The sequence below is a fragment of the Trachemys scripta genome, chromosome 2 (genome assembly GCF_013100865.1).
Source record: "Trachemys scripta elegans isolate TJP31775 chromosome 2, CAS_Tse_1.0, whole genome shotgun sequence".
In the NCBI taxonomy this organism is placed as follows: Eukaryota; Metazoa; Chordata; order Testudines; family Emydidae; genus Trachemys; species Trachemys scripta.
Genome location: NC_048299.1, coordinates 148,925,480 through 148,997,360, shown reverse-complemented (window position 1 = coordinate 148,997,360; position 71,881 = coordinate 148,925,480). Strand labels below are relative to the sequence as shown.

General features: G+C 42.9%; 1 protein-coding gene across 1 annotated transcript; it reads right to left on the bottom strand.

The window, feature by feature from the left end:
- Window positions 1–26,387: 26,387 nt before the first annotated feature.
- On the bottom strand, window positions 26,388–58,129 carry ADRA1A (adrenoceptor alpha 1A). The gene is made up of 3 exons (XM_034761810.1): window positions 57,846–58,129; window positions 54,653–56,379; window positions 26,388–27,506 (listed from the first exon to the last, which is right to left on the bottom strand). The coding sequence occupies exons 2-3, from the start codon at window positions 55,533–55,535 to the stop codon at window positions 26,986–26,988; spliced, it is 1,404 nt and encodes a 467-aa protein (XP_034617701.1). The 5' UTR covers window positions 55,536–56,379; window positions 57,846–58,129; the 3' UTR covers window positions 26,388–26,985.
- Window positions 58,130–71,881: the final 13,752 nt, after the last annotated feature.

Sequence of the window (71,881 nt, the reverse complement as noted above, 5' to 3'; positions counted from 1 at the left end):
TTTGATGTGCTGAATTCAAATATGACAATTAAAACAACTGATTGGCTACTGTTTCTAAGATATTTAAGTTTTTACATTTTATGTCTATGTATATTGTGTAGATAGTAGAGTTTTAATCATAAATTGTAAACCTAGGTCTTTTCGTGTGTTTATGGTTGCTTTACATGATAATATTTCATCTGTCCTGTTTATGTAACACTTAAAAAATCAGCAAAAGGGTTATATAAATAAAATTGATTATGAAACAATAGGCAAAAAACTATTATGTACATAGTTTAGTCCTAGTCAGTGTCTACTCTGCGCTTCTTGGCTTCTCTCTTGTGTTCATTAAATGGAGCATCTCTTGTCGCTGTCCAGCAATAGTTTGCAAGCATTGATGGGCTCCATTTGCCCTGATAGCGTTTCTCCATTATTGCAATGTCCTGGTGAAATCGCTCACCGTGCTCGTCGCTCACTGCTCCGCAGTTCGGTGGAAAAAAAATCTAGATGAGAGTGCAAAAAATGTATCTTTAGTGACATGTTGCAACCAAGGCTTTTGTATGCCTTGAGGGGGTTTTCCACCAACAACTTGGAGTTGTCTGCCTTGTTTCCGAGAAAATTTATTGCCACTAACTGGAAGGCTTTCCATGCCATCTTTTCCTTGCCACACAGTGCATGGTCAAATGCATCATCTCGAAGAAGTTCACGAATCTGAGGACCAACAAAGACACCTTCCTTTATCTTAGCTTCACTTAACCTTGGAAATTTTCAATGGAGGTACTTGAAAGCTGCTTGTGTTTTGTCAATGGCCTTGACAAAGTTCTTCATCAGACCCAGCTTGATATGTAAGGGTGGTAACAAAATCTTCCTTGATTCAACAAGTGGTGGATGCTGAACACTTTTCCTCCCAGGCTCCAATGACTGTCGGAGTGGCCAATCTTTCTTGATGTAGTGGGAATCTCTTGTACGACTATCCCATTCGCAGAGAAAACAACAGTACTTTGTGTATCCAGTCTGCAGACCAAACAAGAAAGCAACAACCTTCAAATCGCCACAAAGCTGCCACTGATGTTGGTCATAGTTCATGCACCTCAAAAGTTGTTTCATGTTGTCATAGGTTTCCTTCATATGGACTGCATGACCAACTGGAATTGATGGCAAAACATTGCCATTATGCAGTAAAACAGCTTTAAGACTCGTCTTCGATGAATCAGTGAACAGTCTCCACTCATCTGGATCGTGGATGATGTTGAGGGCTGCCATCACACCATGGATGTTGTTGCAGGCTACAAGATCACCTTCCATGAAGAGGAATGGGACAAGATCCTTTTGACGGTCACGGAACATGGAAACCCTAACATCACCTGCCAGGAGATTCCACTGCTGTAGTCTGGAGCCCAACAGCTCTGCCTTACTCTTGGGTAGTTCCAAATCCCTGACAAGGTCATTCAGGTCACCTTGTGTTATGAGGTGTGGTTCAGAGGAGGAGGATGGGAGAAAATGTTGGTTCTGTGACACTGATGGTTCAGAGCCAGAAGTTTCATCCTCTTCCTCTTCCTCGTCTGACTCAAGTGAGAATGATTCTGGTGCATCAGGAACTGGCAGTCCTTCTCCGTGGGGTACTGGGCGTATAGCTGATGGAATGTTTGAATAATGCACAGTCCACTTTTTCTTCTTTGACACACCTTTCCCAACTGGAGGCACCATGCAGAAGTAACAATTGCTGGTATGATCTGTTGGCTCTCTCCAAATCATTGGCACTGCAAAAGGCATAGATTTCCTTTTCCTGTTCAACCACTGGCAAAGATTTGTTGCACAGGTGTTGCAGCATATGTGTGGGGCCCACCTCTTGTCCTGATCTCCAATTTTGCAGCCAAAATAAAGGTGATAGGCTTTCTTAACCATAGTGGTTATACTGCGCTTTTGTGATGCAAAACTCACTTTACCACAAACATAGCAGAAGTTATCTGTACTGTTCACACAAGTACGAGGCATCTCTGCTCACTTTGGCTAAACAGAAATGTGTCCCTTTGCAAAATCAAACACTGACAAATAAGAGAGCACGACACTGTATGATTTCTAGAGCTGATATAGGGCAATTTGTTCAGCAGAGTGATGTAAGCTTCGTTATGATTGCATCATCCATGACTTCTAGGAATAACATGATGTAATTCATATCATGAGGCTTCAATACCAGCTTCAGATTGCATCATTCATTGTTTTGCCTAAAAAGCAAGTACTGTCCAAACCCAGTCATAGATTTATTCATAGATCCAGTCAAAGATGTATTTTAGTCATTTCTGGTTTAAATTGAGATCCCGTCCCTTTACAACTCACTTATCCTCTGCCATTCCCAAGTCAAGGGTCGTATATACTGACCCAATAGCATATCTTGAAAACTAGAGCCAATCAACAATTTTAAGCATCATTTTCGTTCTCAGTGACCCAGAATTAGTAAAGTTTGACTACATTTATTTCAGAAGCATTTTGGCTGTAGAGCAGTGTAATTAGAAAACAAAGATGAAGGACTTTCAGAGCATCAAGAATGGAAGAAGGTTTCAGTGGTAGAAGCAACCCTCTAGTGATAAACTAAACAAACATCCCTCCTGGGCATTCGTTAGTACTGAGATTATAATTGGATAATGCGATCAGTTCTTGTTAAAAGTTTCTAATGCCCTTTAATTGTCTTGGGGTGTCTCATAAATAGAGTAGAGCAGAACGGCACTGTTTGCATTTAGAGAGGGTGCAGGTCCCCCTCAATGAGTGGACACTGTCACGAATATCTCCACTGATTCTTGGTACTGGCAACTGGAAAATAGACACCCCTCCCCATCAATTTTAGAGCCTCAGCCAGTCAGCTGCCTTTAACTGGGAGCAGATTTTGATTCTGGCAGTAAAGTGTGTAGATACAATTTGCCTATGCAAATCACGAGTCATTCTACTGAAGTCCCTAGAACGACACAGTGGTGTAAAGCTGGTGTGAGCAGACTCGGCCTCAATTGCTTCTTCTTTTTCAACTTTTGTTCGGATCACCTCTGATCGGCCTGGTCTGTGTCTCTCTTTCGCCCTCCTGCCCTCATTCTGTTACTTTTTCCTTCCTTCTCCATGCTTTTGTACACTTCCTCTGCACCTAGCTAGGTAACCCTGAGGTATGGTTTTTATACGCAGAGTCAGACATAACAAAGTGTGTGTCCCTGATAACATGCCTGCATCCCCTTCCATGATCCCTTTGCAGCATCAGAAAGGAGCACCAGGACTGGGAATGTGATTATTACGAGTCCCCTGGAACCCATTATAATACTCCCAAATCCATATGTAAATACAGCTTGTGATGAGCTTTGTAGCCAAGCATTCCCCAGTCAAGCCAGTAGGCAGTGCAAGCATGCGATAAATGAAACAACAATCAAAGCATCCTTATAATTTAATTTAACTGCCTCTTTTGGCGTATGTGTCATGCATTAAGGATTAGACAACTGAAATCCCAAATACTCTGTAGATTGTAGCAAAATAGTGGAAAGCATAAAACCCTCTAAAAATAGCCTGATAATAAACACTTGGAAGCCACTTTTCCTTTGGCAAAGGTGAAGGCAATTTATGGCTCAGCACGTAATGTTCACAAATAATTATGTGTTCCTTTTGCTTTCTATTGGCATGTTTTGGCTTTTCATAATCTTGCCATACAGATCTAGGGTGACCAGATGTTCTGATTTTATAGGGACAGTCCTGATTTTGGGGTCTTTTTCTTATATAGGCTCCTATTACCCACACACCCCCTGTCCTGATTTTTCACACTTGCTGTCTGGTCACCTGTAGTGGGGCGGCTCCCCCACTCCAGTGAAATCAGCTCTGGGAGAAGGTTGTGGCTGAGAGCTGCTAAACTGGGCCGACTGGGGAAGCGGCCGCAGCTGGGCCACGCCCCAATCAGGCCACAGCTGGCCTATATAAAAAGGCTCTGGGCCACTTGCCCAAGAGAAGTCTCTCTCCAGGCTGAGAGAGAGCAGGGCCTGGCTGCCTGCAGAAAGGGTATTGGGAGTGAAGCAGGTCTGGGGAGAGCCAGAAGAGCAGGGGAGCTCCAGGCTGGCAACTCCCCAAGCTGCAGGGCCTGGTCCAAGGCCCACAGAGGTCCTGGGAGGCAGAGGAAGGCAGCAGGTCCGAACCCCCTTACCTGTGATGAATGGTTTTTACACTGCAGTCTGCCCCAGGGAGCGGGGGCTTGGTGATGACTGGCAGTAGCCCAGACAGAGGCAATGTGGGGATTAGAGGGTTGGGGGTTTCCCAGAGAGGGGAGACCCATAGGGACGGGTGGGGGTATTGCCAGGAGGCAGCTCCTGGCTAAAGGGGCACTGGGTCCGGGAGGGACATGGGAGCCCGCGGCAGCGGGACACCAGCCTGCAGAGGGTGCTCTGAGGGCTGGAGAGCTAATTCCCTGAGACGACCAGCAGGAGGCGCCGCAGGGGTGAGTCCTGCACCTTTACATCACCCTTTACAGATAATACGTTCACAAGTAACTATTAAAGTTTCAGCACTGAGCTACTCTGCCTTGGAGTAATTTATAAAATCTGTGTTGGCTAGAACTGTTTCTCAGTTACCCTTGTAATAAATTTCTTATCAGTCTGGATGTTCACTGAATTTTCCTGCAGAACCTAGCGGGACGTGAGATACATTGATCAAAAAAATTCATGATGTGGAGATGACAAAATGGAAACCAACAAGTCAGATGGATCTCCAAAAAGGGAGCAGTTCGTTTAGTGCAACTGTCCAGAGAATGATTTTCCTTAACATAAATGGTGGCAAGGGAGGTTTAGTAAGCAGAGGTTTTATTTTGTTCCCTCGTTGCATTTCCTGCTATTGGCAGTAACACAAATAACTTGATTTTCTTGCAATTTACCAATTAACCGCTTTTAAATCCGCGTTGTGGAAAGGCACAACAACAGAAACACACAAAGTCTGGAACATAACTGCAACCCACACACAATTTAGCCGATTAGACTCCATCATATAATAGTTCCTGAGCTAGTCATTAAAAAAAGTGGGCTTAGGAAATCCTTCTTCTGGGGAGACTGTGATTATGCTATGAGGTGACTATAAACAATGATTACTGGAAAAAGGGGATCAGGTTTCAGAAGGGATCTAGATCAGTGAAAGAGCAGGAGCTCAAGAATGTAAGAAACCAATGCAAACAGGAGAACTCAGTGTAACCCTGCCCTGTTTCTTACAGCTCTGCTTAACTGCTGCATCTCTGTGTGTGACTAAAAAGTGGGCATCTGCAAATCCCATGTCAGCTCCCGTGTTTTCACTTGGAGACTCTCATGCTTGAGGGCAAACAAAAAAACAGGTTGCTCCTTGAAACACTGTAATCATCCCCACCTTGTCCCATTGGGGGACGGGGTAGATTTAGCCCCTAATAATCCTTTTGTGCCCCTGGGTGGGGCCTACTCCCAAACTTCTAGCTATATCTAGGGAGGCGCCATGCGGGGGAAAAAAAAATACAGTCTGACACCTCCTTTTCCAGGTAAACCCCATGCAACTGGAAAGGAGATAATTCACCCTCCCCACCTACCAAGCCTACACCCTGACCTCTGGGTAGGTCTCAGACCTACAGAGAAGACTCTGAGAGTTCCGGCAGGTGGGTCATTGCTGTGCCGGTGACTTGGTCATCTATTCTAGTAGATTAAAGAGTGGCACGGGTGATACCGTCTAAATACCAATATTTAACATCCTCTTGACCACATTCTGGCCTCACTCTGTATATTTGGTTCTGAGCTAGACTGATGAATAATCCTAATTTAGGTCCAAAGTCAATACCAGATCCATTGTCATTTGCAAACGCACTTGTTTAAATTCCTTCATTCTAACTTTTCCTGGGGAGGCCATAAAACAGTATTGAAATCGCTTGTGATTTTTAATACATGTCTCACCATATTTGGTGTTTGCATTAAAGCCCCAGTTCCTGGTGTTATGTTATCTTGTGAGAATCTCAGCTTTCATTTTCAAAGTGGAAAATAAGTTTTAAACTCTCATGGTTGCAGAGAAAATGTTGAACCATTTATATCTAAGGTATTTATCAGGCCTCCGTCACTGTAGTAACAGAGCCACTTGCAATCTTCGCTATATTTATCCTCCAAAACCCATGAGGTAGGGAAATACTAGCATTCCATTTTATAGATGGGGAACTAAGGCACAGAGAGACTAAGTGACATGCCCGAGGTCACATAGAAAGTCTGTGGCAGAATAGAGACTTGAACCCAGATCTCCAAACTACTAGACCATCCTTCTGCTCTACGGGCTACCTAATGGCTCAAAAACCTGGAGATATCCAAAGTTTATTTAAAAAAAAAATCTCATGATTTTTACATAAGAAACATAAGAATGGCCCTATTGGGTCAGACCAAAGGTCCATCTAGCCCAGTTTCCTGTCTTCCGGCAGTGCCAGTTGCCCCAGAGGGAATGAATAGAACAGGTAATCATCAAGTGATCCATCCCCTGTCGCCCATTCCCAGCTTCAGGCAACCAGAGGCTAGGGACACTATCCCTGCCCATCCAGGCTAATAGCCATTGATGGACCTGTCGTCCATGAACGTATCTAGTTCTTTTTTGAATCTTGTTATGGTCTTGGCCTTCACAACATCCTCCAGCAAGTTTTTGAGGCCTGACTAATGATGTTTCAATGCCTGGGATCGGTAATCCTGCCAGTAAAGAATGGTATGTATTTTGATCGTCTTACCCTTTTTGTGTGTTCAGGAAAAAAATTTAAATTCCTGTTTAAAATAAGAATTGCTGGAGATATTTTTCTCGCCCCTCCCCCCAACTCCGGATATAGTACCATCCGTTTAAAACGTTATGATTCTCTAGGGAAACTCAGAACATTCCTGAAACTGGAGTAAGGTTTTCGAATCCCTGAACTGGAGTTCAGATCACTGAGGCTCTCTGAAGGATAAATCATGAGAGCTGGCAGCATGTGGAAGATTTGGTTTAAGAGGCACAGGGCCAATAAACATTGATACTGTTACTTGGGTCACTGATAAATAATCAAACATTTAATCACAAATGCGTTTGCTGAGACTCCAATATGGGAATATAAGGACATCACTTGGGAGGGCAAATAATGTTAAATGTAACTATTCTTCAGGGTTGGCATTCACTTGTGTACTGCTGCCATACATCAACTATAATGGGAAAAAATAATTGGTGAAGAAAACTGTCCCAGCTGTTGTTTTATGTAAACACAAAACCACATGATGTAAAAGGAAATTGAGTGTGTTAGATTTAAAAACAAATAAACCATCATCTTCACTGTCAAAACATTAGGACAGATTCTCCTTAACTTGTGTAAAAGGGCAGGCCTCCACTGTAGTATATGGAGTTGAACTAGAGTAAATGGTGGATTCGCTGTAACTTGAAGTCTTTTTAAATCAAAATTTGAGGACTTGAGTAACTCAGGCAGAGGTTATGGGCCTACTGCAGAAGTGGGTGGGTGGATGAGGTTCTGTGGCCTGTGATGTGCAGGAGGTCAGACCAGCTGATCATACAATATCAGGGTTGGAAGGGACCTCAGGAGGTCATCTAGTCCAACCCCCTGCTCAAAGCAGGACCAGCCCCCAACTAAATCATCCCAGCCAGGGCTTTGTTAAGCCTGACCTTAAAAACCTCTAAGGAAGGCAATTCTACCACCTCACTAGGTAACCCATTCCAATGCTTCACCACCCACCTAGTGAAAAAGTTTTTCCTAATGTCCAACCTAAACCTCCCCCACTGCAACTTGAGACCATTCCTCCTTGATCATGATCCTTCTGGCCTTAAAGTTCATGAGTCTATGACTTATGCTGATTTGCATGAGCTAAGGTTCTGGCCCAGTGTGCTTAAAGATCCATTCTATTTAGAAATTATTTTGCTGATATCTCGATTTGCATTTCTCTTCTCTATATCATTATTTCCAGGAAGATTAAAATGAAAATAAGATCTGTGTTGGTTCAGAGTTCATTGGCATTGCACGCTATTTGCTAAAGGCATAAAAACCTGCTAGTGCCACTTCTTTTAAGGGCAGTTATATATTTGCAGTTGTGTCCCCTTGATCCCATCAGCTAAGCAGAGGTTGGGCCTTCATTTGGGTGAATGGCCTCCAAAGGTCAACTAGATGCTTCTCTAGAAGTTGTGTTGATGGCTCGGTCGGTGGCATATTTCTCTCTGAATTTGCACCCAACCGATCACAAGGCATGATAGGTGCTGTGCTCCTGAAGGTGCAGTGTTCTGGCAAAAGTCTTGTGGCTAAGGCACTACACACTGGAACTCAGAAAACCTGGCTTTAATTGGCTCTGCCACAGACTTTGTGTGTGACCTTGGGCAAGTCACTTAGGGGCTGTATGCTCAAAAAACATTAAGTGTTGGGATGCTCAGTGTCACACTGCCTCTCTTTTAGGTGCCTGGAAAAATCACTGTTATTCTCAAAGCCTGCGTTAGGTGTGTAAACTCCTACACAATAAATGGGGAGAGAGGCCCCTTAGACTGTGATTCACAAAAGTCATCACACTAGCCAATGGAAGATGCAGTGTGCGCTAAGCCCCACCCTTCTCCCCTCTCATAGACTGCTCTGTTTGCAGTTCTGAGGCTGGGAAACCCTCTTTAGAGCTTAGGTGCTTTATGCTGTTTTAGCACGAAGCTGCCAAAGGAGAAGGAGGAGGTGGCAACCTTTCCTCACATGAGTAGCTTGAGTGGAGTTAATGGGATTACTTGTGTGATTGACGGCTGAGGGGGGAAAGGGATGCTGCTCAACATATATTTTTTAATTGGGTTATGGAGAAAGAGGGTCAACTCTTCATTTTTGTGCATGTGTTCTGCCAAAAACATGTCAGGAGGAAAAAGCAAAAGAAAAACACCAGGAAAGCTTCCAGGAAGCAGGAAGCACGCCAGGCACTTTGCTGTCTAGAAACTTGAACAGAACATTTCAACTTAAGAACCAAGTTGGAATGTCAAAACTATGTGCTCTGGTGTGGGAGTGCTGAGCGGTAACTGTTTTTTCAGACTGCTGCTTCTTCAGTGTGTATGGGCCTGATCCTCAGCTAGGGCAAATCAGTGTAGTTCTATCGACTTCAACATGCCAATTCACACCAGCTGAGGATCTCCCCCCACATTTGTAATGTCTCTTAGGGCTTGTCTACACAACCGGCCGGATCGACGGGCAGCGATCGATCCAGTGGGGGTCAATTTATTGTGTCTAGTATAGACACGATAAATTGACCGCTGATCGCTCTAGTGTCGACTCCGGTACTTCACCTCAATGAGAAGCGCAAGGGGAACCTCTTCTCGTTTCCGGGTAGAGCACCGGCGTCAACCGGAGAGCGATCTGTGGTCGATTTAGCGGGTCTTCACTAGACCCGCTAAATCGACCCCCGGTGCATTGATCTCCGGAATGTCAATCTGGCAGTAGTGTAGAGCTTCGCTGATTTCTGTGGGACTGTCCAGAGTATCTGGCCTTGATTCAGCAAAGCTATACATGCATGTGCTTGAAGTCATGCATGTACATTCATGCTTATAAGCTTTGCTGAATTTGGAGCCTATATTACTATTCAATGTGAGCAGTGGTGGCAGTTTGGCCTTATTCTGAGCTCAGAGCAATGTAAATCAGGAGTAATTCCATTAAAAATCACATAGCAAAAGGATCAGAATCTTCTGAGTTTCAATTTACTCATCTCCCAACTGGGGATAATCTTAATTCACAGGGGTGATGTGAAGTGTAAGCAATGTTAGGGCTGTGCAAATATTTGATTTTTCAGTTCACTGGACAAGCTGAAAAATTAAAAATTGTTCTGGGTTGATGCAGTCCCAACATTTTTTGATAACTAGAAGTGTTGAAAACATTTAGTTTTGGGGCAAATGAAACATTTTCATTTCTGACTTTTTTTTTTTTTAACTGACATTTTTAAAAATGAAACTGAAGTAAATTTCAAAACAAAAAGCCCTTTTGAATCAAAACATTTCATTTCAATAATGCTGAAACCAAACATTTTGATTCTTTGGAATTGTTTTGTTTTAGCTGAAACTATTTGGCAAATCTGACACAAAGTCATGAAATGTTTCAGTTTCACCCACTTTGCATTTTTTGGCAAAAAAAGTTTTCCAATTTTTTTGTACAGGCCTTGGAGGAAGGGGTGGAATGGGGGGCAGGGCTGGGGGCAGAGCGGGAAGAGGTGAGGTAGAGTGGGGGCGGTGCCTGTGGAGGAGGAGGGGGTCGAGCACTCCCCTGGGTATAGAGTGCTTCAGGATTATACCAATCTCTACCTGTTAGGGATTAGCATGCAATTTTACAGGCGGAAACAATCCCACATCCGCTACCTGAGGGTTTCTTCCAACTTCCTCTGAAGCAGCTGGTACTTGTCTGCTGTCCGAGACAGGATATCAGATTAGGTGCACCACAGTCTGATTCCAATCAGCACTTCCTGTGCTCAAAGTCAACTTGACCTATAGCATTATAGAAATAAGCAGCCCCAGCAGTCCCATAGATTATTGTGCAGCTGTATGAACAGCCTGCGAAAATGCATTTGCTTTTACACAAAGGATGCTATCGATTGCATACTGAAAGCCAAATCCTGGGAAGGCTTTGCAGAGAGTGGGGCAGACACTTCTCGGGACTAGTTCAATCAGTTCAACAGTCCACAGTGTACAGACAGAGAGTGGTGGCTGGGAAATGCATTACGTGACCTAATGGATTAACTGATATACATTTGGGTTACTTACCCCTCTAACGAACAGTGAAAGAATCACACCAGGAAGTGTGCTGCAGCATTAGCCGAATAAAATATGTGGCAGTTAAAAATAACTGGATGTTTCATTAATGCTCGCTGCTCATGCAGTGGTGCTGGAACAATTTTAATGGTGGGGGTGCTGAAGGTGGAAAACGTATTTTTGGGTTGTTATTAGTACTTCAAGCCATGGGGGGTGCGGCAGATCCAGCACCTATGTGCTCATGTGGTTGCAAACACAGTCACTTTTATCATAAAAGCATTTGCGCCCCAAGGAAGTCCAGGTATGTCTCGACCTTACACTGCACTCAGATGACTGATTGTACAGAAGCTGCAGCATTAAAATGGCGTGTTTCTAGTTTTCTTCTCCTCTTTAATCAATGTGTCTCTTTCTCTTTGGGGAGCCAACTGGCTGTCACGTCTGCAGATCATAAGGATTCTGCAAGGGACCATGATTAAAACTCTCTGCAGTGTCTGAACTGTGTAAAATAGAAGCACCGGTTCTCTAGATGTTAGCAAAAAATCACGGTAGTATCTTTGGGAGGCTGAGTGGCTCAGGATATTGGCATTCCCCGTGTGTTCATTAAATATCACATATCTTTCATTTTGAAAATATTGTAGTGTTAAATTGTGTATCCTGGACAATTCTGACTCAGGTAATTAGATTCTGCCATCTACATTTCCCCTGGAGTTTCAATTGGACGGGGCAATTTGAACTTCCTGATCAAAACGGAAGTATAATGTTAATAGAAGCTGTGGAATAGCTGTCTTGTTTTACCCTAGAGGTGGCACTTTTCAGTCGAGGACAAATTTGTCCTCGTGCATAGTTTGTGTATCAGTTTAAGTTTATAAAAGAGCTTGGGGGTTCTTCCAAGGGAAATGTCTAGTGGAATTTACTTCACAATGCTTCTAAAAGCACTTTGAGATACTTGGATGAAGTGTACTACAGAAATAATATTTTGGCTTTTTAAATTATTTTCGTCTCTGTAGTACCATGTTTATGGTAAGAAACTCAAATAAAACTCCGATTTGTAGATGGATCAAATGTAAATTAGGGTTGTGAGTTCAATCCTTGAGGGGGCCACTTGGGGATCTGGGGCAAAATCAGTACTTGGTCCTGCTAGTGAAGGCAGGGGACTGGACTCGATGACGTTTCAAGGTCCCTTCCAGTTCTAGGAGATGGGATATCTCCATAAATTATTAATTATTATTATTAAATCAGAGGAAAACTCTGCACTGAGGTTCGATTATGCTTTTTTGTAATGCTGAGCACAGTTTGGCTTGTGTTCTAATAAAGAGGCTATTGTAGAAATGGAGACAGTACAGCAGAGGGGAAAAAACAGTCAGCTAGTGCGGGAGAGAACGAGTTAATGTTTCCAAAAGATGTAGGTAGATTCTGAACTCACATATGTATCTGAAGTAATTCCACTGACTTTGGTGAAGTTACTGCAGGCTGGCCCTGATGTGAGATCAGAATTTGGCTCTTTAAGGGCTCAATACCACCAGCTCGAAGCAAGGGGCAGAGCACAGCTGGGCGGACTCAGGAACAGGCAGGCACCCGGCTGGGCCTCTGAGTCACCATCGGAGCTGACTGAAATGTTTTTGACTCAATTTTTTAAGCAACAAAAAACAGCATTTGGCCAAATGCGACATTTTGGCAAACAGTCGGTGGGGTTTCTTGCAATTAAGTACATCAGAAGCAGGAAGCCTCCTAAACAACCAGTGGGGCCCCTTGATGATCGAGATAGAAAAGGAGCACTTAAAGACAATAAAGTCATTGTGGAGAAACTAAATGGATTCTTTGCTTCAGTCTTCACGGCTGAGGATGTTAGGGAGATTCCCAAAACTGAGCTGGCTTTTGTAGGTGACAAATCTGAGGAACTGTCACAGATTGAAGTGTCACTAGAGGAGGTTTTGGAATTAATTGATAAACTTAATGTTAACAAGTCACCGGGGCCAGATGGCATTCACCCAAGAGTTCTGAAAGAACTGAAATGTGAAGTTGCGGAACTATTAACTAAGGTTTGTAACCTGTACTTTAAATCGGCTTCTGTACCCAATGACTGGAAGATAGCTAATGTTATGCCAATATTTAAAAAGGGCTCTAGAGGTGATCCTGGCAATTACAGACCGGTAAGTCTAACGTCGGTACTGGGCAAATTAGTCGAAACAATAGTTAAGAATAAAATTGTCAGACACATAGAAAAACAAACTGTTGAGCAATAGTCAACATGGTTTCTGTAAAGGGAAATCATGTCTTTCTAATCTATTAGTGTTCTTTGAAGGGGTCAACAAACGTGTGGACAAGGGGGATACAGTGGACATAGTGTACTTAGATTTCCAGAAAGCCTTTGACGAGGTCCCTCAGCAAAGGCTCTTATGTAAATTAACCTGTCATGGGATAAAAGGGAAGGTCCTTTCATGGATTGAGAACTGGTTAAAAGACAGGGAACAAAGGGTAGGAATTAATGGTAAATTCTCAGAATGGAGAGGGGTAACTAGTGGTGTTCCCCAAGGGTCAGTCCTTGGACCAATCCTATTCAACTTATTCATAAATGATCTGGAGAAAGGGGTAAACACTGAGGTGGCAAAGTTTGCAGATGATACTAAACTGCTCAAGATTGTTAAAACCAAAGCAGACTGTGAAGAACTTCAAAAAGATCTCACAAAACTAAGTGATTGGGCAACAAAATGGCAAATGAAATTTAATGTGGATAAATGAAAAGTAATGCACATTGGAAAAAATAACCTCAACTATACATACACTATGCTGGGGGCTAATTTAGCTACAAGAAGTCAGGAAAAAGATCTTGGAGTCATCATGGATAGTTCTCTGAAGATGTCCACGCAGTGTGCAGAGGCGGTCAAAAAAGCAAACAGGATGTTAGGAATTATTAAAAAGGGGATAGAGAATAAGACTGAGAATATATTATTGCCCTTATATAAATCAATGGTACGCCCACATCTCGAATACTGCGTACAGATGTGGTCTCCTCATCTCAAAAAAGATATACTGGCACTAGAAAAGGTTCAGAAAAGGGCAACTAAAATGATTAGGGGTTTGGAACGGGTCCCATATGAGGAGAGATTAAAGAGGCTAGGACGCTTCAGCTTGGAAAAGAGGAGCCTAAGGGGGGATATGATAGAGGTATATAAAATCATGAATGATGTGGAGAAAGTAGATAAGGAAAAGTTATTCACTTGTTCCCATAATACAAGAACTAGGGGTCACCAAATGAAATTAATAGGCAGCAGGTTTAAAACAAATAAAAGGAAGTTCTTCTTCACGCAGCGCACAGTCAACGTGTGGAACTCCTTACCTGAGGAGGTTGTGAAGGGTAGGACTATAACAGCATTTAAAAGAGAACTGGATAAATTCATGGTGGTTAAGTCCATTAATGGCTATTAGCCAGGATGGGTGAGGAATGGTGTCCCTAGCCTCTGTTTGTCAGAGGATGGAGATGGATGGCAGGAGAGAGATCACTTGATCATTGCCTGTTGGTCCACTCCCTCTGGGGCACCTCGCATTGGCTACTGTCGGTAGACAGGATACTGGGCTAGATGGACCTTTGGTCTGACCCGGTACGGCCGTTCTTATGTTCTTATGTAATTTTTCACATTTTCCTCAGAGAAATGAAAATCTGGAAGAAAAAACTTTTGTCATCTTTGAAATTAATTTCATGAAGATACAAAATCATTTCCTGCCTCTCTGCAGTTACAATGTGACCTTCGGTTCCCCTCTTGCCCCTGAGATTGGGAAGTAATCTGCCCCTGCCATATAACATGTACCAATTACTTCCCTGGCCCAGCTGGGCTGGCCTGCATGTCGGGGAGGTGGACTCAAGCCCCCCGGCTCTCCCACGCCCCTCAGCAATGGATGGGAGTAGCAGCCTCGTGATACAGCAAGGGTTCCAATCTGGCCCTAAACGTTGCCCTTTACAAAAGAGGAAACTGAGTGGATGGGAGCTGCCACAAGGCTAAAGCCAGGTCTTTAGTGAAGAGGCAGAAATGAGGACATGAAGTTAACAAAGGGCATAGGCACTGGAGGGATTAATACCTAATGTGTGTAGACATAATTAAATTAACCAAAAGCATCAACGAGTCTCACATAGGCCCTCGCCACTGTAGTATGTCAGTCCCTCACAATCCATAATGGAATTTTAGCCTCACAACACCCCCGGAAGGCAGGGCAGTGCACAAATGGAGGACCGAAGCACAGAGAAGCTAAGTGACTTGCTAAGGTCATGCAAGAAGTCTGTGGCAGAGCAGGGAATGGCACACAGGGCTCTCAACACCTAAGCTAGTGCCCAAAGAACTGAACTGTCCTCCCTCTCAACTTCACAGGTGGGGAATTTAGTACAGGGTAGATGAATTGACTTGCCTAAAGTCACCCAACACAACTGTAGCTCCGTTAGGAAGTGGACCCAGATCACTTGCATCCTTGTCCCATGTGCTAGCCACTAACCCATCCTAAATCACAGTTAGCTAGAGAAAGGGCTACCACCACGGTGCTAGGAGGGGCATATTCCTATATTACCTGAACTGATTTTATTGCCTAATGCATATACTCTGAGACTAAGCAGAAAAATGTGCTTCCAGCACCGCTTTCCCACCACTTATAAAAATAACTCCAAACCCTTCCATTTGACAGGATATCTAAATATTGCACAGCTAAGTCTGTACGTTAGTAGTTATGGTTATAACGTTATTAACTTGCTTCATCAGTCAAGGTCAGGTTGGCAGGCCTCATATGATATATTAGATGTTCAAGTGCTTTAGCATCATTTATTCTTAAGCATAAGTAATTCCATCTTACAAAGCCCTACTTTTGCAAGGATCCAGCTCCCCCAATTCTCCCTGACTTCAGTGGCTTTAGATATCTCCTAAGAAAAGAGACTCAACTTGTGACCCCAGACTGACCTTCAGGAGAAAGATCAAGGGGCTTGGATTGACAGCTCTTTAAAGCCAGGGCCATATTTTTTTGTTCTGTATTTGTACGGTGCCTAGTACAGCAGAGCCCTGGTATATGACTGGAGCTCTTAAGCACTACTGCAATGCAAATAATAACAACAACAATAAGTATGAAGGGACTGATTCTGATTCCATGCCAGAGGAACATTTCCCTCTTCTGGGATGGAAGTATCTCAATCCAAATAGTCCACCCACTTCCCCAGTGGTAGCAGGGAGGGGGGACCCGGGCCTGCCAACTACTTTGGGTCCTGGCCCAGGGTCCCTGTAGATAGCAGCCTCCTGCTGCCTCTCCTTAACTTCTTCACCAGTGCTGCTTCAATTCCCTGGGCCACTTCCCCGCAGCCCCAGCACCCGTCTTTGCCCTCTTTTCAGGGCCTCCAGCCCGCAAGTTCTAGTAGCCAGCCAGGAGCTCCCTCACTTCCTCCCAGCAACTGCACTGTCCAACATTAGGGTTACCGTATTTCAGCACTGAAAAAAGAGGACACTCCACAAGGGCCCTGGCCCTGCCCCAACTCTGCCCCTTCCCCACTCCCAGCCCCGCCCCAGCTCCCCCTCTTCCCCAAAGTCCCTGCCCCAACTCTGCCCCCTCCTCTGAACACCCTGCATTCCCCCTCCTCCCTCCCGCTCTGATCTTGGTTGGGGGTTGCTAAGTGCTTCCCTGCTCTCCACTAGCCCTGCAGCCTCTGTGCCCTCTGCCTGCCCTTGCACCCCCCTGCATTCCCCGCAGCCTCTGAGACCCCTGCTCCCCACTTGCCCAGCAGCCTCTGCACCCCCCTGCCCTTGCAGCCTCTGAGACCCCTGCTCCCCACTTGCCCAGCAGCCTCTGCACCCCCCCGCCCCTGCAGCCTCTGAGACCCCTGTGCCCCCCCACCCCTCCAGCCTCTATGCCCCTGCCTGCCCTGCTCCTCCTCGCCCTGCAGCCTCTGCCTGGCAGGGGCTTCAGATGCTCGGCAGTGCGGGTCCCTGCAGCCCTGGCACACGCCGCCTCCTTCTTGCCACCGCCGAGCACTTTCCCCGGCCTGTTGTCCCCGCCGGAAACAGCTCCCGTGGTGCCGGGTTGTGAGCCGCGTGGGGCAACTGGGCCACAGGAAGGGTCCCACAGTGGCCAGGGGGTCCCCACCTGCTAGGGAAGCCTGAGGCCCCCCCCGCCCAAGCTCGCTACAATGTAGCTGGGGCAGCTGGGCTGTGCTGCGGACCCAGCAGATCATGCTGGGGCCAGGCGGACCCTGCCTTATGCCTCCCTATTTCCCCGCACATGTCCGGTTTTTTGGAAATTCCCCCCGGACAGGGATTTGAGCACCAAAAAGCCGGACATGTCCGGGGAAATCCGGACGTATGGTAACCCTATCCAACATACTACCTTCCTACAGACCACTAGGAACACAAACCTCTCTCCTTGGGCTCCCTGTAGCAACTGACTCATTCTGGCCCTGCAGGTCCTTTTATGTGAGCCTTCTGGGCCTTGATTGGCTGTTCCATCCAGCCTCCCTCCAATTAGCTGCTCCCTGCACAGCCTCCCTAGCCTGCTTTTAACCCCTTACTTTCTGGTGTGGGGTGAACACCCTATTACAGAGCAGCACCACTTAAATCAATGGGGATCATCTGTGGAGTAAGGTCTGACTCAATGTGAATAATAGAATGTTGGTCCGGCACATAGGGAAAAATCTGTAACTGGGGATAACTCACATTTATAGGAAACCCAAACAATTTTGAAAAAAACTGTGGTTGACGTTTCACAAAATATCTCCTTTTTCCCAATAATTTATTTGTTTACCTGGTAATATTTCATAAACATTCAATTTTGTTCAAGAAAATGACCAGCATGACTGTTCAAACATGTCACATATCAAACAATGGGTCTATAAAAACAGCATATAGAAAATTCAATAACATTGAAACACCATATTCAGAACATGTGGTGCCTATTCCAGGAGAGCGAAATATCTTAAATGTTGGTAGCCCATCTTGTATGGTGTGGATGTAAAATGCTGCAATCAACGGAAGGAAACCAAGCATATTCCTGCTACCAAAAACTAGGTAAGCGTTAAAAACATTATAATTCTGACTGTCATAACATATAGAGTACAACTGACCGGCCAGCAACATTCAGCAAAGATATTTATAGTCTCACAAAACATAATGGTGCTGTGATCGTTAGCTGAGATCTCACATATCAGCGGGCAGGCTTTTTCATGTGGAAAATTGTAGAAATGCTGGTCGGATTTCTGAGCTCTGTCTTGCTTCACAGAACTGTCTTAAAAAGGCCAAGTGTTACTGGATAAATATGGATCAAGAGGCACACATTTTGCTGTTCAGCCTGAAACACAGAGTTCTATGAATTCACTTTTTTGTGTTGTTTTTAGTATAAATACTTGGCCATTCTGGACTATGGGTGAAAGAGATTGCAAGGTATCATAGTATTTAAAGCAGAAGACATTTTTCAAGATGGATTTGTGTTTGCTATTACAGAGAGATAATAATCCACATCACCCTAGCTCTTTTCTGTGTGTCATATCTTAAAAGATACATTATTTCATACTTCAGTAGAGTCCAATACATAGCTCTTCCTTCTATCTTTTCATTTCCGCCATAGCTCATATCTTCTCTTTTTTCCCCTTCTTTGCCAGCATGAATAATATGCAGTGACTCTCTGTATAAGGCTCTTGGGAGCTACGGTGATTCAATTCCATTTATCAAACTGGGTAGAAGAATTTTATTTTAAATGCACTATAAACTTTCTCCCAGAATCTAGGATTTTTTCATAATACTGCCCTGAATACTACAATATCTGCCCGTGAATGCCCTTTAAAGGGAGTTGATGACGTTTTTGAATTAGTTGCAGGTTATAGATATTGACGATTCTGTTCACTTATGTGTCATGCTAGGAAACCACTGGATTATTTGTACAGATATTTCCACCCTTCTCCCTTGAGTTCGTTGAGTGTCTCATTTTAATTTGGCAAGAAAGCGAGCCTTGTAAACAACTGGTTGTGGGTTTATGGGAGTTGTTCTAGGACTATTGGACTTGGTGGGAAAACAAATGAAAAGCCAAAATGCCAGTGAGATTAAAAGGGCGCTGCATGAAATTATGATTTGAAATAGACTGTGACTAATATGGTAAACAAAGATAAACAGCAGCTCCTTAAACAAGGCTGGATCATTACAAGATGTTTTCTTGCTAGCTGTTATGCCCTCCCATCTCTCTGCTGCTTGGCAAACACTTATGGTTTATCGTTGAATTCTTACAGGTGTATTGTGCTTAGCATAGCATCTTTGATGGCTTGAATTTTTGGAGAAATAAGTGCCATCGGCTGTAACCTGTCATGCCTGGGGTTAATTTTCAGCTTTGTTAATTACTCATCCTCTTCCTCACTCAAACAGTTTTAGGAGCAAAGGATTAATTTGTGATTAGGGCACACAACTGGCTGCCAGGTAATATGGATTCTGCACCCATGGCTGCTAAAGGCTTCCTTCGGCAAGTCATTTAACGTCTCTGTGCCTCAGTTTCTCTACTTATAAAACGGGAACATCATTTTCTTACCACATGGGCATTATGAGAATTCACTCATTTAACAAGGCGCTCAGCTGCTTTGTGGGATGAGCATCATAGATATGTCTATAATTAAAATACATTCTGCTGTAAATCGATGGGAGTTATGCTACTGATGTCAATGGGTGCAGGATATGACCCACAGAACATCCAATTCAATAAACTCTTCCCTTCCACAAAATAGATAAGGTCAATGCAGGGATGTTTTACTATCATAGTAAGACTGGAGGTGCCAAAAGAAACCCATTTACCCAATGGATAATTTTTACACAATGGATAATTAATCAATGGGACTCACCCCCCACTAGATACCATTGGGGCCAAGGCTTAGCATGAATCAGAAAAAATGTCAGACATTTACAAGGATAATGGAAAAAATCCACAGTTACAGACAATAGGATTCTAAAAGGGCTTGCTAGAGGGAATATAAACCCGAAAAATCAATAGATGATAAAGTCTGACCGAACTCCAGAAGGTGGAATGCTGATCAAACTCTGCTTCCTTCTGTGGCTTTTTGCTTAGGTTTGGCCAATGATATCAATATACATTTTGAAGCCAGCAAATAGCTGAGAGCCTCCTGTGTGGTGCTGACAATACTGAGTTCTCCTCAGAGACTTTTGGAGCTGAAGATGCTCAGGGCTCCATGAGAGATGCTCAGGTCCACTCAGGACCGGGGCCTTGGTTGTCTGACTTTGGGTATGTCTCTACTACCCGCCGGATCAGTGGGCAGCGATCGATCCAGCGGGGGTCGATTTATCGTGTCCAGTCTAGACACGATAAATCGACCCCCGAGTGCTCTCCCGTTGACTCCTCTACTGCAGCGCCGCGAGAGGCGCAGGCGGAGTCAACGGGGGAGCGGCGGCAGTCGACTCACTGCGGTGAAGAGACCCCGGTAAGTCGATCTAAGTACATCAACTTCAGCTACGTTATTCACGTAGCTGAAGTTGCATAACTTAGATCAATCCCTCCCCCGCACAGTGTAGACCAGGCCTCAGTAAAACGATGGAATGGGCAGTATCCCTCTCTCAGCTTTCTCTGGGGGTCTTTCAGAACAGTTAAATCAGAGCGGCAGCATGGTCTGGTACGCAGAGCACGGGACTGGGAGTCAGGCAACCTGGGCTCTGTTTCCAGCTCAGTGATTGATCTTGGGCAAGTCCTATGTGCCTCTACTTCCCCTCTCACCATTGGTCTATTTAGATTGTAAGCTCTTTGGGCTAGCAGCTGTCTCTCACTATGCGTTCGAAGAATACCTAGCACAATAGAGCCCTGATCTCAGTTGGGTGCTCTGGTAATACAAAAAATAGTAACTGGCAGGGCATTGAGGGAAGCTGCACTGCGAATGCCTATTTGATGGATAATAGAGACCTTCACTCCTCCAGGCTGTCAATCATTCCTCAATGCCAAATTCACTTTAAACAAGAAACATATGGGCTGCCAGTCACTTTATTTTCCCCAGAGTTCCCGGAATAGATTTGGAAACCGTCAACCCAAACGTCCGTCAACTTGACGAGCGTCTATGTTCAGCAAAGTTTTCGGCAGTTTTCATACAGAAATTCCTGTTGAGTGAGCGAAACCAACTGTTTGTATTTATACTTGCTGGCAAATGTGACAGCAGTGATAGTGTTAGCGGAGAAGTGGCTAGTGTCACAGTTTGAATATTTCCTCTGAAAGAAGAGCAATTTTATCCCCTCTGAATAGAAGCTAAAAGGGGTATGTGTGTGGAGCATCGTGTTCTGTCATCACAGATGCCCTTTGCAGAGGGTGACAGAATGGCAAATACACCATGTTAGCATACGGTGAGTATGACTGAAAGGGAGGTTCCTCAAACTGATTCTTCTAACAGTGTTCCGTGAATCATAGATTAGGGTTGGAAGAGACCTCAGGAGGTCATCTAGTCCAACCCCCTGCTCAAAGCAGGATCAACACCAACTATATCATCCCAGCCAGGGCTTTGTCAAGCCAGGCCCTAAAAACCTCTAAGGCTCAAGATTCTACCACCTCCCTAGGTAACTTATTCCAGTGCTTCACCACCCTCCTAGTGAAATAATGTTTCCTAATATCCAACCTAGACCTCCCCCACTGCAACTTGAGACCATTGCTCCTTGTTCTGTAATCTGCCACCACTGAGAACAGCCTAGCTCCATCCTCTTTGGAACCCCCCTTCAGGTAGTTGAAGGCTGCTATCAAATCTCCCCTCACTCTTCTCTTCTGCAGACGAAACAAGCCCAGTTCCCTCAGCCTCTCCCTCTCCATGGGAGGTGTTTAAATCAGGCCAAGCAGACTAGTAACTATCTGGTTACACTGCTGTGCAGAGAATCTAAGTTCAGATTCTGAGCTCGACAAGCAGACTGGCAGGGAGTAGCAGCTCTGGTGGAGAGATACCATCCCCCCCGCCACATCAGTTTCTAATGACCTCCTGCCATTCCGGATTTGGGGTTTTGTCCCAGAAGGTCCTCTTCTAGTTTACTCTTGGGATGTAGTGCATTGAGAGACTGGACTATGAGTGATCATGTCCCAACAGTAAAATAGCCAGTGTTTACGTGGGAGGCAATTCTCAGTATCTCAACAAGGCTGAAGAGGAACTTTTGGGGTTAAACGCTTAATCATTCTGGCCTTTGACTTTCACATCTAGAAGCATTCTGAGCCGGAGATGACCCTGACTGCCTGTCTGTTTTTATACCACCTGAACATGGTGCCATCTTTTGAATAACATCTCAGGTTTTTAATATAACATTATTTTAGGATTACTCTGAAATTATTGTCCCTTTTGCTCCAGCCTATTTATAGCTGTACAATAATCCCCTGTTTTACAGCATATAAAAATATACATTTCTGAAAAACAACAGTGTAAACCATGCAGCCCAGAAGACGTGAGGAGCTGAGTGACGAAAACAACAGTTTGTCCATCTGATGTTATTGGTCAGTAACTTGATGTCACGTAGGCTTTGACTGTGCATCCAACTTCTGAAGATTTCAAGCACTAGCCAGTAATGTTCATGTTAAGAAACTCTGATGGGCACTTTTCAAATGTTTTAGAGTTCAGGTTTGGTATCCAAAATATTTGAACCCCATGAGATTGCAAAACTTGGCTGGGAACCTCGCAAGAGCAGGGCTTTCTTGTGAGATTTCCATCTCTTCTGCTTCTCATCTTGGCTTGAAATACCATGAGAATAAATGTTTTCATGGCGTATTTCAACACTTGCTGGTTTCAAATCCTGGACTTTATTTCAAAATCTTTGGAAAGGTTCAGTTCAGTTCTAAAGGGTGGTTTAATGACAAATAGGCTAGTGTCACAAATTTGGGGTCCAGACCTATATACCATTTGAAAGTCAGAGAGGTTCAGATCCAGGGTTTTGATCTGATCCCATCTCTAATTTGAACTGTTTAAGACATTCTCCAGTTTTCTTATAAAACATTCATATGGAAGAACTGAACAAATGGCTGTGTTTAATTAGTCCAATCAACTAAACTCGTTGCCTCAGTCCCTCAGTGCAAAGAAAGCTATGAAGTGTCATTTACTGACCTGCAGAATACAATGAAGCTTTGATGAATTGAAAAAACCTCGGCACTGCCCTTCTTATAATTTAATTTAGCTCTCATGCTGGACAGCTCAAGTGTACTGTCAACCTCTATTTATAGGTAGCATCTTTATAGGTGGAAAGAGAAATGAATTAATGTCAACAAGATTAGCAATTATACCACTACTAAATAGTATGCTTGAAGCGCTAAATAGCAGCAGTAATTATGTCACAGACTCTAGATCACCCTTTCCCAAAACAAGTCGTATTCCCAGAGAGTATCCCAATTGTGCTATAACATTCAGGATAGTGTGTATTTGTACCACTATCCTCTACTGGAGAGAATATGAAGCTTGCTCAGTTGGGGTCAACAGGGCCTTACACAGCTGGTCCTCAGAGGATATGAGCCCTAATGCTGCTAGGATAACAGAATTTCTACCTAAACTCAGCTGGTAATAAGAGGCCTGTCCTTAATCTGCAGCAACATTCTATCACCAGCCCCCTGGGAGGGTTAGATGGGTGCCCAAAATGTTGTGACAGTGATCAATCTAAAGGACTACCACTCAGAGGCCTGAAGGTTGAAAAGCAATGGTATTGGGTGGTGCAAATTAGAGGCAAGAAAGGAAATCTCAGCAGCAGCCTAATGAAGATCCCTTTAAGTTTCACTGGGTGCATGGTTGGCTGTTTGGCATTTACCTGGAGAACTTTGGCTCCCCATTATGATCAGTGATCCTAGTAATGAGGACAGCCATTAACCGCTTGATCCTGTAGTCCTTTAGCCCCGTTAATTTTACTGGGATTATCAAGTAATGATTACATTACAGGAAGTATTCACAGATTAGCCCTTTTCTTGGTTTACTCTATTCCTTTTTTTGGAAATTTGACTTCCATCCAGAAGTGACCTATTTGTATGCCATCCGTAACATCTCAGGTTTGGAATATGTGATTGTTTTTGGAAATCTTTTGGAAGGTTTCCCTGTTCCTACAGGGATTTGGACCACATGCCACTGCAAATTGCTTCTCCCCTGCTTACGTCACAAACCTGTACAAAACTCATGTTCCCGACATATCATACAGAGGAAACAAGCACATTGGTAGGTCTATGTTTTGCCTCTTGCCTAGCTGCTTAAGAAAATCTGCAAACTGTTTTAAGATGAGGAGCGAAGCAGAATCTACACTCCTTGGGATCACCCTAGTAGGTCAACTGCCACCTTACAAATTTGCTATGAACACCCTGTATTCTTTCAGCACCTGTAAACTCACACAAAACATTTATTTGAAGCAATGGCAGTTGAGAGGAAAATGACAGGCATGCATAGAGGGCCCAAAGTACTCTTGATTGTTATAGAGGAAAGAAAATGCCAGCTTCTCAAGATGGTTCATGCTCTCCACTTTTGTGAAATCTTTGAAACACACTGGCATTATCTGAACTGATACCAGCAATTTGATCTGCAAACAAGCACATTCCCCTTCCCTCCCTCCCCCTCCTCCCCCTGCCTTCCTTTTACAGGTTTCACTTTGATCCCTTTGAGATCGGTAGCAAGGATCTTGCCTCAATGGGATTGGGCACTTCGTACTGTGTTAACAACTGTGAGTTCAGTAATCTTAAACAACGATTTTAATGCATTCAGAGTCGAGCAGAGTAAAAATTTAAGTTGGACAATTTTGCCTCTGTTTGTGAATTGTCTGCAAATTTTCTTGAATTCATCATTCAGAATGACTTCATTTGGGCAAATAATTCATGGCTTCTAGATTGTTTGTGAGCAAGTTTGTTGTGAGGACAGTTGGAATCTGATCTTTGATGGTCGGTCACCAAAGGCCAGATTTAGGTGCCTAAATATGCAGATAGGCCCCTACTAGATTTTACAGAAGTGTCTGAGCTGATTAGGTACCTAAAGTCAATGGGAGTTAAGCATCTAACTCACTTAGGCATTTTTGTAACTCCAACTAGGTGCCAATCTGCATCTTTCGGTGCCTAAATACCTTTGTGAACTTGCCCCCAAGGTGTGATGATGGTTTGATTGGGAGTTTATTGAACAGAAAATGGTGTTCCTATGTAGCTGTTTTTACTGCTTGTTTACTTTGGGCTCGATTCTCATTTCCACTAGGACTGCTTTATACCACTCTGGCTGTGTAAAGGAGCCTCAGTGTGGGTGCAAATTACATTTACACTCACATCAAGGCTGCTTTACGCTGCCAGACCTATGTGAAGCGACCCTGTAAATTCTAGTTTTGCAAAGTCTCCAAGACAATTTGTAAGGACCCAATGGTGATGCGTGGGTTCTCAGAAGCTAACAAGTGTCTTAGGGATGCATAAATGAAAGCCATGGGGGGAGATCAAACACTGCCAAATGTAGGAATTATTATTGAATGAGAGATGAATGAATAATGATTCCTCATCAATATTATTCGGTGCCTTTTCAAAGCCCTGCCCTGCAAAATTCCAAATGTCCTCTCAATGTGCTGGACATCTATAATTCCCATTCAAATCAATAGGCGTTCAGTGCCTCACAGTAACTGGCTCTTCCATACTGGGAAAGACGTCAATGCTTCATGCCAAGGAAGCTGCGTTATTACTTGGCAGGCTCAGTGGGTAATTATGTTATGAGCTGCTTATTTCTGATATTGTGCAAATAATTCCTCCCACCGTTTCTTTCAACTCCTGAATTGCTTATTTGTTTGAATAGCTACGGGAAAATATAACAGGCTCCCAAATGCTTTTTTCACCCACATCTACAAGGGAGGGCCCATTCTCATTTGGGGTACATCCTTAACTCATTTGTGCATGTAACTCCCATTGATTTGAATAGCAATGAACAACCTAGTGCTCAGAGCCGTGTGAGAGGCTCAGTACATTGCAGAGAAGGCATCAAGAAGAGAATGAAGTACAAATACACAGCAGGGCAGCCTGACATCTGCGACTCTTGTGCTACATCATAGGAAGATTTTGTGGCTCTGGCAAGAAGCTGGAGCAGGAAGTGTTGAACTTTTAAATGGCCCCCCCTGGACCTTATAGAGACTGGAAAATATGACTGAGTACAAAGGTCTCCCGGAAACCACATGATACACACATCTTGCCTGGTTTCAAGTTTTGGTTTAAAAGCATTAAGGTTCAGAAACATTTTGAATGAGTCTGGGATGACCAGTGTGTTTAAAAAAAGAAAAGAACATTGTGGCAAGTTTCTGAAAGGAGGTGAAATTCACCCCCTTTCATCAAGTGTTTCCTTGAGATGGAATTTACTAGACTCCAAAACACAAAGCAGAAGGGAATATCCTCACCTAGCCCTGAAAGCTGAACCCACTGAACTTCAGACAGCTTTGGGGTCAGGGGACTTCTGCAAGTCACAGAGGGCCAGATCCCCAGCTGGAGTAGATCAACGTAGTTCCATTGGCACTGAAGTCAACAGAACTACACTGATCTGCACCAACTATGGATCTGACCCAATGTGTTGTCAACTCCCTATTTGCGTCAGCAGGAATCTACGGTGCTCACTGCCTCTAAGGACTGGACCATAACTGAGCAGCAGAGGTGATCGGAAGTTGAAAAGTCTTCATGTCAGAACTCCCTTAACTGAGACCATTCAGAGATACATAACATTCCAATGAATGCTTTCTTTCCCCCTTTCCCTTAACTTCTGTTGCTGTTGGGTCAACAGGTCCAACCATTAAAAAAACCCAAAAGTTTATATCATGAAGTGGCTCTAAAGTTAGAGCTCGCCGAATGTACCCATGCTGAAACCATCATGGTATATTTATAATTCTTTCTTGCAAGATGCATTAGATGTTCTTGTCCCCCTCCCTCCACTCGATTGCACTTCAAAATCAGAATCGCTGGAGCTTTAAAAAGAAGAGACAGTGAAAATCAAAGCCTTTAAATGGTAGGGAAATGATGTTACAGTCATTTCAAGGGGCCGGTGCTTAAAGGTGCTTCGGGGCTTCAATGGCCATTGAAATAAATGGAAAGATTCCCATTGACTTCAATGGGCTTTGGATCAAGTCCACAACTCTCAATGACTTCAGTTCTAAAAAGCTTTGACCCCCGCTGTGTTATGACATGCTAGTCCTTTGATTCAGGCCACTCCCCCTACTTCAGCATCCATCCCTACTTCCCATTAAGAAGAACAACTTCCTGCTTGCAGAACTATGCCAGCAGAGCAGGGTTGCCAGAGCTGAACAGTTGCATGTAAAGATTCCCCTCCTCCTCCCCAGTCCCGTTAGAGATCTCGATCCCTTAGACATCCTCCCCGTTTTCACCGAGGGAGATAGTGTGTATTTTAATGGTTGGCACGTTAAGGTTCTCCCGAGCGACGCTCCTTGATGTGCCAGTACAGCAGCATGTCCTGAGGAAACCTTTGCTCTTCACTTTGGCTCTGGCGCAGCCGGACTTGTCTTTAGAGATTGCACTTTTTGTAGACATGCTTTGCATGGTGGAGAAAATCTTCCACTCGCAGACCCCATTGGACTTGGAAATCCTATAGAAGGTTTCCCCCGATCCTACAGGGATACGGACAACATCCTTGGCACCGTCCATACTGGGGCTAGCTGGCTGGTTCAGATTGAAGCTAAGGGAATGCTTGTTGGCTGCTTGCTTTCTTGTGAAACACTGGGCTCGTAGGACATTTTGGAATGCTTTTTTAAACTCTTGACTCGAGCACGGGTAGATGATCGGGTTGATGCAGCTGTTCAAATACCCAAGCCAAAACGTTATTTTAAAAACCGTGTCTGAGGGCTTGAGTGCAGGAAAGAAAACTCCTGGAATGGAAAATACAGGGAGTGTTAAGACAAAACTGGCAAGAAATTGCAGATAGTCAAAGTGTAAGAGAGATAACAATGAAAACAACAAAGTTCATGATTTTTGGATGCTCCAACAACAGACTCAGTCCTCCTGGGGAAGAGAACATTTCAGAATTTATGGTGCTCTACAATTACATAGACGATATGTAATAACTGTTCCAGGGGAACCTATCTGTTCAGTTACAAATGCAGCAGTAATTTCATATTTTAGGTTCTACAGAGTCCATAGTTTGGTGAAATGAGGTGACAAAGGGAAATTACTTCCTCCCAGGAGCTAAAGCACCAGACTGCTCAGATAAGCAAGGAGACAACTTAATGGGATTTGAAATGGCCAGGGAATCACCACCTCTGGGATCCCAGCTAATGGAAAGCCCAATGATCCCTTTGAGACAGGAATTTTTAAAGGATCCTAATGGACCTGGATGCCTCCCTCACTTAGGATCCTTCAAAAATCCCAGCCTACAGATTTTTATGTGTCATGCCGCCTAATCCAAAATTCATAAAAGCCAATGGAAAGGCTCTCATTGATTGCAATGAGCATGGATCAGGCCCTTGAGCAATTGGTGTATAAGCCGTAGGAGTTTCAAAATGTCTTTTCTATCCTGCAGTGAGAGTGCTTAGCAGTGGTTAACTGAAGTTGCTACAATTGTAAGGATGTTTCCCATGGAGGGAAGGGAAAGGTGGCTCAAAGCCAAAACGGGCTGATGCTTTGTTCACCTGTAGTCAGCTACAGGGAACACTGATTGTCAGTGAAAAGGCCGCACAGGTATCCTTTATTAAGGGATCACATGACCAGTCTCCCTCTGCTTAATAACATTGGGCTCCAGCTTGCCTGCAACATGAGCAAATGTACGGATATGTGTGCAAGACTTAAAAAGCTCCCTCCTTGGTTAACGCTCTGATAAAAAAAAATGCAATTGTTCAATTAATGTATTGATTTTTAAGAAAACCTTCTCCTGTCAAAGAAAGCAGCCAGCCATTCAGGGCATGCTCTGTCCCCACAGATTTACAAAAGCCACAAAGCATGCCAGCAATTTGTTTTTGACTAATAGTACCGGATATCTATTGTAATGAACTGGCTTGTGTGGATACCTACCCCTGCCATTTTCCATGCTGGAACGTGTATCATAAAGCCTGTACTACAAACACCTACTAAATATTTTGTTAGCTTAAGTGCCGGGGTTGTGTGGTCTATCCCAGCTGTTGCGATGAGGCTCTGAATGGTGATGGAGGAGGACAGTTGTGTAGTCTCTAAATGACCAGAGAGTTATGCTATTTTCACTGCATTTCATGACATTCCTCTAATCTTTGATACTTGAGTCTTTGGCAAAGGCAGTCTTTTCACCTTCTTGTAAAAGGATACAACGAGCAACTATCCCAAACACACTTAAAGTAAGAATTTTCTGCTAACTTTTCCATTTTGTAAAGATTTTATCCCATGCACTGAAAGATTAAAGATTAATTAAAGATTTCTACTAGAGCTGTTCAAAATTTTTAAAATGGCCAAAAATTCAGATTTTGATTGATGCCACATCTACTCCTTCAAAAAAGTCACCACTTAGGGTTTCTTTTTTTTTTTTAAGTTATTTGGTCAGCGGTAGCGCTGGATACATTTTTTTGATTTTCATTTTTTTTGTGTTGAAATTAAAAGAAAACAGTAAAAAGGGTTTATGAAATTAGTGATTTTTTTAAAACTTTTTTTTAACCTGCTTGACATAGAATCATAGAAATGCCAGGCTGGAAGGGACCTCAAAAAGTCATCAAGTCCAGTCCCCGGCGCTGAGGCAGAACAATGTAAACTTAGACCATCCCTGACGGGTGTTTTTGTCCAGCTTGTTCTTAAAAACTTCCAATAATGGGGATCCCACAACCGCCTTTGGAAGCCTGCTCCAATGCTTAACTACCCTGATAATTAGAAAGATTTTCCTAATATCTACCCTAAATCTCCGTTGCATAAGCCTGTTACTTCTTGTCCTACCTTCCAGTAGACATGGAGAACAATTGATCATAGTCCTTTTTATAACAGCCCTTAACGTATTTGAAAACTATCAAAGCTCTCCTCAGCCTTATTTAAAGACTAAAGATGCCCAATTTTTTTAAACTCTTCCCCATAGATCAGGTTTTCTAAACCTTTTATCATTTTTTTTAGCTCTCCTCTGGACTCTCTCAAATCTGTCTACATCTTTCCTAAAGTGTGGTGCCCAGGATTGGACACAATTCTGCAACTGACGCTTGGCACTTGTAGAGTAAAATTCACTCTTGGGCAGAGGCCCAGCACAATGCCTATGCATCTGGTATGTCCCACTTAAGCAAAGTGACTAAAAGTATTGCTAGCATGTGTGGTATCCTTCTGTTCCGAGGATGCAAGTGGTGCATAGGCCTCAGACTGGCCTGCTACATGACTGTACATTTCACCCATCAACTTGAGTTATAGTAAGAAAGCTTACCGACATTATTCAAATGATGCTTGTAACATGAAGAGAGGCATGTGCCTAAGTGATTTGCTGAATCAGGGCCATAAGGACCAAAATATAGAAACACAGCTAGGATACCAAAGATGTAACACTGATGCTTATGGAGAATTGTTTACAAAGCTGCTGTTAGTGGTCCCAGAATAACACTAGAAATTCGCCTGTAATAAGATCCCACAATTCCCTAGCTCACATGTTCAAGTTTCTTGGAAATGAAAATAGTGCTGTCTGGTTGTGAATGAAACAGAAAACTGGATTCCATGCTGTCAAAATATTGCCTGTTCTGGGGGCCCATGGTAAATAAAAAAGCCTCTCGGACCACTTTCTGCTGCAGATCCACCATTGCATTAATCCTTAACAAGTTTTTGAGGGAAAGGTCATTCATTATTATGCTTTCAAAGTACTTGCCTCCAATAATGTGATCCTATCATTCCAAAATCAGTGATTACTTTGGACAACATATCTTGGATATAAACATCATCCCAAATTCCCAGAAAACACAATTTGCTTGTTTGGGTCTTTACAGCCAAGATTTTGATCAATAGCTCTTTTAACATTGACACATCCCCCTCGCCCAGCCCCTGTGAAATCATAAACATGCTGAGATTGATAGGGATATTGTAGTAGTTATTTACACAACACATGAAGTTTGCCAGTACATAAGCATTCATCATTTTTATTCTCCAAAATCATACATACAACAATACTGTTAGAGACATGGGCCTGAACGAAAACAAAAGATCTCAAATTCTAACTGAATGTTGGGGAAGTTCAGATCACACACAGACCTCTGTGTGCCCAACCAAACCCCCAAGCTGAAGTTCGGATGTGGATCCTAACTTCATTGCATTAATGCTTCTCTGCTCTTGAACCATGCCAGAAAGCAGTTCCTGAACTTTACAGCGTTTCATTCTGGTTTCAGGGGAGCCTAAAATGAGGTGACTTTTGAAAATGTAGGGGAATTTATGGATTAATCTGTAGGATCTGAACTCAACTGCTTCCGGATACGTGTTCAATCTGAAACTTAGAAAATTCAGAAAAGTTATTTAAGCTGCAGGCACTGAAGAGAGTTTTTCTGGGCCAATGTGTGTGTGAGAAGATATAAGGATATTGCCTAAACCAGGCACACAAATGATGAGAATGAATAATGACTCTCATTCTGCTTCTGCTGAATGCAATCCCTATTGTCAAATGCAAAGCGATGTCTATCCACCATAACACAAACCCTCACTTTCTGAGCTGAAATGATGGGCACAGGAAGTATGTTGGGGGCAAGTGAGGAATGGGACATGTGGCCAGAGTGCAGTGTAATCTAGTTATCTTCAGTTGGTGCAAGGTCCCTTAGGGACCACAGCCAATTGGGGCAAATTACAGCAGGCACAAGGCTGCTCTAAGATGCCCCAGGGCTATGACTGGGGCAACATCTGAGAGAGTTGTAGCTGATTCCCTGACAGTCAGGTTAGGCACAGCAGAGAACCTTGCTCTTTATTTTCAAACAGGTAGATGTCTGGCTGTGGATCACAATTGCTACTAGTGCATTCATAGATTCATAGATTCTAGGACTGGAAGGGACCTCGAGAGGTCATCAAGTCCAGTCCCCTGCCCGCGTGGCGGGACCAAATAATGTCTGGACCATCCCTGATAGACATTTATCTAACCCGCTCTTAAATATCTCCAGAGATGGGGATTCCACAATCTCCCTAGGCAATTTATTCCAGTGTTTAACCACCCTGACTGTTAGGAACTTTTTCCTAATGCCCAACCTAAACCTCCCTTGCTCCATTTAAGCCCATTGCTTCTTGCTCTATCCTTAGAGGCTAAGATGAACAAGTTTTCTCCCTCCTCCTTATGACACCCTTTTAGATACCTGAAAACTGCTATCATGTCCCCTTTTCCAAACTAAACAAATCCAGTCATTTGCCTATGTGAATGTGCCTTTTTTGACTGAAAATAGTTTAAAATACCTTTCCTATTCAATGCAATACTGATAATATTTTAATTCTTTACCAAGTGAATCATCCAAACTATTGTACAAAAGATATCAGATCGGTATTTCATGATTTTTCTTCGTGACTACTCCAGACATTTCTCAATATACAAATGCTATTTCCCTGTAATAACAAAATGCCCTACAGCTGTTCATTATCTTGCTGAAAGGTTCTTTTTGGTTGGGAATTTCAAAAGAATTTAAGGAGACCAAGATGCCCCAATTCCATTGAATTAATCTGACATCAGTTTGTCCATTCCTTTTCCCATTTTGTTTCAATGGAAAAGGTAAATGAAATCCAAGTCCAGCAAGTGCTCTATTAAGCCAAATGTAGTAGTGGGTGAAAAAAAATTCTTGTTTGCTGTGACTTTTGGCTCCTTTTAAATGGAATGCTAACACTCTGCCAAAGACTGTTAAAAATAGAAAATAGCCAGCGTCAAAGCCAGGCTCCTGCTTTAATGGGTGGGTGGGGAGATTTGTAGGCTAATTTATTAATACAACCTTTTTGGTTGATCAGTGTAGCAATTTCCTATCTTGGAACAGCACATTGTACATGAAAAGGACATTGAGTAGCTTTAACAGTAAACATGGGTTGCCATCTGTAGAAGCCACCATCTTCCTTTCTTAACTCTTTCATTCCCATGGTAGATGTAACTTGCACACTGTAGACAAAATTGTGCTTTCACAGACATCAGCTGGGTCAAGCATCAATGAAGCTTTGCAGATTTACACCAGCTGGAGATCTGGTATGTCTACTTCAGTGGTGTTGCACATGCCTTCAGTGGTGTTTACATCAGGGCAAAGTGAATGTAAAATTCTTCTAAATCAAAATAGTAGCATTTTGCACCCTCTTTACACCAGTGTAAATGACTTGCACAAGGGCAGAGCACTGGTAAACTGAGCTGAGGATACTTACATTCTAAGCCACTGTGTGGACTAGGCAAGACATTTTAAGCTGTGTCTCATCTGTATAATGGACATAATACAAGACTGTGGGTGTAATTAGCATTTGTGTAGTGCTGTGTAGCTATAAAACGTTAGTCTCATGCTGCAGAACTTGAAGCCAGAACTTTACTCACCCCCAAAGCTAGGGATATATTTTGATCCAAAGTTTTAGATTGTCCCGTTACATCTGGGCTGATGTTCATGTCCGTGTCTAGTTACTATTATTACAACCCAGCTAATACAGGCAGAAACCCTAAGGTCCCGAGTGATGTCAATTGAAGTGAATGACAGGAGAATGCTACGTTTTTATGTATCTTCTACAGACAGAAAGACTTTTTATTTATCTTTCATCCATGAGTTTCAAAGCACTTTAAAGACATTAATGAATGAACCCTCATAAGACCCCTATGAAATAAATATTATTTCCACTGTATTGCTAGGGAAACTAAAGTACACATAGTTTAGGTGAATTTCCCCGGTTACGCACAAAATCTGGAATTGAACCTAGATCTACAGGTTTCCCATCCTATGCCTTAATCACAAAATCATCCTCCATACAGCACTTACAAATCTTACATTCTGCAGTGTGATTTTATCAGTTCATGAGTCTGTCACTGTATTACACCCGCCTGCTATGTGAAACAAGGAGAAATATGCCAAGTGTGATGTACGACATCCTTTGGCACTTTAGTGTGCTCAAACCAGCGAAGGGTAATGAAGTGCAAAAACAGTATAATTTTTATTCTGCACCAAGCGAAGGCTTGACATGACTAATGTAATCTCCTGCCACGATTCTGCTGTACTGTCTGCCCTTGAAAGAGTGAATCAAAATCACATTGCTTGGAAAAAGCTAGACAGGAACCCCACTGACTATGGCACTTATTTGATGACTTATATAAAACTCATTACCAATAAATATAAAGGCCCAATCCTCTGTCCAAAAATAGCACCATAAATATGAGAAATAAACACACAGAGTGCTCAGAGACTATAGACTCATAGACTCATAGACTTTAAGGTCAGAAGGGACCATTATGATCATCTGGTCTGACCCCCTGCATGCTGCAGGCCACAAGACCCTTCCCTGGACTCTGCCGTTGAAGTCCCCAATCCTGTGTTTTAGTGACTTCAATCGGCAGAGATCCTCCTGCTAGCGATCCCTGCCCCATGCTGCGGAGGAAGGCAAAAAACCTCCAGAGGCTCAGCCAATCTACCCTGGAGGAAAATTCCTTCCCGACCCCAAATATGGCGATCAGTAATACCCCGAGCATGTAGGCAAGAGTCTCTAGCCTGACCCTTGTTGGCCATTATGCTATTTACGTACCATTGCTTGGTTTTCCTTGGCTACTATGTTTTACCATTAAACCATTCCCTCCATAAACTTATCTAACTTAATCTTAAAACCAGACAGGTCCGTCGCCCCCACCGTTTCCCTCGGAAGGCCGTTCCAATATTTCACCCCTCTGACGGTCAGAAACCTTCGTCTAATTTCAAGCCTGAACTTCCCCACGGCCAGTTTATTCGTTCTCGTGTCCACATTAGTACTAAGCTGGAATAATTCCTCTCCCTCCCTTGTATTTATCCCTCTGATATATTTAAAGATAGCAATCATATCCCCCCTCAGCCTTCGCTTTGTCAGACTAAACAACCCAAGCTCCTCTAATCTCTTTTCATACGACAGGTTTTCCATTCCTCTGATCATCCTAGTCGCCCTTCTCTGCACCCATTCCAGTTTGAGTTCATCTTTTTTAAACTATAACAATACTGGCTCTTGTTCCATAATGTTACAGTGTAAGAATCATGAATGCAAATATATAGGAATTTGGTTGAAAAGCATAATTTACAAAACAATATGATATGCAGTGTACATATGCATCCTTTAAAAAAAAACCTAGAGAAACATTCTAGTCTGTCAGAAAATACTGTTCTGTTCAAACCAAAACTTTCTGTGGAAAGTGTCATTTTGGTAAAATGTTCATTAAAAAGCGAATCATTTTAATAACGTAGAAGTGCTCCATTTAGACATTTTTAGTACAGAATATTAATTTAGAAATGACTTTTCATTTTGAAATTTCATTTCATATGATAAAAACATTAAAATTAAATAAAAAGTCTACATTGAAACTAAATGTTTTGATGTTAATCAAAACAAGATGTTTTAACTGACCTAAAATGTTAAGTTTCCAAAATTCACCACTTTCCCCTGAACAAAAATATATTCAGAAATGGTGGAATGTCCCACAAAACAAGAAATTCCAGTTCCTGCTCAGCTCTAAAAATTTGGAGTTGTTCAACTGAGTTATGAAAGCAAGGGCTTCATTATTTAGTTGGTGTTGGTCCTGCTTTGAGCAGGGGGGTTGGACTAGATGATCTCCTGAGGTTTCTTCCAACCCTGATATTCTATGATTCTGTGATTATTTCTGGTCATTGTAGAGCCATGGTATATTTTGCAACAATAAATGTGTTAGCCCTGATATACTGCACGAACACCAATACAGGGCAATTACATTCTGCCTATTATACTCTCCCAGCAGTTTCAACTGGTTCTGCAGTAGTTATCAACATCTTCCATGCCATGACTCTTCTCCACATCCCCACACTCCCTTCCCATCTAGCTGAATGGGTACGGCAGGGTGATACCAGCGGAGTTCATGACCTCTAGGTTGAGAACCCACTGGATCTGATATTTTTCTTCCAATCCTTTAATATTTTGTAGAGTCACTGTATGCATTTAAATAGACAATGTGTTTAAGACCAGAGGTGGATGCATTCAGTGCTGAATGGAAATTATCTTTAACTGGTGGTGTTAAGACTTGTCTTAAGGTATTTCATTCAGAACATTTGAAGGCATAACAAGAACCAATGGCTGGAAGTTAAAGCAAGACAAATTCAAGTTAGAAATACAGTAAAAGCTTTGTTAACCAGCATGCTGGGGGTAGGGGAGGTGCCAGTTAATCAAAAATTCTGGTTAACTAGGACTTAACAATGGAATACCAATTTTCAAAGAATTAGACTACAATAAAATGAATAAAGTATAAAATAGTATACAGGTACTCACCAATCCAGTAGTAGTACTGCATTGCAGAGTGGTTGGTTTCTTGAAGCACTTAGGTGTATACAGGGAAAGTTTTCTATACAGTAGGTTATGACACTTCAGGTCACCCAGATCACTAAAACTACACTTAACACTAAAACAATACTGAACATAATTTAATCTTTCTTTGATGATTCAGAAGGCACTTCAGGATCTTGTAGTGCCTCAGAATCATCATTATCAACATCAATTATCATTGTCAATGTGGAAGGTGTAGAAGGCTGGGCTGAATCTGTAATGGCCCTATGACACCCCCGGGAAGCTGCTTTTTTGAATAAATCCATGATACCAGCTTGCTTACTTACTTGTCCTCTGCCTCTTTTGCATAAACATAGAGTGCAGAATGCGTAATTGCATAACCTCCTGGGCTGTATACTAGTCCCAGTTACTAGACTGAAGATTTGTATTGGGAGATATCAGAAATGCCAGTTAATAAAGCTTTCCGGTTGGTAAAGTGCCGGATAACACAGCTTTTACTGTAATTTTAACAACGAGGATGATTAATCATTGAACAAACCATCACTTGATGTCTTCAGATCAGGACAGACTGCCTTTCTGGAAGATATGCTTTAGCAAAACACAAATTAATGGGCTGAATACTGGGGTTATCTTCTCCTCTTTATCCCAGGACATCTTTGTAAACGCAGGGAACAATAGTGTCACCATTCATTTCTGTCAATGGCTTGTTCATCCATTAAACCCAACCTGGCCTGTTCCTGCGTACAATGCCATGCCATCTAGCTGGTGGTCAGTGGTAACTGTGTGAAATTCTTTGCCCTGGATTATACAGGAGGTCTGACTAAATGATCTAATGGCCCTTTCTGCCTGTAAAAACGGAATCCCTGAAACAATTTTGGATAATAAATGAATTAGTAAAAATCAAAGTCTGCTTAAGGATAATTCACAGATAGAAAAAAAAAAGAGTGTTAAATAAATTATTCACTTTGAATTGTTCATGTACTTTCCTCCTCACCATCTGGTTAATTACTTATTTCCCTATACTGCAGCTGCTACTGCTTAGCATATGTGAGTGTTCGACAGTGGACTTGCAATGTTTCCTAGCAGAGCCAAAGGATGGGAGAAGAAGCAAGCAGGGCGTTAAGAAAGGATAACTGCTACTAAAATACTTTGGGTACTGTCGAACTCTGTGCATAGAACAAGATACAATTTGAGCATCAGCAGAGCAAGCTTCTTGTCACTGTGCCACAACCCTGTTCTGGATGGATCATCTTCCCTAGAGGTGAGGAGGGAGTTCAGAGTCCACATTCATCCACGCTGTTGTGTCTGCCAATTAGTCACAATGTTGATTTGAACATTTCACCCACTAGCAGCCTGGACTGAGAATGCTAATTTGTTTGATGTAGGCCAGCAAAAAAACCTGTCAGTATCTACCATTTTTCAAGTGACTGCTGACATAGATTGGATCACAACCAGCAATCAAGCTATGAAAGGCTATATATCTCATAACTAATCCAATTCAATCTAATCCTCATGGACTTTTATGTCTTAGCTAGTATTTCTTTTGCAGAAGTAAAAGGTTAAATTCTGGTAAACACCATTGTTAATTTCATAGAATCAGAATATCAGGGTTGGAAGGGACCTCAGGAGGTCATCTAGTCCAACCCCCTGCTCAAAGCAGTACCAATTCCCAACTAAATCATCCCAGCCAGGGCTTTGTCAAGCCAGGCCTTAAAAACCTCTAAGGAAGGAGATTCCACCACTTCCCTAGGTAACCCATTTCCTTTCTTCTTGGAGAGTTATTTACATCTGTGCAAAGGGAGTGAAAAAATGTTAACAAAACAGAATTCTCCATTCACACCAGTTGTGTTTTACACCCACTCTGAACTCACTTTTCAAGTGTGTAAATGACTACATAAAGTACAAGGCACTAGAGAATCAGGCGCTAAGCTTTTCCATGTTCATATCATACTGGTTTACCTAAATTCCCTCCAGGTAGTGCTGACAACCAGGAAAAAAAGATTAACTCAACTTTTAATTCCTATGCATTGTAGATTGGTTAAATGATCCTTGGTTTATGTTTTGCATTCTAACATAAGTTTTATTAAGAGAGTCATTAGCATGATTCAGTCTCCTCTTGTTCAGAAATAAAATTTGTTATTAGTGTTGTCAGTTCTTTAATTTGCTTTCCAGATTAAACATTTCCCATCATTTACCCCTCCTTCTTCCATCCCCCAATGTGTGAGGATTTTGTTTTTCTCAATGTAAGCTTTTATTTTTATGTTTGCCAACTTTGTTTTCTGGAGCTAACAGCTGTACCTTTTCCACATCCTGCTGCTGATTAAATGCCAGGACAGGCGCAAAGGCACTCTCTGATTTCTCTGTAAATCAATTACTTAGAAGTTATGGAGTTGCTTGATTACAGTGTATTCAAACATCAGTACTGATGTCAAGTATGGATGTGTTAATGGGAAGCACATGGCATATGGAGTCCCCAGCCTGTACAGGTTTCTTGCCTTCCATATTATTTAATATAGTGGTATCCTACTCCACATTATAGGAAGCAGCATGAGGTTAGTAACCCTTAAGTCTTTGTGTCCTCAGGATCTTTGTGGGAATGGTATATTGGTGAATGTTCTGAAAACATGTAGAGGACTATGAATCAGGGATGTTAGACAACATCATTTTCAAGGTTATGTTCCCCACTTCATTTCTTCCATATGTGTGTTCAAAGTCCAGTGGTGGAGTAAGAGCACAGGGATGAACTAAGGAACAAGCAGTAACCTGTGAAATATTCATGCTTGTGTAGAAATATTAGGGCTTTATATTCTCTGTAAGATGCAGTGATGAGTGGGAGACAATCACATACACACAAATGGTCACATTCCATCCAGTAAAGAGCAGTGGTTCATAAGCACATTCTGAGATGATAGAAACAAATGAGGCTTATTATTAAGTGTTATGTGATGAGGGGGTTGCATCTGAAGGTGCCTGAGGGCTCCAATGGAAATACAAATTAAAACAAATTAAAAAGCATGAAGACAGAAGGCTGAGCAGCAGACATTCCCTCAGGCAGATTGGTTCTGTGTTATCTATGGTTTTCAATACCTAAAGTGAGGCAGTTTGCGAGATAGAACTCACCAAACATGGTTAAACCCATTTTTGCCTTTGCTCCCAAGCTTGGAGTTTGCACTGGATTTTATTCCATGTGACCATTCCCTACCTACACTGTTCCTTATTCTCAGGTCAAATAGAAAATATGCCATAGAAATATTTCTATATATATATATATCTTACTTCTTCAGAGTGATCACAGCTGTGCTCTGTATTTTTACTGCCCTGAAGCACGTCTCACCCAGCCCTCTTCTATGGAAAGAATCTTTAGTGGGAATAAATATAGGATCAAATAAGCTTTGAAAAGTAGGAAATGCTCCAGATTTTTGTAGCACTAAATTAATGTACTTAATACAGAAGGGCGGTTTATTTCTTAATACCAGTGGACAGGCAGAATGGAGAAACCTCAGTGCCTATGAACCCTCTTCCAGGATTCTGGAATGTTTTGGATAAGTGATTTATTCTTATTCACCTTCCAATTCTTTGCACTTCTTAAATCGGCTGGAATTGGAAATGCCAAAATAGCAAGAGAAAAGCTGCTCTCATGCACCAGACTTTGAATTCAAGGATCGCTAGAGCATGCAGTAGAACTCATAGGCCCCGACTCCATGGGTGCTCCAGGGCTAGAGCATCCATGGGGAAAAATTAGTGGGTGCTCTGCACTGACCGGCAGCCAAGGTCCCCTCACCTTCCGCCCCACCCCACCTCACCTCCTCCTCTGTCTCCTCCCCTGAGCACACTGCGTCCCCGCTCCTCCACCTACCTACCAGCACTTGCTGCCACAAAACAGCTGTAGCAAGCTTTGGGAGGGAGGGGGGAGGAACGGGAACGTGGCGCACTCGGGGGAGGAGGTGGGGCCGGGGCAGGGAAGGAGTTGAATAAGGGCAGGGAGAGGGCAGAGTTGGGGAGGGGACTTTGGGGAATGGGGATGGGAGGGGGTGGGGCAGGGGTGGAGTCAGGGCAGGGCCGGGGGCAGAGGGGGGTCAGGCACCCACCGGTGCCAGTAGAAGTCAGCACCTATGGTAGAACTCACCTGTTTCCCCACCGCTTTTGCTACACGGTGCAGGGGAAGGCAACTGATGGATTGGATTGATTGAGTGAGAGCGGGAAGCTGGGATGGGTGTTGGAATTGGGAAATATTTATTACGATCTACAGATGTCACTATGTCTGGGTGCTCTGCTTGGATTTTTTAAGGAGTGTTTTATGTTATGTGTTATGTGGTGTCCAGTTACGATAAGTGCCAGTTATATACATAAAATAAATATTTCTGGCATAAGAAACAAACACCAAATATCACATAGGCAAGCCAGTAATTGCCAGATTTGCAGCCCGGATCTGCAGACTCAGAATGTTCAGCTAAACACTTGAAGCCAAATTCTGCTCTCAATTACATCATTGTAAATCTGGAGCAACTGATAGATCAACTCCATTACTGATTAAAAAAAACAAAAACCTGGTTGCAATGAAATTACTTGGGATACTAGCATTGCAATACTTGTGATTCTATCATGCTATTTAAGTTTTCTCTAAAGGCCCCAGCTCTTGGAGTCATGTGACTAACGGACAATCCCAGCTTTTATTTAAAAAGTAGCCCTCGTGGTTTCAGAAAAAAAGCTTGAAAATATGAACCCTAAAGGCTCAAAACCCAGAAGGCAAATAAAAAGAGCCCAACATTTATTTAAAAAAAAAAATCTCATTTCCAAGCCACTCGGGCTCTGGGGGTGGCTAACATGATTTTGGAACATTTGGGGTTGGTAATACTGGGATTCACATCCCAGTGCAAATGAATAAAATATGTCCCTTAAACTTTTGAACTGAACCCAAACTTCTGTGGCTCATCCATTCCCACCTCTTGATGCATAATGCATAAAAGCACTCTGACATCTTTTTGAGTGGAAAATGACATTTCTCCTGGCTCATGTACTCTAGGGGCATAAAAGCGGTGACTTGAAATCATTCCTATAGAAGACAAGAACATTTTAGCGAGGAGGGAAAGTCTCCCATTTGACAGGTAAATCATCCAGGAAAGCTTTACATGCAGAACTTAAGTCACTACCATGTAAAAGGCAAATGTTTAAAAATCTCTTCTTTCATTTTTAGGTCAAACTGGCTGGAATATGATTCGGGGGACACAGGTCTAAATTCCACAGATGAAATCCAGGCCCCTTTGAAGTCAAAGGGACTTTTGCCATTGTGTTCAACGTGGCCAGGATTTCATCCTATTTACCTGTCAAATGGGAGACTTTCATCCCCAAACCAACAAGGACTTTGCAATCCATGTTTATGGCAGATTCCCCTTGTGTTGAAGAAACACTCCAAAGAGATATTCCAGCTGCCGTTCTCAGTTTATTTTCTTTATATTCAGCGGCTCCACACCCACACACATGTACCCTTCTTGTTGTATACAAATGCGCTCCATCTCACTGACCTGCTGCCACCCTGCTCTGCTGCAGTGCTTCTCTGTCATTATGGAACATGCTAAGATGCTATTACAGGGAGTCTCGATCCGAATGCTATTCCTGGGGCCCACATATAATATATTCTAACATCAACACCATTTAGGGCTGGATAGTCTTAGCCTTTATTCCGCTGTGAGGGAATCAAGGGGGCGTAAGGTCTCCTCCTTTCTTCTCTGCACAGCCCTGCTTAAATTGTGACTTTTGCTAGGCTGAGGGAGAGCATAGGTTACTTGCAGAGCAGGGAGTAACTAGCAAGCCAGAAGGGGCGGAGAGGGGCATGGAGTGGGGGGACCCCTACCTCCACCAGGTTAGTTGTTGGTCAGAGCAGATGGAGAGAGGGGGCTGTTGCATGAAAAGGGGCAAAGTACTTCACTCCTTCCCTGGTGCAAACAGGGAGCAGAGGAGAAAGTCCCATGTTGTTCTCTGGTTGCTCTTGGGGCGGAGCAGCTACACGCCACCCCATAGTCAGCTACTAACTAAACAGGCAGTAAGGGATGGGTGGCTTCAGCACATAACACTCTGATTAACCCAGCTAGCTCCTCGATGACCACTTTATACCAGGTTATCCTACTGCAAAGAAAAACGATGCATGCACATAAATGACTAGCCACCCAGCCCTATTACTCAACACTTGTGACTCCTTTATTCCACTCTGCTCACTTGTTGTCACATCTGACAATCAACACTGTCAGATCTGAGCAGGCAGGCCTACATCATCTGTCTTTATTTTCCCGGTCAAATTCTGAGCACAGTCCAGGGCACTGCCTCGTAAAATAATAATTGCAATTATTAATAATTATATCCGCCATGAATCCTTCTACTTGAGGTTGTTGCATAACTCCACCAGAAATTAATTTAATCAGGAATCTCAGTTTATAACTCAGTTAGGAACCATTATTAACGACAGTAACTCTGAGAGGCCACAACTGAGATAGGACCATTGTACAACCATCAACACACTGAGCGACAGTGTGAAGGGATTCCAATCTAAATAGCCAGAACAGATACATAAGATATTACTCAACATCAAAAAGGGTAATAGAATCTGGCATTAAATTGATAGTGCTTATAAGGCAGAAGGCTTTCATGATATGGTATAGTATATTTCAGAAGAAGAAGAGGCCCCTATGGTATTTTATAGAATAGGAATAAAATATAAACCAAGCACACCGATGTCACCGCTCCTAGTCATTTTATGACTTCCTGCAAGCTTTGGCAGTAATTGTTTTCTATGTTGAGTTTGGATTCTTATTATACGACAGGCAAGTTCTCCTGACAACCATCGTAAATTTCAAAAAAGGGAAACAGCCTTTTCCTAGCAGAGCCTATGGGAATAGAGTGATCGCACGAGCTGGGTGAAACTTTCTCGTAATGAAACCTCGAAGGTGGTAAAACGTGCTGTGGCTTGTCTTACTCAGAATTGGAGTCAATATATTGATTGAGCGGGAGCCCTGTTCAAGTGAACTTGGGTGACTTCCACTTCAAACAAAACACAGCAGTTTCAGTCGAGTATCACTCCTTGGGAAACTTCAAGAAAGTGGAGCCTAGGGACGTGAAATGAGAATAAAGGTTCACATTAACTTCTAATCTCAAGCCATCATGTTTTCTTCACAGCTGCACTTATATTTGTCCCATGCTGTCAGTTAAACTAGCAGTAACTATGATGGCTTTTAATGCTGATCCGTGGCATGTAGTTAAGGTACTAGTCCATGAATTTAAAAGAGAACTAGATAAATTCATGGAGGTTAAGGTCCATTAATGGCTATTAGCCAGGATGGGTAAGGAATGGTGTCCCTAGCCTCTGTTTGTCAGAGGGTGGAGATGGATGGCAGGAGAGAGATCACTTGATCATTACCTGTTAGGTTCACTCCCTCTGGGGCACCTGGCATTGGCCACTGTCAGTAGACAGGATACTGGGCTGGATGGACCTTTGGTCTGACCCAGTATGGCCGTTCTTATGTCTGGGACACAGGAAATGTGGGTTCAAATCCCTGCCTTGCCAAAGACTTCTTGTGTGACCTTAGTTAAGTCACTTAGGGCCAGAACGTTAAAGGTATTTAAGCAACTAATTCCAATTAAAATCAATGGGCATTAGATGCCTAAATTCCTTTGAATGTCTGGCCCTTCCTCATTCAGTGCCTTAGTTCCCCCTCTGTGAAATAGGGATAATACCACTTCCCTACCACACTGGCTCTTGTGAGGATAAATACATTGAAAATTGTGAGGTGCTCAGATACCATGGTGGTGGAGGGTGACAAGTGTAGTAGACAGATGGATATGCAACACAAGTGAAACTATTTGGAGTACAGTATTGATTCTGCCAAAAAATGTCAACACCGTCTGAATTTTTCATCCCAACCCAGGCCCAATTCCAAACGGCAACATTCAAAAAGTCTCAGGTTGGAAATGTACATATTTGATGTGGAAAAAAACCACAAAACCCTTTAGACAGCACTTTGTGGCAAAGCAAAATGTGAGGACATTGAAATTACATGAGACAAAAGAATAATTCAGGAAAAGTTTCCAGACCACTCTGCCACCCAGGAAGATGGGATAGAACCCTCATGCAAGGATTTCGGGAGTTCCATACCTTACCTTGCCTTATATTTAGTTTGGCACATACATTAAGTTATTATTATTAACAATAATATCCAGCTCTTATATAGTGCTTTTCAGTCATAGACCTCAAAGCACTTTACTAAGGAGGTCGGTATCATTATCCCCATTTTACAGATGGAAAAACTGAGGCACAGAGTGGGCCATGGCATGACCAAGGTTAATGGAAGAGCCAGAAATAGAATACAAGTCTTTTGAAACCCAGTCCAGTGCTACACTGCCCCAATTAAAATAAATGGTTGTTTCTGTTCTTTATTCCTTTCTTCATTGTCATTGATTTTCTTGCTGTGATTTCATGAGGAGAATGAGAGACTTGCTATTTAGATACATTCCTAAATCACCCCAGGATTTCACAGTGAAAAAATGTGAAAAATCAGTTGTCAGCCACTATTATTTTTTCCCCGTGTTATTACTGTCCATGAGTACATGGGAAGGCAGTGTGCTGGGAGACTGGGAGTTGGGACTGTTGCATTCTGTCCCTGGCTCTACTGACTGTGATATGTTGTTCTAGTCATGTCACTGCTCTGTGCCTCAGTTTCCCCATCTGCAAAGTGGGAACAGCCACCCTTACCTCACAAAAGGACTCGGTGGGTCCTTCCATTCAGAGGGCTTTGGGATTCTGGGATAAAAGGCACAATATGCTGCATCAGTGCAAAGTATCATGATCATAAAATAAAGGCCTCTTGAAAAATTAGATTTTGGATTTACGCCTTCCTTTGGAGCACCTAGCATTTGCCAGTGTTGGGAAGAGATCACAGATTAGCTAGGCTCATTAATCTTTTATGGCATGGCAACTGCCATTGACTTGCTGGTTATGCCATATAAGGTGGATGAATTGCCAGCTTCATGACTCTTGGTGTTTCCCTTTGTGCAAAGTCATAAAATTAGGTTTATGTGCCTCTTGAGGACCCTGAACATCCTGTTTCAATTGCTCCCAATGCTTTTGGCTGTTTGCATTATTCCAAAATCGTACTTCCAGGCTCCACCCATCAGGTCACCAATGCCCAGATGTACTCGGTGGGTAGGACGCAGGCCTAATGGCAAAGGCGTGGTGTAAACTGCAAGGCAGCAGGGGCACTGGCAAGAAACCAAACTAGTTCCTTACCCCCCAGTCATGTGATTCATGTGAGTCTATTGAGGAATAGCCAACTAAGAGAGAGGGTGGGGGTTCTTGGTCCTGCTTGCCGGGGAGGAAGCTTTGTAACAAAACATGCTAGCAGACACTAGTCGGCCTGGAAAGAGTCAGTTTAAAACAGGTTGTGGTGAACTGTGCCTTAGGGAGCAGCTGGCCTTGTGCGTCTCTGCTGTTGTGTGGTATTGGTCTGAATTCTAAGGAATAAAGTCGTGTTATGTTGCAACCTTCCAGTAAGAGCATTTGTTTGTATCTATATATGCTATGAACCTAATCTGGGCCAACGATTCCCATTACAGAGCGTGAGCGGCAATGGTGTAGAGTAAGTAGGTGGGGTGAAAGGTAAGGGATGGGCAGCTGAATTAACTGATTTTCAAACTTTAAGGCTCGCCAAAAATTGTTCCAAGGGACAGGATTCTCCCACGAGACAGAAGCAGATCAAATCTCTGATATTCCTGTTTAATGAGACATATCAAGCCAGGCCCAATGGGCGGATTTCCCTCTTGTAGCACAGGTGGGACGAATTTTTTGGCATGGCCTTTGGGAATTCCGTTCTGCGAGTCCATTGGCCTCTCTGTGAAATGGCCAGAGGGAGGGGGAAGCCTGCAAAGGCCCTAATCTGCAGCTTTGAGGGACACGACAAGTTATAACATATTCAGCCAAAGCAAACCCAAAAGAAAAATATGACCATCCACAAATCTGCCCCCATCTCGGACTCTGTGGCTGTCACTACACCCCTCCCTGTGGCTACTTGTGACATCCCATCAACAGCAGAGACAGCACTTGGCTTCTCATGCTCCGGAAGGATGCAGTTGAAGGTTTAGCTCTAGTGACGTTTGCAAGCTGTTGTCCTCTTGGGCTTCGGACACGACAACAACAAAACAGTAATTAGAATCCTGCTGCAGAGAGGCATGTAGGCAGCACTTGATGGTTCCCTCCAAAGTATTTGTGCCAGTTCCCAAGATTAATTTACTGCTATGTTACAAACACAAATACCCCCTTGGGTATCCTCCGCTCTGCTCCCTGTGTCCTAAGAACAAGGAAGGATTAGTGATAAACAGGGCTCTCCTGGGGAAACTTCCTTCCAGCATAGTGCCCTGTCCCCACGATCATGTCCATCCTCAGCTTCCTGGATGGACCCTAGTTTGGGTAATGGACTCCCATTCCTGAGTCCTTGAGGCAACAATTATGTCCCAGTAAATACAGTCCAGCCTTCTACAGTAGGTGTCCAGCCAACAACAATCAGTTGTGCTACTCTGCTTCTGTGGAGCTGGTTCCCAAGGATCCCAGCTTAGTCTGTACCTAAGGAGCCCCCCCATCCTACTGTGACCCCTTCCTGAGAGGTCCTGTGTTATCGCTTTGCCTGAGGAGAGCCTGAGATATCTCGCAATAGCTCCCACCAGAGGGAGGCTTCTCGAGACTGCTATGTATTACCGCCCCCAGCATTCTCCAGCCCTGCAGCAAGTTTTGACATACCAAAGTGTGATCCCTGGCTTTGCACCATCTCCAGACTGGTTCCACCACAGCTGTGAACACATCAAACCTTCCTCCGTTTCTAGAACCTAACTCAAGCTCTCATATTTTGAGATATTCCTACATTTCCCTTGCAGTTTCTGGCAGAGACAAACAGGAGGAGGAACCCGCTTTGAGGCAGGCTGTTCTGATGGCATGTCTGTTCAGAAGCAGATGCAGAAATGCTGCACAGTCTGCCAGGAAACCTGTTCTTCTGAGATTTCTGGCTCAGCTGTACAATTTCAGCCAGTTTTGATAAGCATCCAGATTTGTATGTGGTCATCTGAACCAAGCTCTGGAGGAATGAAATTCACCTATTGTGATCTAGAATTGTGAATTCTAACTCCAGAACAGAGCTACATTAGCTATTGCTCATAGAGTCTAAGGCCAGAAGGGACCACTGTGATCGTCTAGGTTGACCTCCTGCATAACACAGGCCAGAGAACTTCCCCCAAAACAATTCCTGGAGATGATTTTTTAGAAAAAATCCCATCTTGATTAAAAAACTTGTCAATAATGAGAATCCACCACGTCCCTTGGTGTTCCAGTGGTTAATTATCCTCACTGTTAAAAATGTATGCCTTCTTTCCAGTCTGAATTTGTCTAGCTTCAGCTTCCACCCACTGGATCATGTGTTAGACCTTTTGGCTAATAAATTGAAGAGACCAATATCAAATCTTTTCAAATATTTAAGAGCAGAAATTATCAGTGCTACTTTACACTTCTATAGTACTTTCTATCCAGGGAGCTCAAAGTACCTGAACAAAACATGAAACCTCTGCAACGCAGGGAATTATGATCCCATTTTACAGATGGGGAAATTGAGACACACGGATGTTAAGAAATTGGCCCAGATTTATGAAAAGAAGGGTACGGCAGAACTGGGAAGAGAATCCAGATCTCCAGACTCCCCGTCCTGTGTCGTAGCGACAAGACCGTCCTTCCTTAATTAGGCGCTGCATTTTTGTTTATGTAAATCAACGCACATTCCATAATCCCTTGCTAATTAATACACAACCTGCACTCATCACATCCATTTGAATCGAATGCCAGAATGTTGCCACATCATCAGCTTGTCAGTCGCAGACCAATCATGGTGTGTGTGTGTGGGGGGGGTATTCAAAGTATTTAAAGCTGTTATCAGCACCCAGCAGGATTGTAATGGAGGTAAACAACACGGGGAAGCTAAAACAACACTGGCAGGTGCAATGTAAGTGACTAACCGCAGGGGAAGGGAGCAAAAGGCTGGGATTAGAGAGGCTGCGCTGTCCAGGGGAGGAAGGTCAGTGGGAAACTTTGCACTGAGAGACCATGTGAGAGCACACCACCAGCCTCTTCCTAGCCACCTCCTGTGAAGGAATGGATCATAACTGTCCTCGGAGAGGTAGCTGTTCCCATGGTAATTTCTAATCAGGAGCAGACTCCAGTCCATGCCAGTGGAAAGGCAGAGCGTGAAAATATTGCAGGGTTTCTAAGAGGGAAAAAGCAAGTCGTTCAAAAGGCAGACATTGCCCGCCCTCCACCTCATATCCCTACCCGCTCCCCCCAATAATGCTGGACTGCAGCTTGAAGCCCCAGCTCGCATTGTGGGGGGAGGTGCAGCAGGAGCTGGGAATTCCGGCTGACTCAGCTCAGATTCTTCTGTGAGCTCCAGGAATGCACATGCTGGGAGCTGGAGCCCCACCACAGGGTGCAAGGTGGATTTCCATGCCTGCCTTGGCTCACTGGGTGAGCTCATAGGGTAGCTAATGCTAGCAGCCTCAAAGCAGTCCTTGTTGGCCTCTCCCTAGGGGTGAAACATGGAGTAAGGTTCTTTAATCCTGGTTCTCCCCCCCCCCATTTATGCCATCGCAACCCAGATGCAATCTGGCCCATTAGAAAGAAGTGGCCTATGCAGCCCCACTACAGACTCACAATGAATGTGTTAGGATCATGGCTGCAGACTTACCTGGATGTTATTCTTCCATCCTTCACAACCAAATGTGGACATCATAAACATTAAGGCCCAAAGGCTGTCCTCAGTCACTCCTGTGCAGTGACATTTACTGGGGAGCATAGGTGAAGCCTGGCAGAATTTCTCCAAAATGGGTCAGTTTCTGCACTGGGGTCAGGGTTTGTCCAAGGACTTAAGCAGTTCAAAAGAAGGTGCAAATATCATATAAAGGGCATTTGCACCATCAAACTCTAGTTTCCCTTGTGGCAGAGAAGAGACAGGATATCTAATAGATAATAATCTAAACTATTTGTAGAAGTTGCTGCTGGACACAGACAGAGTACCTTGTGGTTCTTCCTGGTTCCAGATTAAATTTAGCTTGTGCTGCTGAGAGACAATCCCCACTTGGGTCTCCCTTAGTCCTGGCCTGGAAAGGGAAACCATTCTGCTGCGGTTCACTGGGCACATGCAGTCCGGGAAAAGCTGAGAGTTGTCTGGGAAGGGGGTGTGCAAACCTCAACAGTGGAGCTGGCTGGAATATTTTTGACAATTTTGTTTTCCAGACCTGCTGTTTTCATCAAAGCGGAAATGTTTTGTGGAGACGTATTGATTTTGATGAGCTTTTTGCTGGCAAGGTTTCCGAGGTCCAGGATGGACTCTCTGGTCAATTTGAGAGACAGCGACAGAGAGAGCAAGCGGATTAAAAAAACTGACCTGTTTGCGTAGAAAATGAACAGCTTTCGACACTATCCCCCTTTGACCAAAACATTCAAAAGGGGATTTGTTTTTTACTTCCAATGTGTAATGCATGCTTTTTTTCCAAAATATCGGAAGTTCTCATCAAACAGAATTGTTGTTCTCCAGCCAGCTCTACTAAACAGCATCCCAACCAAGCCAGAAGGGGGTAAAATGGGCTTAACAACTATCCTGCAGCAGTCTATCCTGGGAATAAGGCTCCTAAAAGCTTGGCCTAAAATGAAAGTGCTCATGCAGTGGAAGATCCTCAGGAAAGGTTGGGAGGGCATTACCTACCCTGATTTTAAACCAACCCCTCCTGATTGTCACCTATCTGTGTTAATTTCACCTCGAGGATTGTCCAGCACTCTCCATTCAGAGGCTGGTCTTGAACTACTTTGGAGGGCTCTCTCTGCCTAAGGTATTTGAGAGGGCACATGGCAACTTGTGGCTGATGAAATGATCTACCTGTCGCTCACAAGAACATGCTTCCCCAGTGTAAAGCCTGGGTATGTTTAAATTCCTGTGTACACCCTGCGAGCAGGCATGCAAGTGGAATGTCTACACATGCATCCGACGAAGTGGGTATTCACCCACGAAAGCTTATGCTCCAATATATCTGTTAGTCTTAAAAGTGCCACAGGACTCTCTGTTGCTTTTTACAGATCCAGACTAACACTGCTACCCCTCTGATACACTACACTGGTCCTGCAAGTGTCCCTCTTCCAGTCCAGGCACAGGTAATTGATACAGACACTGTTGTTATGGATACATTGGTTACTAACGCAGAGAGAAGAAAGCTTCCCCCTTGCATCTCAGCACCCATCAGGGCCGGCTCTAGGCACCAGCAAAACAAGCTGGTGCTTGGAGCGGCACATTTCTAGGGGCGGCATTCTGGCGGCGGCCATGCCACCCCTAAACATGTGCCCCGGCCGCCCTAGCTCACCTCCGCTGCTGCCGCTCGTGCGCCACGGCGCGTGAAACAGCTGATTCGCACCCCACTGCTCGCCCTCCCTCCCAGGCTCTCAAACCTGAGAGGGAGGGGAAGATCCCGAGCGGCCGTGGCGTGCAAAACTGCTGATTCGCACGCCGCTGCTCCCCCTCCCTCCCAGCTTTGAGAGCCTGGGCGGGAGGGGGAGATCCCGAGCGGCTGCAGCGCGTGAAACACCTGATTGGCATGCCGCTGCTCCCCCTCCCTCCCAGCTTTGAGAGCCTGGGAGGAAGGGAGGGGGAGACCCTGAGTGGCCGCAGCATGCACGCTGCTTCTCCCCTTCCCTCCCTCCCTCCCTCCTAGGCTTGAGAGCAAGGGGGAGGAGGCAGGGCTGGGGATTTGGGGAAGGGGCGGAGATGGGGCGGGGCCGGGGGTGGGGTAAGAAAAAAATGGGGTGGGGCGGCAAAAATCCTAGAGTCGGCCCTGGCACCCATCATTGATCAGTCACTGAACAGCATGTCGTGCAGGTTGCTGTATCCCTTCCTCGTGATCCTGTTCTGATTGCTGACTCTCAGCTTTGCTTTGCACCCTACCTGGCCTGTCTGAACTAGGCTGACATGCACTTTACACAGCAGCCAGGAATCTAGCACCACACCACTAGGTTTCCCCAGACATGCTCTCATTATGTCCAGAGACTTGGTGAGCTCTCCTAACTATACCTTGCCTTTGACTATGATGCTAGATCTCTGGACCCCAACTTGCACTGAGCTATCTACATGGGAACAGACACCTCCATTAACGTTCTTTAGCAGTTCTTCATATACACCTCTACCCTGATACAATGCGACCTGATATAACATGAATTCGGATATAACGCGGTAAAGCAGTGCTCTGGGGGGCGGGGCTGCGCACTCCGGCGGATCAAAGCAAGTTCGATATAACGCGGTTTCACCTATAACGTGGTAAGAATTTTTGGCTCCCGAGGACAGCGTTATATTGGGGTAGAGGTGTAGTTGTTTTATTCCATAAAGGGCAAGATTACAATAGGTTTCAAGGGTCTGTTGTTGATTCTCTTTTTTTTTTGATGTTCAATATTTTAAATTCCCTGCTAAAGGGATCAGCATTGCATTTATTTCCTCACAAACTTCACAACATCACTAATCAAGTATCAAGGGGTAGTCGTGTTAGTCAGTATCCACAAAAACAACAAGGAATCCGGTGGCACCTTAAAGACTAACAGATTTCATGGGTAAAAACCAAAGAAGTGGGTTTTTTACCCACGAAAGCTTATGCCCAAATAAATATATTAGTCTTTAAGGCAATATCACTAATATGGGCTTTCACTGATGGTTACTTCCACATCCCTCCAAGAGGTATTTCGAGGATTATTCTGATTATTATATGGTTGCATAATGCGTCAAAGGTTTCAAATAGAATTAGTTGGGAAATGGTTTTTATTATAATTATTTGTATCGCAGTAATGCCCAGGAGCCCAGTCATGGACCATGACTCCATGGTGTTAGGTGCTGTACAAACTGTGGAACTTCAAAACTTTTCATGTAATGGAATTCTTATTTTCTAGCCCGCACTGTTGAGACCCTGCAGCTCCCATTAACTTCAACTAGCATTGTTAATGCTCAGCATTTCTGAAATCTGGCCACTGGATTCTATGCTTGACTCTGCCATTAACCACCTTTGTGACCTTGAGCAAGTCACTTTCCCTCACTGGGCCTGAGTTTTCCCATCTGTAAAAAGGGGATAATGATGCATGAAAAGCGCTATATAAAAAAGCTAAGCAGTATGGGGCTGTGATACAAAGTAGGTAGGAAAACAGCCTAGATCAAGACATAACAGTGTTTTTGCATAATATATGTCTCTTTGTGCTGCATTTCTGTTTGTCCTTTTTGTTAAAAGAAAAAAGAGTGCTAAACAGATTTTTGGAAAAACTTATTATGTGATTCTAAAATAACAGAGAAACTATGTAAAGATAGGAAGACTAACCTTAGGAAACTTTCCTTATAAGGGATCAAAGATTCAAAGTCCAGTTTTGAACAAGGAAGTTTTCTTCAACTTAAACCAAATGGATCAACAGCAGCAGCTCTGTGTGGGCAGCCACATTTGCGGATTTTTTTTACCAAAGTGTGCGTAATGTGCTCTCAAACCCTTTTTGGGTATGTTTGGGACATCTTGACAACAAACATTCCAACAGAATGACACTCAGAGCAGAAAGAGCCAGTCCTCCCGGGGTTTTTCCTTACACAATGTCTAAGTCTTTACTCAGACACTTTTCCCAGTATTGACCAGCATTTCAGATGACAGAATTAGATAGACTCTGCAGTCATTGACATTCATGAGACAATAACAGCTAAAGGATTTAGTGAAATATTATGTTGGAATACTATAGAAGTTAATTGAAAATGGTCACCTTTCTAAGTTATTTTTTTAAAACTTTCCCCTAGAATTTGATTGAGAATTATATCCCTATAGAAGTCCTATAGAATGGCACAAAGCAGCTATAGATGAAAGGAGATCATTTTCCATTTCACTCTGTAGGTTTTTAGGGTAATTTCCATAAGATGCTGTAGAGCCTCATTGGTTTCATGCTTCTGAAATTGTATAAGGCTTTCCAATAAGGGCACAATTTCAAAGCTCTTGTTTAAGCTTTTTCTGGCAAAAATTGGCCGCTGCAAAGAGATTAGCTTGCTGATGGTTAGGATGATTTAACTAGTTTGAACAAGAACTGATTTAATAACCACAATTTATAAACTATAGCCTGTTTTTCTTTCGTATGTGTTTTGCTTGTATCCCCAAAATAGGGGGGGAGGGAAGCTCTGCAGGCATCTAAAACAGTAATTCATGTGGAATCCTGGACTTTATTACAATGGGTAAGTAATTCTGTATTAAAATCATTTTCTCTAAACAAACCTTTCAATGCTGAAGTTTGAACTTAGCGGCTAAATCTGTAACAGAAACACTGATACCTAGAACTGATTCCCAACACCTACCTGGCCCTTGAATTTAAAAACCACAATAAACAGAACCATGAGCATAACCCACTAGAATTTGAGTGGTTCATTCTTTTTTCCATTTGGTCTGCTAATCCAGCTATTACCTACACCAGACTCTTGTGCTACATCACAAACATTGTTAAAATGCAGAGTAAGTTTTTTTTTTTTAAGGGATGCATTAACATTTTGAAACTGTATGTCATTCCATTTGCAGCTAGCAAACAGTTGAGTTAATCACTCTTTTCAAAGAGAAATATATTTGCAGTCGCTCTCTGGTTTTTGTAATAAAAGGTCACCTTTGCAACAAAATACAGGGAAGCTAAAATAATTCTTTTGCACTAAAGACCTAAACCAAAACCCACTGAAGTCAATGGCAGCCTTTCCATTGGTTTCAGTGGGCTTTGGATCAAGTACTAAAGAGCAGATGATCAAGAGCTCAATTCTCATTTAGGCACCAAGGTAAATTGCCAGGTTTTCAACGGGTCTCAGCACTTTGGATGCTTGTTGAGTGCTTAGCTCTGGAAAAATCTGTCCATAATTGTCACAATTGGAGCACTATGGAAAATCCGGACCTGATTGTGGGTACTGAGCAGTTGAAAGTCTGGTCCCTGAGCTCCTTTGAAAATCCGGCCATAAATTTGCAAAGAGATACTTTGGTGTTGAAGTTAACAGTGCTTGTGTCCTTCACACCAGCTAAAGATTTGGCCCATAATGTCTATAGAGCTGGCCAGAGGACAACAATTCCATTTGGTGGAGGAATTCAAAACTGACTTTCTTCCAAATTGTCACAAACCCTGACATGTGTAACATGCTCTGCAAAGGAAAAATCTGATTGTGTTTTAATTTTTTATTTCAGCTCAATAAAAATGTTTTGTTTCAGTTTCCACTTTTTGCAAATGTATAATAAAAAATTGAAACAAACCGTCCTTTCAAAATGAAAAATCAAACCATTGCATTCCAATAATGTCAAAATGAGATTTTTCAACACTGTGGAAAAAAAATTTCCCCCCGAGATTTTACTAAGCAAATTATTGGTGAAATTGACATGATTTTGAGAAGTGTTTCAGTTTTGATGGAACTGCATTTTCCAGTGGAAAATGGTTCTGTCGAAGTTTTGCGGACCGGTTCTAACACATAGCAAGGCAAATAGAGATCCCCCTACGCCCCAGAAGTTATTATAAAAGGTTAAGGTGTTTTGCTTTACTTACCAATAGGCATGACTATAAAGAAAGGAAGCCAGCACAGTATGAAGCACCCCACCACTATCCCCAGGGTCTTGGCTGCTTTCTTTTCCCTGGAGAACTTCAGGAGACGCACTGAGAAGTGCGTTTTGTTCTTTGTGCAGGACGCAGATCTGCTCCGTACCGAGGTGTTTTTGCGATGGATCCGGAGGGTCACCTCTTCAGAATGAGATTTCTCTGTTTTCAAGCCAGAAGTCAGGCCTTTGCTTTCCCTTTTGGCCACCACATACACTCTACAGTACATCACCAAGATGATGGTCAAGGGGAGGTAGAAGGAGCCAAAAGCAGAGAACAATACATAGCCAGGCTCTTCAGTGATTTGACAGATGGTCTCATCTTCTGGAGCTGGCTCCTTCCAGCCAAAGAGCGGTCCAATGGAGATCACCAGAGACAAAGCCCAGACACTTAGCAGAGCCAGGAGTCCCCTCTTTTCTGTCACTATAGCTGGATATCTCAGTGGGTAGCTCACCCCAATGTATCTGTCTATAGAGATGATACATAGGCTCATGATGGAAGCCGTGCAGCATAGGACATCGACAGCTGCCCAGATGTTGCAGAAGATCCTCCCAAAGACCCAGTAGCCCAAAATCTCAAAGATTGCTGAGAAAGGCAGGACGGTGGAAGTTAAGAGGAAGTCCGCAACAGCCAGGTTGATTATGTAGTAATGGGTGACACTCTGAAGGTGTCTGTGGCAGGCTACTGAGAGGATAACCAGAATATTACCCAGCACCCCAAAAATAATCAGCCCCCCTAAAATAACCCCTAATAATATGGCCTTAAAATTGTTCACTGTCCCCACAGTCTGGGTGCAATTTGAACAGTCAGAGGAATTTAAAGGGAGGAAAACCATTGTCGCTGGCAGATTAAGTTCATCCAACTCTTGTGCTGCACTCAACTTTCTACTGCTTAAAGTGCTGAGATCAACTCTTTGAAGGTTTTGCAGGCAACATTTGCTCAGCTCCGTTGGTAAAAGGTATTATAATGATTAATAATAACAAAAATAATAATGCCTTAGAAACACAAAACCAGGATAAGCAACTGATCCAGAAACGTAATGGAAAATCCATAAAATTCTCTCTAAGCTTCTGCTCTTCTGGGGGCTTTTGGCAGCTAATTAGCAACATAGCCCCAATTTTGAAGCCTTTCCAAGTCTGGCCTCCTTTGGATTCTTCCTGAGATGCAGGGGTCTCAGCTGTATGGTGTAAAGTAGGGGCACCAATGAGGACATCTCTCCTACTTTCCAGGATAACTGTCTCAGGAGAAATGGAGCTGCAGTGCCAAAATCATTCCTGCTTTTTGGAGACAGTAAGACTCAGTTTGTAGAGGTGAAGGGAATAATGAAAAAATCCCCAGTGTCTTAATTTGGATTCCTCCTAAAAGGAAGTTGGTGACACTTTTGCTGGCCTTCTCTGTGTTGCAATTCTATTTCGCACCTGGCTTTGTAGAAATCTTGGCAGTGGTAATGATGCCCCATCATCTCTGTGATTTTCCAGCTGAAGGATGCTCATCCGTAGCAGGCTTCATGGTCTTGACGTGTTAATCAGAAGTTTATGAACCTCTGGGGAAATTGTTGTCTTGCCACTTGGTCCCCTAGGCTGAGGATCTGGGCTTATTAACACCAGCTTGTTGTAGGCTCAAAAGGAAAGGGGAGGTTTTCACCTTGATACTGTGCTCTTCCCTGACATGGGGCCCACCTAAGGGACATAAAAAGACATGGACAACATGATTCAGAGAGCTCATGGCTACCTACTGCTGTGGTTTCCCAAGCAGAAACATTTTCTGGAGCCTGGGAATCTATTTTAGTGAATCCTCCCCGTCAGCTACGATATTAGATTAATATCCCAGTCCCTTCCACTCAGTGGAAGCCCTGCTATTTGGCCAATGTTGCTCCAGACAACACAGACCAATATGAATTTTTGTTGCCTGATCAATTTTTCTGACCACCTCTCTACACCCCCAACTAAGAAACAATATTATATGTTCAGAACAAGCCTGCCGTCTATTGACCTGAGGGTAAAGCAATCAACCCTGATTATTAATTTGCCTACAGGGACCATTTATTAAAGATGCAAAGGGACAGAAATCAGAACTAGAAACTGATTGTGAACCAAATCTGCAAGTCCAGAATTTAGTCTAGAATCCCCCAAAGTGAGTCCCTTACAGATCAAACTGCTCATTAATTGGGATAAGCTGTACATTTTAGAAAGCTACAGGGGAAAGTGACTTGTGAAATCGATGGGGTGTTGCAGAAAGAATGAGTTTTTACTGGCTGGAATAGCAGTTCAAAACATCTGGAGGCCAAATTCATCCTCGGCCGAATAAAGATAGAAAAAAGATACATTAGATGGAAATGTGAGAATGAAGATAGGAATTTGAGGCAAAAAGGGCATGAAGGTTAGCTATAAGTGATAGCTAATCATCTCTTATAATGTTAGGGATGGTCTAGGTTTCCCGTTCAAGCACTGATCAGATATTTGAAAGGCCATCAATAGCAACACAGACCTCAGTTCCCAGATAAGAAGAACCTCAGTAAATTCTTATGGGCAAGCTCACTGTATTATGTCTTGCAAATTAACTCTCCCATCTGATTAAACACACTCCCAACAATCCAGCAGGAAAAATCATCTCATCTACAAATCCCAGGAGTGTGTATTTTTCTACAGGGATGGAAATAAAAATAAAAGTCTGATTTTAGCACCTGTAGATGCCCAATTCAGATGCACAGGGGCGGTGGGGAAGAAAAGGTCTTTTTGTTTCCACAGTGGGAATTTGCCTTCCTTCCAATGCTACATTTACATTTGTCTTTCCACAGGAGGGAATAAGACCTGGAGTTACTCCAGGGAAAAGGAAGGTTTAAGAATAAGCACATAAATGAAAAATGAAACCCCCATAGTTTTAAGCATCTTCTGATATTATTATTATTTATTATAAGGCTGATGATGGAACAGGGAATTAAATGATCAAACTTCATTTCCAAGTACATGAAATAAAACTTCCCAGCAAGTAAAGGAAAGGAGAAGGCAGAAAAAAGGTAAGCAAGGTAGAAAAGAAAGGCGGTATAATACATATATGGTCCAAACAGCCCAACATCTGTCCCGACCCTCACCCTGCGTGCTAAACGTGAGACTCTGCCCTATCTTTGCCCTTCACCCACACTCACCTCCTGGAAGGCTGCACAGCTCCTGTTGCTGAGCATCTGGGAAGGACATTCACAGCCAGCCCACAGCACAGCACTGCAGTCTCCTCTCTGCATGCAGGGATGGGGAACTCTGCCGGAGATTCCAAACAGCCTTTCACCCCCTTTTTAACTCCCCTTGTGTTTTGATGACTCACAATTACACTAATTCCCTGTGTCCCAATGGCTGAGGGGCTTGGGGCCAGTTTCTCTGAAACCTCCGCTCGCTACCACTCGCAATGTTCAGCGCCACACTGTCAAGAAGCAACAGCAACTTTACTGCTCTGCTGCTGTAGCAGGCAGTATCCCTTGCCATTACCGTAATCTCCTGCCATTGCCGTATTGCTCAGAAACTAAGAGCACTTATGGGATGCCCAATTGTCTTTTGCGATGATTTACCGGGTTTGCATGGGAAAGGAGTGAGAATTCAGAAAGTGTATTTTTCAAACGGGAAAGATAGCTAGTTGGCAGAAATGTCACATTCACAAAATTTATGGGGTTGATAATTGCCCTAAAATGAACTGGCAAAATATCACCTGAAATTACATGGGGAAAAAAACAACCCATGAGTCTCATACAGCTCTGTTGGACTATAAAACGTGCAGTGCTTGCCAGATAAAATGATCATGAAAAAAATAACAAGGACTGACAAGTATTCATATATACACACACCCCATAGAATATATGCATTGGATTAGAGATCAGGGCCGCCCAGAGGATTCAGGGGGCCTGGGGCAAAGCAATTTCGGGGGCCCCTTCCATAAAAAAAAAAGTTGCAATACTATAGAATACTATATTCTCGTGGGGGCCCCTGTGGGGCCCGGGGCCTGGGGCAAATTGCCCCATTTGCCCCCTCCTCCCCCGGGCGGCCCTGTTAGAGATTAGATTAGCTAAACAAAGACAGACAGTTATTGCATGTTTTCCCCATTTGCTTCACATTGCAATGGTCCTCCTCTTTTCCCAGGTTTTCCCTGGAGAGGGGGAGATGGAGTGGGGCTTAACTAAATGGTTGGGGAATTGCATTAGGAAATAGTGTCTGGTTTAGGAAGACGTTGAGGAAAGTTAAGCACGAAAATCTTGTATTTAGATAATAAATTGTGGGGGGTTGACATTTTGCTTGTGGCTCTTTTGACCTATTGAACTGGCGCCTTTCGGTTTTGTGCCGTATCAATATCAACTAACACGTGAATAGAAAAATACTGAACGACTTCACAAAAGTGTGTGTGTGTGTGTGTGTGTGTGTGTGTGTGTGTGTGAAAAGCTGCCTTCAGATTTGATGCCTACAGGGAGAAGGATGAAAAGAGTTGGATTTTTATATTGACTCCTGTAGCCATAGTCTGAGACAGGCTACTGGACTAGATGCATCACTGATTTATTCCAATATGGCAGAGTCACCATGGTCTCATTTTAACATGTAATCAGGTGCCACATAGTTCCCTGGATCTCAGTGGAAGGAGGAAACATAAGAGGCACAGTTGGTTTGGATGCAGGTTGAGCATCCAAAGCATCATAAAAGGGGTAAAAGAGCCCCTTACTTGGAAGTAGAGCTCATTGATTAGCATTAATCAAACTCAACATTTGCCAAATTTAGGTCTTTTCTTGATTCACAATCATTTTTGCTGGCATAGGGACAATTCTTAGATTAGTAACTTTGAGAGGGGAAGCATGATCTAGTGGTGAAAGTCTAGCACTGGGGAGTCAGGCAATTCTGTTCCTAATTCTGCCACTTATGCTGTGTCACTCTGTGCATGACTCGTTATGGCTCTATTTGCCCCCATGTATAGTGGGAATAATGGGATGCTGTGAGACTGAATTCACTGATGTTTGCAAAATGCTTTGGAAGGTGCCAGAGAAGTGCAAGGAATTATTATTAGCATGATCCTTGCACAATATTATCCTGGAATTAAAATCCCTCACTGCATAACAGCATGTAAGGAGCACCAATTAGACAGCTTCACAGGGAAAGAGAGAGAAAGGAGGAACAGCCTTATGGACCAGCATCGACAGACACCACATAACATAGCAAATCACTGATTATTGGATTTCTTTCACTGAAGGCACTGCAAGAAACCACTGAAAACAGCTCACGACAGTATATGGAAAAATTTCATCTGTCAATCAGAGCATTAAAATAAAAGAGCTCAAACAATGGGCTGATGAGGTGTTTCCCTTCTTGAGTTTGAATGACAGAGTACAAAATGTGATTCTGGCTGCCCAAAACATTGTTGGCTATTTTGATGATCTTCCCAAGACTTGAACATCAAGGCAAGAAAAATAACCTCTTTCCCCCCCACCCCGACTTTTCAGAATTGCCAGCAAATCAAAAACAAAACAAAACAAAACAAAACCAGCTCTTATTTTGACCCCATGTGGTAGAAATTTGATGAAAAGCATGCATCCGTTTTCAGGATCATCCCCTTTCCTTGATGTGGTCTCAGAACTGAGCCCCAAATCATTGTCTAACTGAGGTCCAGCTCTGAGCATTGCCTCAGTCACACATGTGGTTTCACAAAAGGATTAGTCACAGTGCTTTGACAAACCTGCCCTGAATACTGAATATGCAATGAAGCTGAAACCTAGACAGCCAAGGAGGGGTTGGGGTGTGTGTGTGTGTGAGAGAGAGAGAAAGAACACTGCACACAGCTCTATTTGTGAATAATTTCCCATGAGGTGTGTGTGTGGGGGGAAACTGTTTTTCTAAGGGTCTGAAGCATTATCAAAGATTATGATCTGAAAATCAAAACTGGTCTGGATTTTCCATTCGATGGACTTCATATAGAGTGGATTAAATGTTTGTGTGGTGCAAACCACACCTTGCAGGCTTCAGCACTGAAAATGTACAGGGACCATTATGGGCCAAACAGGTGTAAATCAGCATAGCTCCATTAATTTCATCAGCCAACTTACACCGGCTGACAATCTGGCCCTATATGTATCTCAATGCCACTTAAAATCTCATTGCTCTTTCCTAAAGAATCCAATCTGTGTACATTATAGTGACATAAATGATACCAATAGAATTTCTCATCAAACCTATGGGAAGCAGCAATGATGATATAGATACTAGACATTAATATGGAAATGATCCCAAAGTATTTTACAAACATTAATTCCTTTAGTCTCACAACACCCATGTGAAATCACTAAATATCTGGAGTTTGGGGAGTAATATTCATTTTAAAGACTGGTGAACTGTAGTGAAGCAAGGTTTGAGTGCTCATCAAGTTAGCAAGGAGAAAATCAATTGCAGAGCTGAGACTATTAGAAGCGCTGACTCCTAGACCCCATGCGCTCACAACTTTATACAGCTTGCTATCACCTGCTGGCCTTTACTGCACGTAAGAAAAGTGTAAGAGAACAACAGAAAAGCATATGAAGTTGAGAAGATCCCAAATGTTTTTATTCGGGAATTAGGTTGAAAAGTAGAATCCATCCTCATCTTATGACAGTTGCAGTTACTCATTATTCACCAGCTTAGTTTGAAAACACAAAATCCCATGGGAGTAAATTACAGAAGAAAAAGATCTGAGAAGGTAAGAGTTTTTTCAAACCTTGCAAACCTCAAAAATAGCTCAAGAGGTTCACAAATGCTCAAACTTCTGAGGTTTGCCCATTCATCCCTACTAGGTATTTTCAAGATTGTATTTCTTATTTGTAATACTCTAGAGCGCCCAGCTCTGCTTGGGGCCTGTGGCAGGGGAAGGGGTAAAACCCCCTTTGAAGCCCTGCCAAAATACTGGCTGCAACCTGCTCTGGGGCCAGGAGACCAGGTGTAGAGATGCAGCTACTCAGCAGGGAGCCCAGCTGCAAGCCCTAATGAGGGCTGGCTTAGAGGAACATACGGAGCTAAGTAGTGACAGCTGGGCTGGAGCAGGAGAGGGCTATAAAAGCTCTGGGCAAACCTCAGTGAGGAGGCTAGCCTGGGAGGAGATAGGAGGGTAGTATCTCTGTCTTCTTACCAACAAGGAAACCTCAAGGGCCTGAGGAGGGTCTGTGGGGCACTAACTGTTGTGGGATCTGGGAACTGTACAAGTACTGTAAGTAAAGACACTTGGGTGATCCAGCAAAAGAAGGCTCTTTATTATACCAGCCTAAACACAAGGTACAGGCACAAAAGTGGGCGAGCCTGCTCTGACCCTGTGACAGGGCCCTTGGTGCAGTACAAACAAATAGTGAAAAACAACCAATTAGACAAGACAGACAAAAATGGGAGAAGGGAAGCATTATTACTAAAATGATCATACTACTCAGTTTTCCATAGGAGATCTCAGAGTCCAGAAGTATTATGGGTTTTCATTTCACAACCAGAAAATGCTTGTTTGTGAGATATTGTTACAGTGAGTAGAATTTTCAGTGTTAGCCTTTCACTGAAATGAGCATTCAGTGTGATGAGTGGTATTTGAAGTGAAGAGAAAAGTCAAATGAAGATAGGCACTATCAAAAGCAGTTGTTTTGTTCACAGCTCAAGACTAGAATTAGTTGAAAAAATTCCATCACCATCACTTTTCAGTGGAAACCAATTTTGTGGAAATTTTTTATTTCTGTTGAAGTTTTTCAGTTTCTTGATGGAAAAAAAAAATGCAGAAAGTTTTGCACTGGAAAATTGGGGGAGTATAAGGAGAGAAAGGAGGCAAATCAAAATACCACAATTATAAAAAAAAAATGCAGTTTCAGTTTTTCATTGAAAATCCCAAATATTCTTGAGGGAAGTTTAGAGAGAGAGGAAAAAAAAAATTCTACAAAATGTATTGTAAAAAATAATTGGTATTTTCCAACAAACTCTATTAAAGGCATGTTTTTGGTATTTTACAATAAAGTCACGCTGAGAAATATACATATGTTGTGTACTCTCTTATCAATCAGAACATGATTTTCTCATTGGTGTAAATAAAGTTTAAGTATCTCCGTTACATGGCTTGTTGATGTGTTCTTAGGGTGAAATTCAGAGAGCCAAAACAAAGCCTATTGAGGGTCTATTTTGAGGGCTTAAGTTGGATTTGAGTGGTTCATACCCCATGCAGATAGCCAGGGCAAGGCTATCAGCCTGAACCAATGTCCTCATTTCCATGAGTAATGAAGGAAAGTGGTTCAGTCCTGGCTTTTGATGAGTTAGGGGAATTGGAATCAAAATGAGAAGAGCAAGAGGTTTTGAAGCAAGACTGATTTTAAATGGAGCTGATGTTTCTTCACTGTAGGGGTCTAGACGTGTACAACCCTTCTCGCACTGCAAGCTTACTCCACACCCTTAATTGCACAATTAAAAAGAAATTTAGATTCATGACTGCACTTATCAATGCCATGCTCAGGAGGAATCGCCTTATTTAAGATTAATGTCCTTGTCCTAGGACACCCTTCTGTTTCACTTCCCTTTGGGGAGAGAGTGCCAGACTGCAGTTCCAACCCACAAAGAAACAAATTCATTTGCAGTGAGGAGCTCATGGAAACAGAGAGACAATTGAGCAGACCAAGGTCAGAGGAGTGGTTGACAATGACCGTTATATGCCTATATAAAACATGCAATTGGAGGTCCAGAAATGGTCTATCCATTAGAGGGTATGTTTACTCTGCACACTAAGCCAGAGCTCTGACTCAGATTTGAGACCAAGCCCCTTTTCCGTTCACGCATGAATCAGTCTGACTTGGGTCAGCAAGCACTCAGGGCCAAGGTCCTAGGACCCTGCCAGGAAGATGGGTCAATCTTAGGTCTCCCTGTCATCTTGAGGTGTGGAATGCAGCTCAAGCCGCAGACCTGACTAAGGTCTTTGTAGTGCAGTATAGATGCGTTAGCACAGTGGAGAGAACGGGGCCTAGCAATTGTTAACCCAGGTTTTGCAACGCAGTGTGGATGCTCAAGGGTGGGCTTGGAAACACCGAATACACAAGCCTGGGTCCCACAGATCAGAGTTTACAATGCAGTGAAGATCTACACCTAGTCACATCATCAGGTGGAGATGGCCTAGGTAGTAGTAGCGTAGGTTCATAGAGGGAAGGATGGTCTCAGCGTTAAGGCACTGGAGTAGGACTCAAGAGATGTGGGTTCAGTTTTTGGTTCTACCCCAGACATTGTATTCAATCTCTGGCATGTCACTTAGATCTGGATCCACAAAAGGACTTTTAGGTGCCTTGAAAATCACTGGTCTCCACAAAGGCTGATTTTTGTAGCAAAACTGTAGGCACTGAATGTGTGGAGGTACCTACAAGCCAAGCCGGGGAGAAGGGCTTTGTGCATTACAGTGGTGCCTAAAACTGGGATTTAATTGCCTAAATCTAGGCTTTAGGTACCTAAGGCCCCTGGTGGATCTGGCACTTAGTCCCCATGCGTCAGATTTCCCCATCTGTAAAATGTGAATAATAATACTTTTCTCTCCTTTTGTTGTGTTTGCTGACTGTGCTGCCATGGCTTCTCTGTTATTGTCTGATGTTAGATCAAAGCAACCCTCTTTGCTGCAGTCACATCTCTGACATACCCATAATATAAATGTGAATTCAGGCCTTTGCATCAATAGAGCCTCTTCACTGTAAGTGAGAGGATAATCACGACTTCTAGTTGCATCTAAAAATATGGCTTTCCCCCCAAATGAGTTAATTGAAAAATAAGCTACAACGTGCTGCTGGAGTTCTTTATATTTTAATCTTTGGTTTAGGTGCCAGCTCTTTGATATGCCTTTAATAGGCTTGGAAGTGTTAGATTTTTACTAGTAAACATTGGTAAGTGTCAATTTCACCATGCACACAGGCACCAAGGAAAAATATTTCAATCAATAATAATTGAAATTTACATATAGGGAAAGTAAGAAAAATGCTGCTTGAGAACTTATGGATTTCAGGATATTTATTTTGTACATTTTAATGTGATATTGACCATGTGTTTTAATGGTTCTAATTTAACTTCAACATTAACAGTGTGATTTAACTTTTCAGATCTCAGTGGCTACTGTCATTAAATAATTATCATCTGACTCCTCTATAATTTCTCACAACTGTGAACATTTAAACTGATAAAAAATAAAAACAAATTCTTAAACCCCATGATTTCCCACAATTGTGAAAATTTAAATCAATAAAAATAGACAAAAATGCTTAAAACAAACATTATTATCCATCAATATTATAAACAAAAATCAAATTATGACAAGCCTATCTATCAAGTTATTGGCTTTGTTAAAACAAAGTGATAAAAAGTATTGCTTTGAGAAATCAGCCCCCAGGGTTTAGTTTCAGTTTACACCTGGGTAAATAGGAAAAACCCACTGATGAGCAAAATGATTTAAATACGCTCCATTAAACTTTTCCCCCATTCAGCAGGTAAAGGATTTCCCCAGAGATGAGGAAAGACGGAGGTTCATAGAACAGCTGAGTTGGAGGTAAATTGCAACTCCAGAGTATTTAGAAAGGAGCCAGCATCACTGCTGGTGGGTTACAGTTGCTCATACACTGAAGACGATCATTGAATACATGAAAAAACAACGAGGAATCCTTGTGGCACCTTAGAGACTAACAAATTTATTTGGGCATAACACTTATAGTTAAACCTACTGGAGAGACATTGATGAACAGAGCTACACGTACTGTTTGAATGCAGTCAGATTAGAGTTATTCTCTCTGCAGGACAGCAGCACTTAGTCTGCTGGAAATTATGCACAGGAACAATGATGGGGTTTTTACAAATGTCTTTGATAAAAGACGAGGGCTGAAATTTTCAAAGCAGCGGGAGTTTGAAAACCTCAGCCCTGGAGTTCAAGATGGCGTATGCAAAAGTGCCTAAGTGATTGTAAGTCAATGGGACTCGAGTCTATGAAAATCCCACTGTTAAAGAATTTAAGACTCACTCTGAATTGGAACATGCTCCACATCTGGGAAAGCTGGGTCCATCCTCCAAACTTGGTCCCTTTCTAAGTCTAACACACAACCCTTGATTTGTGGCCTCATCCCTAAAACTGCTAATCACGCTAGCAAAATCCTTTTATTTTCCAGCAACAGAGTCCTGTGGCATCTTATAGACTAACAGATGTATTGGAGCATAAGCTTTCGTGGGTGAATACCCACTTCGTCAGATGCATGTGTATTCACCCACAAAAGCTTATGCTCCAATACATCTGTTAGTCTATAAGGTGCCACAGGACTCTTAGTCTGGATCTGTAAAAAGCAACAAACATGGCTACCCCTCTGATAGTTTTATTTTCCAGTCATCCGTGGAACACCCTAGAAATGTTAGTAATGAAATGAGCCACTAACACCAACCTGGAATGGTTTCGTTCACGTAATTTAACAGAGACAAGAGGTTGGGGGAGATATATTTAGAGACAGAGAGCCATTGAAATTAATGGAGTTATGCCAATTTCCAGCAGCTGAGGAGCTGTCTCCGAGGCTATTGTGTGATCGCTGTGGGTCTGAAGGCTGACGAATTGGCACTGATAGATATTTTTATATGTTTATTTGCATGGAACTCAGGAAGAATAGCTTTAATGAATTTCTTGGCATGACTTATGACTCAGATGATCTGGTAACATCCAACCACAGAGAGGCCTATTGCTAACCTCAGGAAGATTGATTTTACCTACTGCTGAAGCAGATCGATCAGGGGCTGAGAATCTACTTCAGTTTCACTCTCTCCCCTCCCCACACACACACTTTCTTGTTTATCTTCTGCATCTAGCCCAGGTTTCCAGATTGAACATCTCTGCAGTAGTCATGTGGCTTTTCTACAAAGTCCTTTCACGGTGAAGGTGGGGTTTTGTGCCACATTCTCTGCTCTAGCTTGAATTGAGCTTTCAGTATGTTAAGGGATCCTTTTGGGATCCTTTTGGGCTCAAAGGTATTATATAAAAGAATTGTTCTAGTGTGGGGGGAATATATAAATACATGGAAAGAGCACCGTATGTTGTAGCAATGTATTTTAAAATGGTCACTTTAATGAGGTATTTGTATATTGCATAGATACCTACATGTATCAAGGGGTAGTATGGCCCAGTGCATAGTATACCAGACACACAATCACATGACCTGGAGTCTGTTCCTGCTTCTGATTTGCTTTGGTACCATAGACAAGTCGCTTTACCTCTCCCACCCTTTGTCGGTTTTGTCCATTTGGACTGAAATCTCTTTGGGGCAAAGACTATTCTCTTATTATGTGCATGTACAGCACCTAGCACAATGAAGTCCTGATTGCAACTGAGGCTTCTAGGCAATACTGGAATAGAAATAATAACGTATTACTCATCAGCTCCTCATACAGAACTAGCTTTAGGTGATATATGTGATATATGCCATCATGTGCCAGTAATGCCCCTCTGCCAGGTACATTGGCCAAACCGGACAGTCTCTATGCAAAAGAATAAATGGACACAAATCAGACATCAAGAACTATAACATTCAAAAACCAGTCGGAAAACACTTCAAACTCCCTGGACACTCAATAACAGACTTAAAAGTGGCAATTCTTCAACAACAAAAACTGCAAAAACAGACTCCAACAAGAAACTGCAGAACTGGAATTAATTTGCAAACTGGACACCATCAAATTAGGCCTGAATAAAGCCTGGGAGTGGATGGGTCACTACAGAAACTAATTTCCCCATACTAATTTCCCCCTACTGTTACTCAGACCTTCTTGTCAACTGTTTGAAATGGGCCACCCTGATTACATTGCCCTCATTACCACTACAAAAAGTGATTTTTCCTCCCTTGGTATTCTACTGTTGAGAATAGCCCACTTCCACTTTAATTTAATTGTCTCGTTAGCACTGACCCCCCACTTGGTAAGGCAACTCCCATCTTTTCATGTACTCCACTCTTTGAGCTGATGAAGTGGGTTTTAGCCCACAAAAGCTTATGCCCAAATAAATGTGTTAGTCTCTAAGGTGCCACAAGTACTCCTCGTTGGTTTAGCTTTAGGTCTGATATTGCAGTTCATTATAAGTCTGCACCTTTACTTTCCTATCCAAAAACAACAATCACCAATTCCCTGATTGTGTTAAATAATCTCAACTTTGAAAACTTTTTGGGGAAGAAATTCTCTTTTGTTTATATAAATGCCTTTTCCTGCCTGGAGCTGGAATTCAGTCCGAGTTTTATCTATCCTCTCATGTCATAGTGATTGCTGGGATCATCATTATAGAGCCAGGGCTTTGTGTGCTGCCATCCTCAATTTCGGTTGCCCTACAATTTAGTATATTGTTCTGTCATCTCTTATAAGTCCCTATCTCCCTGTTGTGTTTGAACAGCAACTTTTGCCTGAATTTCCCTCCTAAGCAATTTAGAGCATAACCATCACTTACATTTGATAGATAGGACTTTTCATTTAGAAGAAGCCCCTGGCACTTTGCAGACTGTAAATGCAGAGCTCTTTTACCCACTGCCACCTCGAGGCAGCGATTCTCTGCCAGCAACATTACACAATAGTGTTTTAGAGGGGATGTGAAAAGGATGGATGGTGTTACTGATTTACCAGTCTTTCTGCAGAAGTATGTTTCCTCATTATTTACTGACAATATATCTTGTCCCAGACCCTCATAAACGGGAAAAGAGCCCAGCAGATGACTACGGAAGACAGCAGCTTTAAAAGAAATATGACAACAGTAAGTCATTTTAGTGGTGTACAACTTTTTGATGACAGGATGATCCCTTGGACTGAGGTATCTGACCCAAAACCCATTGAAGTTAATATTTGGAACCCTGGAAACTCTGCTGAGAGTACTGGCCTCTTTCTATTATACATAGAATGTGCACTGCCAGAATAAATTAATGCTCCATCAAATCCAGTATCCTGTCACAGACTGGCCAGCAGGGGATGTTCTAGAATCTAGAAGAAAAGGTGATGCGGGGAGTAGTATAAATCCATAGATAAATAACTAGTGTCATACCAATGGAAGAGTGGGTGGCATCCGGGGTAACCAAATGATGGAGAGAGATCACTTTGTCTTAAAAATCCAATTAGTCTATAATGCAGCCGGAGTACTCCCACTCCTGCACAGCCCCAGAGCTGACTACAGACTAGCTTGTTCTCCACATGAACACTAGGAGGATGTGTGTTAATCATATAAAGTTCCCATTTCTTTTATATCCGTCTAGCAGGCGACAACCAAAGCTACTTCTAACTGCAGCAGGCCGCCCTGCTCTGATCAGCAGTCAGAGCCCTGCATTGCTACTTGATGGGGGAGTCTTTGAACTCTCCAGCCACATCCAACACTCTTGCATAACAATAGCAGCTGCTCCACACCCAGGTAGCAGCACACCCACGAACAACTTCTCTTCCAACTTCCATTCTCCAAGCCTTTCTCAAAGCACACCCACTTGCAACCCATTATACTACAATAATTAATAGCTCTCTAATACAAATAGAAAGCTATGAAATTATCCATAGATCTCAAAGTGCTTTTCAAGGGAGGTCAGTGTCATTATCCACATTTTACAGATGGAGAAACTGAGGCCCGGGGCGGGGAAGTGACTTGTCCAAAGTTACCCAGCAGGTCAGTGACAGAGCTGGGAGGAGAACCCAGAGCTGAAGTCCCTGTCCACTATCCACTAGGCCATGCTCTATACCAACATCAAAGGATGACTTCATGAGATGTGACACAATATCGTATTGCCAGCCCCAAGCATTCAAAAATCATGAGTCAGCCCCCCTCCCCCAATCATGAGATTGTAAACAATAAACATTGAGTTCTTTTTAACTTACCTTCTGCTTTTTCAGTTGTTAGGGTTCACATTTTTCAAGCTTTCTTCCAGAGAGTATCACATAATCACAGGCCTTCAGAAGTTGGGATTTGAAAAAAAACAAACAAACAACAACAAATATCCCAAGGCTCAGGAGAAACATCACAAGAATTGGCAATAGTGCAATCACTGTTAAAGGGGCAAATACAGCTTTGTTTTGTACATAGCCTAACATTCGAGTTCTATCCCGTCGATGATTTTACACAGTTAAATAGTAAATAACAGCAAAGAAAGAAAGAAAAGCAAAAGTAGATTGTTTTTAGATGAGACGGCGAGTCAATTAGGGGACAGGAAGGGGGAATATCATCCCAAGGTAGCAGGGGAGTTTTGCTCACACTGTTTAGACTACATGTGATATTTTATTTATGTGGATTTTGGGTTAGATGTATCCACAATCCCCCCCTTCAACCGCTATGATAATTCCCACTGATTAAATGACACCCTCTGACATGCCTGGTAGGGGGAAAAAACGGCCGAGTCTGCAGTTGCTGGTCTTCGTTAACAATCAACACTGCAATGCTCTCTCATTTCGTTTCACTCCTTGGGAGTCCTTTCCAATGAATAGGCTAGAGAACCAGAACATTTTCAACTGGCCCTGTTGACAAGGCTTTTCTGATAGGTTGGCTCCCATTGGTATCATCTGGGTTAAGGTGCTAGAGATGGTCCTGTGGCATCAAGCTTTTTGAAGAGAAGAGTTTGATCCCAGGTGCATTACAGTTCTGATTTGCTCATTAGACCAAGGAGGCAGGAGCCTTCTCCTCTGCACAGTGATAAACAAATAGAGCAATGGCGAAATATGCAGTCTGACTCTCTTCCCCCTTCCCCACTCTGTGGCATAGATCAAGAGGAAGTCACATAACTGCTTTCCTTTTTTAAAGAGCGCCCTAGCATGTATTTCTTTATTGTATCGTTGTAATCTTCTGCACTTCTCTAGAGCCCACAATCCAGCAATCCTGGCTCCCAGCTCTTTGCTCTAAACTACTAGACAGTTTTCATTGGGATTTGCACTTTTATAGTGCCAAGGATCTCAAAGCACAAATGGTATTATGCAGGGGGAATACACACAGTTCCCAGGCACCTGCTCTAACCACTAGACAACACAGACTTAAAGCAGGTTTACGGAGGTTTTTACATGAAAAACTCTCTTACCCCCCGCCCCCCAAATCCGTAAAGACATTGCTTCATCCTCCTTCAGATTCAGCTCTGTGCTGCCAACAAAACCCTCTCAATGCTACTTGGGCACAGCTTGCTTCTTTCTTCTGGCATCTGTTTGCTTCTTCATCCACCTGTTGTGTTTTTTCATAAGCCAAGCGATATGGGGTAGGAGCTGCCTTTTTACTTCATTTCTGAACAGCAAGTCAGGTGCTGATTAGGATATTCAGGTATCACTAGTATACAAATACTAAATAATTGTTCTTTACTCTTTTCACTTCTATAAGCTCTTTCATGTAAGGATCTCAAAGCCCAAATGGCATTCTACAGAATGAATTGACAACTTTCAGACTCCTAGTGTGGTTACAAACTCATCGGGTCAGTTCTGTTTTTAAGATGGTTTCTTGTTTTTCTTCCACTAATTTACTATCAACTCTGCTTATCGAAAACATGTAATTTACATCTCAGTGGCAGACTTGTGGCTGTGGGGATTTGAGGCAGGCTTGATGAGCATTTTCACACCCTTAAAGCAAACAGGTTGTCATTTCTCCCTAAAGATGTGAGTATTTGAGTAATGTATTCCTCTTCTTAGGTTTTCCGGCTCTTTGACCATTATTACTCAAATACACACATCAGTAATTCCCTTCCTCAGAACCAGATTCTTATGATTGTATAATACAATTTACTGCAAATTAACATTTCATTAAAATCAAAGCAATAAAAACAAAGCAAATAACCAACCCTCCTGACTGAATATTTAATTACTCTGCTTAAAAACCTCAGCAGGCAAAAATAACTAATTAGGCTTGCAAAAGCAAAATGTTTTGACACCAGCCGTGACTTTAATGCAACAGTGTTGGGTATTTTTCCTAAGCTCAGAGTATTTCTTCCCAAGGAGACTTTCAAAGCAGAAATGGTCTCCTTATTTCAGTAGATAATTGGTATCATTGTAAGTGTGACAAAGAAAATTAAAACATGGTAGTGACCTGAAGTGCAGCCTTAACCAGCTCTAATGAGCAGATGACTACTGCAGCTTTTTATCCTGGTCCCTTTTTGTCTGAGAAAATGGGAGTACAAATGGAATTGAATCAAAGCCTGCAGATCTGAACACCCACAAACATTTTCCTTATGTCAGATTGGCTGGGACCTTTGGG

Excerpts from the sequence above, each read along its gene's own strand:
- ADRA1A (XM_034761810.1), bottom strand. The coding sequence starts at position 55,535 with ATGGTTTTCCTCCCTTTAAATTCCTCTGACTGTTCAAATTGCACCCAG. Across the intron at positions 27,507-54,652 it reads CTTTATAGTCATGCCTATTG|GAGTTTTCTTTCCTGCACTC; the intron begins GTAAGTAAAGCA and ends TTTCCATTCCAG.